This window comes from Heteronotia binoei, chromosome 15 (genome assembly GCF_032191835.1).
Source record: "Heteronotia binoei isolate CCM8104 ecotype False Entrance Well chromosome 15, APGP_CSIRO_Hbin_v1, whole genome shotgun sequence".
In the NCBI taxonomy this organism is placed as follows: Eukaryota; Metazoa; Chordata; class Lepidosauria; order Squamata; family Gekkonidae; genus Heteronotia; species Heteronotia binoei.
The window spans coordinates 17,830,175-17,901,302 of NC_083237.1; the positions used below are offsets into that span (position 1 = coordinate 17,830,175).

Consider the following 71,128-nt stretch of genomic DNA (forward strand, 5'->3'; position numbering starts at 1 on the left):
CTCTAGCCACCACCTAGAGCAGGGATGGCCAAACTTGTTTAACATAAGACCCATATAGAATAAACATCAGATGTCCGAGAGCTGCAAGATATGAATGCCAGATATCTGAAATCCATGGTGGGGAGGAGGGAGAAAGGAGTAAGAAGAGCCCTGTAAGCTCCAGGCCTAAAATGCAAAGGAGTTCCTGCTACAAAAAAAGCCCTGCTTCCTTGTCTGGAATAAATTTGTAATTCCAAAGGTTGGCAACTGCAGGGCTTTTCTCTCTCTTTTAGCAGGAACCCACAGGAACGCAGTTCCGGCTGGCTTGGTGCCAGAGGGTGTGGCCTAATATGCAAATGAGTCCCTGCTGGGCTTTCCCTTTCAAAAATCTCTATGCAAAGCAATGGTGACATTAGGGGGTGTGGCCTAATATGCAAATGAGTTCCCATTGGGACTCTCCCTTAAAAAATCTCTATGCGAAACAATGGTGACATCAGGGGGTGTGGCCTAATATGCAAATGAGTTCACGTTGGGATTTTCCTGCAAAAAAATCTCCATGCGAAACAATGGTGACATCAGGGGGTGTGGCCCAATATGGAAATGAGTTCCTGCTGGCCTTTTTTTTTTCCTACCCAAAAAGCCCTGGGCAACCGTATGTATATAACCAGCTCACTACAGGCTGACGTGGCTGAGAAGGCTTTTTCTATAAAGGTCATATTTGTAGGTCCCTTTTCTTTCTGCCTCCAGGTGATAGAGAAAAGGCTTCTGGGGTTATCTGAGGAGGAGAGGGAACCCTCCGTTTGCCCCACATCCCATTCTGACTCTACCCCCTCCCAGTCTGAGGAAGAGGAGGAGGTCAGCAACAATGGTAAAGGGAAAGAGACTTTATCTCTGAGCATTCAAAGGGATCCTGCCAACACTACGAAGAGGATTTCTACTCACAAGGCTTTCAAGACAAGTCAGCTAGAAATTCCAGGATCAAGAACCGGTTCTCTGTTGGTTCCTTCCTCACACCAGCATATGGGGAAAAGAGATTTTCCACCAAAGGCTGCCAGAATTTCCTTGAGTTCCTCTCCTCACAAAGGTGGCAGCCATGACTCTCAGGAAAAGAGAGTGGTACCCACTCTGAAGAACACAGATGAAAGCAAAACTCAAAACTTAAAGAAGCAGAACCATGTTGGACTTAACCTAGTACAGGTCAAAGGAATCCCACCTCATGCCCAGTGGGAAAAAATCAGTTCCATCATAACAGAAAACAACAGCCTAGCTAAAAACAAAAGTTCACAAGAGGATATGATAGGAAAGGGAATTCAAAGACCACATGACACAGCATGTGATAGGAAAGACGGCAGGCAAGAAAAGGCCAAAGGTCAAGCAGAGATCCAAAGGACTCTAGAGCAAGTCAGCCATACTGCTCAAACACAATCCCATGAAGAAACCCAGCTAGCTTGGCAAAACTTAGAACGAGCCCACAACGCATATGGAAAACAAGAGGATGTTCAACAGGGGGAAGTCAAACATGAAAAGGGGTCTCAGGCTATCTGGGAAGGGGAGGCACATACTCCCCATGGGATTGGCTATGCTAATCAGAATATAAACAAAATGTTGTTAGGGGATCACACATCAGCAGAAAGACCTCTGCAGCCGAATGTGAATGGACGTGGAAAACATTTTGAAAAGGTCATAGGTCAGTCCCAAGACCAAGATATTAGGAGACCTGAGGACACCTCAAGTAGAGCAGAACTTGACAATCAAGGTACAGGTATGAAAATCTCAGCGGGACAACCAGATCAACCACTTTCTCCTCTTGAACGTACAAACCAAGATGGCTGCCTACAAGAGGTGCTCAGAGACCACATCCCATCTCTGGCTAGCCGGAAAGGGCTGAATCCTGCCCTTAATGCAACTCTGCCTCACGGTGGGAGCACAGCGTCCTGTGGCAAAAGCTTAGCAGGACAAGAACGTCCAATGCCAGTGTCTGCTGGACCTGGGAAGCAACCTGATGGCCAAGAAGCCATGGACAGAATGCAGAGGAAGCCACAGATTAGCTGGGAGAAAACAAAGTACCCCCCTGTCAAAATCAGCATCAGCTCAGGCAAGGTCTTGAGGTTGTATACAGGCAATTTAGCACTGTCAACATCCACTGAACAAGATGGCCAACAGCCATCTTGCCTGTCCATACTGGAAACCGATCAGCAAGTCAACTGCCCTGTCTTCTCGCCATCTGTTGAACTCAGTGGGTGCAAAGGGAATCATTTGGCTTCAAGTGATTCCATGGAGGTAAGAGTACTCCAAGGCCAACTACCAAGAATCTCTTCTGACCATCTGTCATTTCCCAATAGCTCAGAGCTAGAGTCTCCATCTCTGAGCATCCAAAAGGATCCTGGCAGCACTGGAAAGTTCCAGAAAGCTCAGTGGCCGTTCTCCGATCAGGGTGAGGCTACTCCATGGGTGGGAAGCCAACCTGGTATCAGGCAAACTCTAAACCCCATTTTGAATCCCTCAAACTGTATCATTGCAATTGAAGCTGATGGGGGCAACTGTGGTCCCAGTGGAGATCACACAACTGTACCCTCCAGTAGTAGCAAAAGAGCTGAAGTGCTTTCACCCACACTCAGCAACTGGAATGAAAACGATGAGCCGAATCAGAGATCCGAGTGTAGCCATCGGTTGCCTTCTGAAGACCAAAGTGAAGAAGCCAACTCAGGAAGTGAGGTGAGGAACCCGGATCAGGTAGCAGAAGTACAAGATTTGCTCCAGCCAGTGATCAAGGCCGGCGCTACCCTTTCGGAACATTCTGGAGGGAATGTAGAAGGCGAAGAAATGCAAGCGGAAAAGCAGGATGAAGAAGATGAAGAGTTGTCCGGTTTTTCCTCCTTGCTTGCCTCCAAGCTGAGCCTCTCGCCTCACCGTTATATGCCTCGCGCAGTGGAACAAGAGAACACAGTGCCCTCATCACACAATGAGACTGAGAAACCAGTTTCTAAGATAAGGCATTCAGTCCAGGCACAGGTGCCCCAGAAAGCCATTGTTCTGCTGAGCAGAAACTTGGGTGCCCACCCTACCATGCACCGGAGCCATAAGAGAAGGAGCAACAGTTTAGGCACACGCAGGAGCAAACGTCTTCGCAATCAATAGACAAGCCTCCAAGTGGACATGACATTTCACTTGTCTCCTAGTCCCCATTCCAGCTTTATCTTTTATGTTTCCCCTAACATTTAAAAGCTCCACCCCTCTTCAGCTGTTGGATCTCCTTGGAAGGTACCTACTGAGAGGGGTACAGACTGGTTTATGATCTGTGGAGACACGACTCCTGTGGGGTGAGAGAGGCCATTATTTTGTTCAAATTCCTTAGCACATTAAAGAGCGTTGCCAACCTCTTTGTGGAGTGAAAATCAGAGGTGTTCTCTACAGGGCAGTAGGAAACCAACTTCTTGTTCATGGCACATATAGCCTGGACTTTGAGGCAGGGTCTCCATTACTGTCCCCAGTGTCCTGAAGCAGTGTGGTACAGTGGGTAGAAGGATAAGCTGGAAACCAAACAAGATGAGACGCTGGTTGTCTTAGGTCAGAGGAACAGCTTGTGACCTAACAGCTTCATCCCATGAAGGAACAGCTGAACAGCTTCATCCCATGTTATGGCCGGTGTTCCCCCTGAGCTGTGTTAGCGTGAGTTAGCGCACAATTTTTTAGCCTCCAGCTCACACATTTTTGGCTTAGCTCAGAAAGGGTGACCCCAGAGCAAACTAATATCTGCAGTAGCTCACAACTTTAAGGCCAGTAGCTCACACCTTTGATGTCAGTAACTCACTAAGTAGAATTTTTGCTCACAAGACTCTGCAGCTGAGAGGGAACGTTGGTCATGGCCCTGATAATTAGGTCTCATGTGTGAGCTATTTAAAAGGATGGGGTGGGGGCACAACCTTGGAGCTATACGCACAGAATGGTCAAAGGATTTTGTTTGCTTTACCCTAACTGGGGAGACCTGGCTTCAAATCCTTGCTCAGCCATGAAGCAAACTAGGTGATTTTGGGCCAGTCAGTCTTTCTCAGTGTTACTTTCCTCACAGGATTATTATGAGAAAACTGAGGCAGAAAGCGGGACATTCATGCCATCCTGTACTCTTTAGAGGAAGGCCAGAATTAACAGCCTGATAGATATTGCTTTCTTCAATCTTTCCCCCCTCTAACTCAGGGAACCAACTTGGCTTTAAAAAGTATCACATATACCTTTTATTATAGAGATATAGATATTTATTTTATATATAAAATAGCACTTCTTTATATTTTACAAAACAGAAAACGGAACAAAAAGCAACAAGATCATCATCCTTCCATCCTTCCTTTCCCCTCATGAAAACAGGAAAAAAAAAGGACATCAACAAACGAACGTGAAATAAAATAAAATGATATAATTAAACATAACAAAAATAAAAAAAAAACCTTTTAAAATAAACGGAGAGAAGCCCCAATCCCCAAAGAATTTGCGGCTGTGGTTCCCCGGTTACGGTTGCCCTGAGATGGCGGTGTCTCCGCCCCCTCCCCCTGCCCAACCACCATGGCGGCACGGAGCTAGCAAGCGAGTGGGGGAGGGGTCTGCGTGGCCAAGGGTGTGGCATGGCTGTGTGTGGGGTTTTTGTCTTTGTCTTGTATACACATGGCTAAAGAGGTTTGGGCGGGTTTTTCAGTCTGCCTTGCTTTTGGGAGAGGCTGCTGCAGGGGTGCCATTAGCGTAGGCGGGTGGGGGGCCAGGCTTGGTCGGAGTGCAGGCCGCAGGGAGGCGTAAATACGTGCTGAACAGGCGGGCATAGTCAGGGTGACGGAGAGAGAAATCCTGGAACTCATCTGTGTGAGGGAAAAAGACAAAGGGTAAGAACATCAAAAGAGCCCTGCTGGATCAGTCCAGTGGTCCAGCTAGTCCAGCGTCCTGTCTCACACAGTGGCCAACCAGTGCCTCTGGAGGGCCAACAACAGGCCATAAAGACCGAGACCTTCCCCTGAAGTTGCCTCCTGGCTCTGAGACCAAGAAGCTTAATGCCCCTAAATGCAGTGGTTCCCCTCAGTCACCACGGCTAGTAGCCACTGATAGACTTAGCCTCCATGTTTCTATCTAACCCCCCCTTTCAAGCTGTCTATTCCTCTGGCCATCACTGCATCCTCCGGCAGAAGGCTGCACATTTTAATCACTCTCTGCGGTAAGTAGTATTTCCTTCAGTCAGTCCTGAATCTATTGCCTGAAAGTTTCATGGGATGCCCTTGAGTTCTAGTATTTTGAGAGAGGGAAAAATATTTCTCTTTGTTAACTCCCTCCACCCCATGCGTAATTTTATAAACCTCTGTCATGCCCCCCCCCCGGTGTCCTTTTCCTAAACTACACTGTGAGAAAAGTCCCAGACTCTTCAGCCTTTTCTCACAGGGAAGGTGCTCCAGCCCCCTAAGGCCAGGAGTGGAATTCTAGCAGGAGCTCCTTTGCATATTAGGCCACACCCCCTGATGTAGCCAATCCTCCAAGAGCTTACAAAAAAGAGCCTCGTAAGCTCTTGGAGGATTGGCTGCATCAAGGGTGTGTGGCCTGATAGGCAAAGGAGCTCCTGCTAGAATTCCACCCCTGCCCCTAAGCGTCTGGGTAGCCCTCCTCTGCACTGTCTCCATTTCTACAATGTTCTTTTGGAGATACAATAACAAGAACAGTATTCCAAATGAGGCCGCACCGCAGATCTATACAGGGGCATTACAACATCAGCCGCTGTATTCTCGATCCGTTTCCTAATAATCCGTAGTTTGCCTTTTTCACCACTGCAGCACAGAGCAGACATGTTCATTGAGCCATCCACTATGACCCCAAGATCTTTTCCCCTCTCAGACCCTCGGTCCATCAAAGTCAGTATTGTCTACTCAGACTGGCAGTGGCTCTCCAGGGTCTCAAGCTGAGGGTTTTCATGCCTATTTGTCTGGACCCTTTTTAGTTGGAGATGCCAGGGATTGAACCTGGGACCTTCTGCTTACCAAGCAGATGCTCTACTACTGAGCCACTGTCCCTCCCCTTAATATAGTTTCACCTCCTTCTAGGGTTACCTGCCAAACACCAACAACTGGTGGGAGGTTTAAGCTATGTGGCAATGCAAACAAGTGTTACGGCACTCCCATGACATCACATCCAGTGTGAACTCGGAAGTGACATCATCATGACAATAAGATACTCTAGGACCTGCTCAAACTCTATGGTAAAACCAGAGTTTCAGGTGAATCTTAGGGTGTCAAGGCAACGCAATGACATCGCTTCTTGGTTTATGTGGCAACTGATGTCACAACTTTGCTGCAATGCCTATTTCTCCCCATTTTTCCATCACTGTGCTACTGAATAGTGGCAGGCATCCAGATATGCAGGGCGGGCTCTACAGTCTCTCACTGTAGAGCCAGCCCCGGTGACCTTCCTCCCACCCACCACAATCTCATCTCTCTTCCTATCTGCATCTTATTCCCCCACTAGGTATAACGTGAAGGAAGCAATTTCATTGGGATGGCAAAGGGAAGGGAGAACCCTCACCCCCTTCCTCAGTTCCCTCTGTGTATCTTGCCTACAACTATATCGACAAGCCGCTTCTCCTTCCCTCCCCCTCTCCTTCCCTCCACGACGAAGTATTTGTGTAGACATAAGGGCCCTCACCAAGGGTGAGTCCGTCCTGGCTGTGGTCCCCGCAGAGCCGGCTATAGAGTTCCGCCCCGTCCACTCTGGGCGTGCCCAGCAATAGACGCAAAATGGCGCAGAACCCATCCTGGTGCAGTTGGCGGTCCTCCGTCTCAGTGTGCGTCTCTGAGAACAGCTGGCGACATGGGAAAGAGCGCATGATAGATGGTGGTCAGCACCAAAATGATGCAGAACATTCTCGCTCGACACAGATTAAAATTGCGATTCTATAGCGCTATGCTCCCTTTAACCCACCTACTTTGCCCAAAGAGCTCCAGGCTCCCCTCCCCCGTTTTTGTTCCCTATTCCCCTCAGACTGATACCCACAACCTTCTTTTTATTAGCTGAGTCCAAGGGTGGAATTCTAGCAGGAGCTCCTTTGCATATTAGGCCACACACCCCTGACATACTCAATCCTCCAAGAGCTTCCAAAAAAGAGCCTTGTAAGCTCTCGGAGGACTGGCTACATCAGGGGTGTGTGGCCTAATACACAAAGGAGCTCCTGCTAGAATTCCACCCCTGGGTGAGTCTATTTATTTAGATTTCTAAGCCAGCCTTCTTCCCTGTAAAACAGGGCTCAGGGCAGCGTACACCAGTAAAATACCTTTGCATATTAATTCACAGTAAAAATACAGTAATTGTCCTAATTTGATGGCACAAAAACTTCCAACTGTGCCACTGACTCATGGAGTGAGGGAAGGATATAAGAGTGCCAAGCAGATGGAAACCATCGCTGTCCTCAACCGAACTGCCTTGCAGAACATCTCTGCCTTACAGGCCCTGTGGAACTGCATGGATATTATTTGGCAGAGAGTCCCACCAGGCTGGAGCCAGGCCTCTGGTTGAGGACAGCTGGATATCTCTTGGGCCACAGACCACCAGTAAGTTCTTATCAGTTGAGTGCAAAGCCCCTTGGGGGAATATACCAGGAGAGGCGGTCCCAAAGCCATGTGGGTCCCAGACCATTAAGAGCTTTAAAGGTGAAGAAGAATTGCAGATTTATACCCTGCCCTTCTCCCTGAATCAGAGACTCAGAGCTTACAATCTCCTATGTCTTCTCCTCCCACAACAGACACCCTGTGAGGTGGGTGGGGCTGAGAGGGCTCTCACAGCAGCTGCTCTTTCAAGGACAACTCCTGAGATAGCTATGGCTGACCCAAGGCCATTCCAGCAGGTGCAAGTGGAGGAATGGGGAATCAAACCCGGTTCTCCCAGATAAGAGTCTGCACACTTAACCACTACACCAAACTGGCTCTCCAGAACCTCGAATCTGATCTGGTACTTTTGCCTCATCAAATAACCCCCTTTGAACATATGAACCTGCCTTATCCTGAGCCAAACCACTGGTCCTTCAAGGTCAGTCTTGTCCACTCAGACTGACCACAGCTTTCCAGAGTCTCAGGCTGAGGTCTTTCACATCACCTGTTACCTGAACCTTTTACCTAGAAATACCGGGGTTTGAACCTGGGCCCTTCTGTGTCTCGAGCAGATGCTCCACTCCTGACCAGCGGCTGCTTCCGCAGCCACTTTCTCACCTGCCCATGACTCTCCAACCCTTGGAGGTTAGAAAATGAATGTCAGAAGCCCTCTGAAGGTCAAGCTTCCAGTCTCCTTTATCCTGGGCAAAACAACCCCATAGTTCATGCCAACTTGTCTTTGGTTTCCATTCAATATTTGGTTATTTAGAAGAGAAGAAGAGACTGGATTTCTACCCCGCCCTTCACCTGGAGTCTCAGAATGGCTTACGATCTCCTTTTCCTTCCTCTCCCACTACAGGCGCCCTATGAGGTAGGTGGGCCGGAGAAAGCTCTGACGAGAATTGCTCTCGAGAAGAGCAGCTCTTTTAAGACACCCTGTGAGATGGGTGGGGCTGAGAGAACTCTTACAGCAACTGACCTTTCAAGGACAACTCCTGTGAAAGTTATGGCTGACCCAAGGTCACCCAGCAGCTGCATGTGGAGGAGTGGGGAATCAAACCCTGCTTACCCAGATTAGAGTCTACTGATCTTAACCACTACACCAAACTGGATCTCCAGTTTGGAGAGCCCAACAAATTAAGGCTATTTGTATACTGTACTTTTCTCCCAACATAGTCGAGACCCAAGAGGGAGGGGGTTTGACAAGGATAAACAAAATGCAAAAATGTTAACGTTAATTAAAACACATCACTAAAAACGAGGCATTTAAAAATAACTAATTAATAAATTAATTGTAAGAGTAAACCCTGCAACTATTCAAGGAAAAGGAGTGGAGATTGCAGCAGTCCGACATCAGTATTCAAAGGATCGATTCACTCCTCTTGCATTGATCCCACCTGAATTAAAATTTGACCAAGAACTCCTCCCTCTTCCAAATGTGGTTTGGTTTCACTCCATCCCATTTCATGGCTACACTGCAGCCAGGGGGCCAAATTAGGGACTCATCTATGCTCGGGATTCACTTTCCTTCCCTCTTTATTTTAAACAATGGTTAAGTGTGCAGACTCTTATCTGGGAGAACCGAGTTTGATTCCCCACTCCTCCACCTGCAACTGCTGGAATGGCTTTGGGACAGCCATAACTTTCACAGGAGTTGTCCTTGAAAGGGCAGTTGCTGTAAGGGTTCTCTCAGCCCCACCCATCTCACAGGGTGTCTGTTGTGGGAGGGAAGGTAAAGGAGATTGTGACCGCTCTGAGACTCTGAGATTCAGAGTATGGGGCAGGATATAAATCCAATATCATCATCATCTTCTTCTTTTGCAAACACCACTTCTGAGATGGGAGGAGAACAACATGCGGGCAGGGAGAGAGGAGGGACTGAAAGCTCTCCTCTCTTGCTCTCTTTACCCATTAGGAAAAGCCTCCCTCAAGCTGCTAGTTATGACATTCTGGTTCCTAGAACCGTTGTCTGCATCGTCTCCCTGCAGCTCTTGCCTTCCGTCAAGCGCACCCCCCACTTTAACCGTGTTAGCCATGGCAATTACCTCAAAGGCACGGCATGTCAGTCGCTGGGGGTTGCACTCTCCTTCTAACATTTCCAAGGCCAAGGATACTTCCCGGGCGTCTGTCTTCCCATCAGAGTCCTGGACAACAAAGCGCACGGTGGATGAAAGGGGTGATGATACAACACATCTCCTTCGTTCTTCTGACTCCCATTTCCTTAAAAATTGTAAATCTTACTTTTTGGACCAGTTCTGTGTCCGCTGCCACAGTTTATACCTTTTAACTCCCCCACAACCACCACCCCCCTTTCTATTTTATTCCTCCGCAGTGATACAAACTAATCTAGGACTACTTACTGGACACAATCCTTTCTTACATGTCCTGGAATATGCTGGTTGCTGCTTTGGGGCCAGGGGGCAATTTTTTTCCAGGAGAAGTTTGGCCAGGGATCCTGGAGGTGTTTCTTTTGCCATCTTCTGAGCATGGAGCAGGGGTCATGAGGGTGTGGTGGGGGAAGGTGTTTGTGAATTTCCTGCATTGTGCAGGGGGCTGGACTAGATGGCCCCGGAGATCCTTTCCAACTCTATAATTCTAAAATTCTACAAAAGTAATCGGATCATGTTATGTATTGTCAACTCTGGGGGCAAACGCAGCCCATTTGCGGGATTTCGCTGTCTGCAATGATCCTACAGGCAGTCCTAGCCAATCAGGGAGGCTTCACCCCCAGCCAATCAGGGATCTCTTGTCTTTCAGCAATGACTTCTGAAAAATTCAGCAATGACTTTCAGAAGCAATTTTTCTCTAGGCCAGTGTGGCCAGGGATCCTGGAGAGGTTTTTTTGCCATCTTCTCGGCGTGGATCAGGGGTCACTAAGGATGTGGAAGGAGGTATTTGTGAATTTCCTGCAATGTGCAGGGGGTTGGGCTAGATGGCCCCGGAGGTCCCTTCCAACTCTGTGACTCTAAAATTCTACACAAGCGATCAGATCTTGTTATGTGGTGTCAACCCTGAGGGCAAATGCAGCCCATTTGCGGGGTAATGCTGTCTGCAACGCTCAGACAGGCAGTCCTAGCCAATCAGGGAGGTTTCGCCCCCAGCCAATCAGGGATCTGTTGCCTTTCAGCAATGACCTGTGATGATTTCTGCAAAATGCCCGCTTCCCTTATTGTAGTTCGGCCCTCCTCAGCCCCCTGCAAGCTCCTTATTGTCCATTTTACCTGTTGGAAGTAGTTCAAGAGCCCCTCCACATTCTCGGGGCAGGCCAGCCCCAAACAACGAGCCAGCTCTGTCGGCCCTAGCTGCCCCGATGCTGGAACAGGACAGGGCTCCAGCTGGCACTTGACTCCCCCTGGCAGGCACCTGCAAGAAGAGGTCACTGAAGCCATCAGGAAGAAGAGCTCCCTTTGCCCCTTAACTCGGCTCTTTTGGGATTTCCCCCACATACCTCATTGTGATGTGCTGGGTTGTTCTCATGATGCCCAGGGCTTTCTCAGTAGCAGGAACTCCTTTGCATATTAGGTCACACACCCCTGATGTAGCCAATCCTCCTGGAGCTTGTATGGGGCCTACTGTAAGCTCCCGGAGGATTGGCTACATCAGAAGGGTGTGGCCTAATATGCAAAGGAGTTCCTGCTACAAAAAAAGCCCTGATGATGCCATTTATATTGCTTGGCTCAGAAATGGCTTTTTCAAGATGGGAGCAGAAAGAGCATTGCGGGCTACCTAGTTTGTTTCCAGGGGTAGGGGGGCCGTGTTCCCTCTAAGCTGAGTTAGTGTGAGCTAGCTCACAGTTTATGTAGTCTCTGGCTCACACATTCTTGTCTTAGCTCAGGAAAAATGGCCCTAGAACAAACTAGTTTATGCCATAGCTCACAACTTTAATGCCAGTCGCTCAGAGTAGAGTTTTTGCTCACAAGACTCCTCAGCTTAGAGGCAACATTGGTGGGTGCTGAAGCTTAGCCCTCAGCCAGCAAACGAGGCAACAGCGTGGAGCGTCTTCCTGAAGCGGCTGGCCAGGTGGCTCACAATAGAGGCCCGCTCACTTTGTTTGCAGAAGTCCCGCCCCTCCAGCGTGATGCAACAACACCCTATATGCATATGAGTGGAACCAAATTGCATCTGATGGAACACGCTTCCTCCTCCCCCCACCCCCAGTATTCTACTGACTTTCTTCTGGAGGCTTATCTGCCAATAAGATGTTAGTCCATCTTTGTCTTCCATCTCCTATTGTGTTTCCCCTTTTTCTTTACCTCTGATCCTTCTTAATCTATAATCAAGCATTTCCTCTCCCGTCTCTCACCTGGCCTTGCGAAGCACCTTGCCCAGTTCCCAGATGCGTGGCTCCAGCGCCACCCTCAGGCGTCCCACGACGGTGACTGGAAGGTTGCCCACAAACTCACAATCCGTGGCGGGAATCCCCAAGGCCCTAAAAGAGAGGGCAGCAGGGGGCCGAAAGAGGATAGCGGTGTAAAAATCATGCTTTGTGTCTTCCCACCAAACTAGGCCACTCTTCTTCCATGCCTTTTCCCATCTAAACCAGTCATGAAGCAATCTTTGCAGGCTCACAGCAGAACAGAAGCGGGGGCCTACTGATCCTGACCGTCTGTATGGGGCAGTGGCACTGTGGATAGTGGGAGGAACACTATGGAAAAGGTCAGCATGGTATGGTTTGGTGATTTTGCCCTGCTCTTTTCAGCAGGAAGGGAAACCGGCCGCAACATGTCCCTCTAATTTCTAAGATTCCCCTTCGCAATGCTCTCTGTAGTTGTCTGCCCCCCCCCACTTGCCAAAACCCTTCACCGCACCCTGTCACCACGTACGCCTCTTGGCACTCACCGGGCCATGACTTTCTGGACGTTGTTAGCGTATAGTGTAGGGTTCACCGCCTCTTCAGCGCTGGGTTGATAAACTGGGAGGAACTGAAAATTATAGGAAGAATCAAGAACAAGGAAAGGGGTCACTAAGAAGTTTGGGGACAGGCAGGGCTGTTCTTTGAGTAGGAACGCACAGGGACACCGTTCCGGCTGGTTTGTCATCAGGGGATGTGGCCTAACATGCAAATGAATTCCTGCTGGCCTGTCACAATGCTGATATCAGAGGGTGTGGCCTAATATGCAAATGAGTTCCTGCTGGGCTTTCTCTTAAAAAATCCCTGTGCGGAACAATGAATGGTGATACCAGGAGGTGTGGCCTAATATGCAAATGAGTTCCTGCTGGGCTTTCTCTACAAAAAATCCCCACACGGAACAATGAATGGCGATACCAGGAGGTGTGGCCTAATATGCAAATGAGTTCTTGCTGGGCCTTTTCTACAAAAAAGCCCTGCGTGAAAGACTGCTGCAGAGGGTGTGGCCTAATATGCAAATGAGTTCTTGCTGGGCTTTCTCTACAAAAAATCCCCGCGCGGGACAATGATTGGTGATACCAGGAGGTGTGGCCTAATATGCAAATGAGTTCTTGCTGGGCCTTTTCTACAAAAAAGCCCTGCGCAAAAGAATGCTGCAGAGGGTGTGGCCTAATATGCAAATGAGTTCCTTCTGGGTTTTTCCTTAAAAAAAAAGTTCCTGGGGATAGGGTAGAGAATTATCCCTGTTGTGATCATGGCAAGAGATAAGGAAGACACTGCAGACATCCCCACGCCCTGTGGCCCCAGATAGTAAGGCAGGAAGTGAGTGTGTACATTACGTGGCATCCAGCCACTTCTAACTTATGGTGCCCCTAGGAATTAATGACCTCTCAAATGTCCTATGCTGAACATCCGTTCAAAATCCTGCAGAATTTGATGGTTTGAGAAACTTGGGAGGTCTGAATCAGGAAGGACAACAGGAGGTCTCCACAGAGGTGCAAAATAAAAGGGGCTTGTATGTTTACCTCCACTTCCACAGTAGTGCAGAGCTGGGACGCTGTTAGCCAGATGACCTTTAATCTGAAAGCGCAAAGGGGGAGTTACGCAGCAGGCAACGTGTCAACTAGGGGGGTGAACACATCCCCGCCCAGAGATCACTCTCCCCTCTGCCTCTCCCCTTTTCAATGACTTACACCCCAGGTCCTCTCCATGCCCAAGTGGTTGAATCCTGCAAAGAGAAGAGACCTGTTATATTTATGGGGACCCCTCGGGCCACCAGTGTGGGTAGGGGGGAGTTGGTGGTTGAACACTGCCACCTTCTTAACGACTCACCACACTGTTGGGATATCTGATCAGGACCGGCTGGATGGGGACGCCAGATATAAAGGCACCTGGAAGAACAAAAGAGACAGAAATGAGTCTGAGGGTAGCTTGAGCGCCCTCAATTGTCTGTGAAGAATGTAACAACATAAGAGCCCAGCTGGATCAGACCAGAGGTCCATCTGATCCAGCAAGCTGTCTCACATAGTGGCCAACTAGTTCCTCTGGAGAGCCAACAACAAGGCACAGAAATTGAGGCCTTCATTGGAACATAAGAAGAGCCCAGCTGGATCAGACCATTGGTCCACCTAGTCCAGCATCCTGTCTCACACAGTGGCCAAACAGTTCCTCTGGAAAGCCAACAGCAGGGCAGAGAGGCCGAGGCCTTCATTAGAATTAGGGTTGCCAATCCCCAGGTGGGGGCAGGGGATCCCCTGATTTGGAGGCCCTCCCCCCGTTTCAGGGTCGTCAGAAAGTGGGGGGAGGGGAGGGAAATGTCTGCTGGGAACTCTATTATTCCCTAGGGAGATTTATTCCCATAGAAAATAATGGAGAATTGATCCGCGGGTATCTGGGGCTCTGGGGGGGGGGCTGTTTTTTGAGGTTGAAACACCAAATTTTCAGTATAGCATCTAGTGCCTCTCCCCAAAATACCCCCCAAGTTTCAAAAAGATTGGACCAGGGGGTCCAATTCTATGAGCCCCCAAAGAAGGTGCCCCTATCCATTATTTCCTATGGAAGAAAGACATTGAAAAGGTGTGCCGTCCCTTTAAATGTGATGGCCAGAACTCCCTTTGGAGTTCAATTATGCTTGTCACAGCCTTGATCTTGGCTCCACCCCTAATGTCCCCTGGCTCCACCCCCAAAGTCTCCTGGCTCCACCCCTAATGTCCCCTGGCTCCACCCCCAAAGTCTCCTGGCTCCACCCCCAAAGTCCCCAGATATTTCTTAAATTGGACTTGGGAACCCTAATTAGAACATTAGAAGAACCCAGCTGGAGTCTCCTGGCTCCACCCCCAAAGTCCCCAGATATTTCTTAAATTGGACTTGGGAACCCTAATTAGAACATTAGAAGAACCCAGCTGGATCAGACCAATGATCCATCTAGTCCAGCATCCTGTCTCACACAGTGGCCAAACAGTTCCTCTGGAGAGCCAACAGCAGGGCAGAGAGGCCGAGGCCTTCATTAGAACATCAGAAGAGCACAGCTGGATCAGACCAGAGGTCCATCTAGTCCAGCATCCTGTCTCACGCAGTGGTCAACCAAGTTCCTCCAGATGTCAAACAACAGGGCATAGAAGCTGAAGCCTTCCCCGATGTGGCCTCCTGGCAATGGGACTCAGAGGTTTTCCACCTTTGAGTGTGGCAATTCCCTTTAATCACCATGGCTAGAAGCCACTGATAGGCCTGTCCTGCGTGAATGTGTCCAACTGGCTTGGCTGATCTCAATAAATCTCAGAAGCTAAGCAAGGTTGGCACTAGGTAGGGTAGGCAGCTCTGGCTGGGAAATACCTGGATATTTTGGGAGCGGAGGCTGAGGAAGGCGGGGTTTGGGGAGGGGGAAGGACTGCAGAAGACTCTGCCATTTCCAAGCTGCCATTTTCTCCAGAGGAACTGATCTCTGTTACCTGGAGGTCATTTGTAATCCCGGGAGATCTCCAGCTCCCCCCTGAAAGCTGGCTGGTCATTATTTGGATGGGAGAGGAGCAAGGAATACCAGGGTCGTGACGTGGAAGCAGGCAATGGCAAACCACCTCTGAACACCTCTTGCCTTGAAAACCTCACAGGGCCACCATAAGGCAACTGTGGTTTGATGGCAAGTCACCCTCCCACCCCCCAGTAAGATGGAGCTCGGTGTGTATGACCTGCCCTTGTGGGTCTCCTACCTGGTTTGAACTTCAGTAAGGCCTTCTTGTTTGAGCAGGTTCCCTCTGGGAAAAACAGGACCTGGGAGCACAAAGGGGGACAGTAGGAGGCGCTGCTCAAATACCCAGCGGTCCAGTGGAGCTGACGCGAGGCTCAGCAGGTGCCCACCGGGTCTCACCTGTGGCCATTTCCCCTGGGAAGTCGCTCGTCTTTTCACTTCCTCCACCACCTTTTTGCGAGAGGCTGGGTCGTGTCGGGAGACCAGGATGGCCTGGTTGAACCTCAGCAGGGCTGCAGGGTGCGAGCGAGAAGGCGAGAGGGAAGGGGTCAAAGGTTGCATAACTCTTCTGGAGTTGTTGAACAGCGGGTTCAAAGACATGAAGAGGCCGGGTTGCAGTGATCAAAGCTCTTTATTCACGTTACAGCATGCTAACAGTTAAACTAAGACTGTGGAACTGGGCCAACGAGGCCAACTATATAAATGTCCCCCAAGCTCAGTCTTAAAGGCTCGAATGAGCCCAGCCGGAACTAACACCCACCATTAAATACAGAGTCTACGTACACAACAGGAGTCATCAACAGACATCCAGTCCAAAGCGTAGCTGGCCTGAAACGTTTCCCTTGCTCTGAAATTTTGGCAAAATTGAATAAGCATTCCCGAGCAGATCAGGTGTTTAAAATAGGGCCTTCATCCCATGAAAGAACCCTGCATCCATTCATTGCACGAGCACTAGTCAAGAGATTAAATCTGCATACAAGACAACAGTACTGAAGGAACACAGGATCCATTTATTCACTCTTAGGTGATGCATTAAATGATGCTCTTTGGGGATGCCTTAGAACAAAGTAGGAGTCAAGTGGCACCTTTAAGGCCAACAAAGTTTTATTCAGAATGTAATACTTTGTTGGTCTTAAAGGTGAAACTTGTGTTTTAACAACTTATTAATAACATATGGTTACAATATGTAATTGTCTCTTTTCTATACTAACCCATATGATATTTCAACCCCCCCTCCCTCCAGTAATCGACTTCCCTGAAGTTATAAATTTAAATCGATTATAAAGGTACCGCTAACCAATCAAAGTGCGATATTTTTCTTCTCTCATTAATACTAAAAAATTGTCCAATGTCTCTTTACATTCCACTCTTTCTCCATATATCCTTTAAATTTCTTCCACTCCTTTTTGATGTCTAAATCATAGTCTCTTAAAGTTTTAGTTAATTTGTCCATCTCACTCCACGATAAAACTTTCACAATCCAATCCCATTTCTCTGGTATTTTTCTCTGTTTCCACAGCTGCGCATACAATGTCCTAGCAGCTGAGAGCAAATACCAAATTAAAGTCCTGTCTTCCTTTGGAAATTTTTCTAATTGTAATCCAAGCAAAAAAGTCTCTGCGGTTTTCTTAAAGTCATAACCCAAAATTTTGGAGATTTCTTGTTGTACCATCTTCCAAAATTCTTTCGCTTTTTCACAAGTCCACCACAATCTTAAAGGTGAAACTTGGCTCCTATTTTGTTCTATTGCTTCAGACCAACACGGCTGCCCGCTTGGATCTATCTTTGGGGATGCATGTGAACGTCACCTCAGCAGCCATCTTGGAACAGGCATTCCCCCTTTTCTCTCTCACAAGGGAACAGCCAGTGTAGCATCGTGTTTAAGAGTGTCGGACTAGTATCTGGAAGATCCGGGGTTGAAGAGGTGCCAGAGCTCATTAGCACAACTCATTTGCATATGTCACATGTTCTCAGCCCCACCTACCTCACAGGGTGTCTGTTACGGGGAGGGGAAGGGAAGGAGATTGTATGCCACTCTGAGACTCTGAGTGGAGACCGGGGTATAAATCCAGTCTCCTCCTCCTCCTCTCTTCCTGAATACGATCTGATGCTATGATCTGGACAGGGACTGTGGCTCTGTTGAAGAACCTTTGCTTTGCATGCAGAAGGTCCACAGTTCAATCCCTGGCACCTCCAGTAAAAAAGGATCAGGCCGTAGATGATGTGAAAGACCTCTGTCTAAGAGCCTGCTACATCCTCCTTCAAATCGTTGAGCAATGGAGACTTTTGCATCATTAGGTCAGAGCAGGGGCAGAGCACCAGAAGAGCCCCAAAATGGTATTTCTTGAGGAGGGACATGGCTCAGTGGCAGAGCCTCAGCGTGACATGCAGCAGGTCCCAAGTTCAATCCCCGGCATCTCCAGATAAAAAGATCAGGTGATGGGAAAGATTTCCTCCTGGAACTCTGGATAGCCACTGATTAGACAAGACTGGTTTTGATGGTCTGATTCAGTATAAGGCAGCTTCAAGAGTTCATGCGTTCCATAAGAACATCAGAGAAGCCATGTTGGATCAGGCCAATGGCCCATCCAGTCCAACACTGTGTCACACATTGGCAAAAAAAACCCCAGGTGCCATCAGGAGGTCCATCAGTGGGGCCAGGACACTAGAAGCCCTCCCACTGTTGCCCCCCACCAAGCACCAAGAAGATAAGAGCATCACTGCCCCAGACAGAGAGTTCCATCAACACCCTGTGGGTAAGAGCCACTGATGGACCTTTGCTCCATATGTCCCAGAGGCATTTTGTCCCACACCCTCACACTCTCTTATGCTAGATTCTCTCACCTCCGATGACTGGCACGTGGAGGTTCTCCGTGCGAGAGACCACCTTGGGAAGGTCACAGGGCAGCAGAATGATGGGGTCAAAGAAAGTCGAGTGCGGAGCAGCCACCAGGATAGGCGCCTCAAGCCGCGACGCCATTTGACCCCGCACCCGTATCCGCATGAACCCCAGTAAGAAGAACATCAGGCGACTCAGCAGGTATACAGAACCATGGGAAACAGTGCTGAAAAAGAAAGCAGGAGGCAGGGAGAGGGCAAAAACCAAAGAGGGCTTAGGAGAGGTGCAGTATAGCAGGCACTATGATCATCTGAAGAGCCGAAGAATATCATACCAATGCTCCCTCTAAGCTGTGTAGTCTTGTGAGCAAAAATTCTACTTTGTGCGCTAATGGCTAATGAGAGCCAGCTTGGTGTAGTGGTTAAGTGAGCAGACTCTTATCTGGGAGAACCAGGGTTGATTCTCCATGCCTCCACTTGCACCTGCTGGAATGGCCTTGGGTCAGCCATAGCTCTTGCAGAGCTGTCCTTGAAAGGGCAGCTTCTGTGAGAGCTCTCTCAGCCTCATCTACCTCACAGGCAATGTTCCCTCTAAGCCAGAGGTGTCAAACATGCAGTTCAGGGGCCGAATCAGGCCCCAGGAGGGCTCCTATCAGGTCCCCAAGCAACTGGCTGTCATCTGCTTCCTTCTCCCTCTCTCTTACTTTTGTCTGCATCACAGTTTGCTTTGCAAGGCTTACTCAATTGCACAGGGGCTACAGAGCAAAACCTCTATTTTCACCATTGGCTGAGGCTCCTCCCTTGTGGAGGAAGGGGGGAGGGAGAACTTGCTTTGCTAGGCTCTCTCAATTGCACAGCAGAGCTACTGAGCCAAGCATCTCTTCCTCTGTTGGCTGAGGCTCCTCCCCCCCTTCCCAGGCCCCTGGGGAAGGAAGGAAAGAGCCAGAGCTTCCTTTGCCCAGTTCCCTGGATTCCTTGGGAGAAATACAAAGAAAGCGTCGTTAAGACCAGTGAGTGCTAACATTTTAAGCATGTTTTAAGTTTTTAAAAATATATGTATCTGTTTTCGTCTGTGCTCTTCATAATATTTATAGCTCTGCTACCTAATCTTAAATAGGTACACACATGGTCCGGCCCGACACGGCTCAACCCAACAAGGTCTCATTTATGTCAGATCCAGCCCTCATAACAAATGTGTTCGACACCCCTGCTCTAAGCTGTGGTGACTTGTGAGCAAAAATTCTACTTTGTGAGTGACTGGCATTCAAGTTGTGAGCGACTGGCATTCAAGTTGTGAGTGACTGCATAACTTAGTTGGCTCTGGGGCCATTTTTCCTGAGCTGAGACAAAAATGTGTGGGTAGGAAGCTAAAAAACTGTAAGATGGCTCACGCTAACTCAGCTTAGAGGGAACCCTTCTCACAGGGTGTCTGTTGTGGGGGAGGAAGGTAAAAGAGGTTGTGAGCTGCTCAGAGACTCTGAGATTCAGAGTGGAGGGTGAGATATAAATCCAAGATCTTCTTCTTAAAGTTGTGAGCTGCCACATAAATTAGTTTGCTCTGGGGCCATTTTTCCTGAGTCAAGACAAAAAATGCGTAAGCCAGATGCTAGCTCACACTCACTCAGCTTTGAGGGAACACTGCTCACGGCACAATCCTATTCAGAGTCGTTCCCCTCTAAGGCCATCGATTGCAACAGCCTCACACTGGAGCAACTCTACCAAGGACGGCACTGATAGATCTGGAAGGAACCTCAGAGGTCATCTAGATCAGCCCCGTGTTCGGGAACTGACCCCTGTCGAGCCGCCACTTACTTTCTCCATCCAGAGAAGGGTTCCTGCAGCGTCTCCTCTGGGAGCCCCACCACCTGGAGGAGGGCGAAGGGCCAAATGAGGAACAGAACGACAAAGGCCAGTGCGACACGGATCGGGGCCAGCACCGCCCCCAGCACGTAGAACTGCAAGACACACAGTGGAAGAGGCCATCACACGATGCAACTGGGTGCGCTCAGTTTCTGCGCGAGATGGCAGAGAATACGAAATTGTACAGGAACTGCTAAGAGGGCATCAAAACAGAGTTGCCACCCTCCAGGTGGTGGGCCTGGAGATAACCGTGTGAAATGGTAACTTAGGCTACAATATTAGCTAGAACACTCTCCTATTAGACATTGTTGTTGCTTATAAGAATCAATTTATATAATTAATAAAGCAAATAGTACAACTTAACATACATTAATACAAAGATTAACAATACACTTTGAACTTATATGATAGACATTCACAATATCATTTGTTGGGATAAATATATATACACATATATTCATAATGCCCCTGTATAAATCGATGGTGCGGTCTCATTTGGAATACTGTGTTCAACTCTGGTCACCGTACCTCAAAAAGGATATTATAGCATTGGAAAAAGTGCAGAAAAGGGCAACTAGAATGATTACAGGTTTGGAACACTTTCCCTATGAAGAAAGGTTAAAACGCTTGGGGCTCTTTAGCTTGGAGAAACGTCGACTGAGGGGTGACATGATAGAGGTTTACAAGATTATGCATGGGATGGAGAAAGTAGAGAAAGAAGTCCTTTTCTCCCTTTCTCACAATACAAGAACTCATGGGCATTCGATGAAATTGCTGAGCAGTTGGGTTAAAATGGATAGAAGGAAGTACTTCTTCACCCAAAGGGTGATTAACATGTGGAATTCACTGCCACAGGAGGTGGTGGCAGCTACAAACATAGCCAGTTTCGAGAGGGGGTTAGATAAAAATATGGAGCAGAGGTCCATCAGTGGCTAGTAGCCACAGTGTGTGTGTGTGTGTGTGTGTGTGTGTGTGTGTGTGTGTATTTGGCCACTGTGTGACAGAGTGTTGGACTGGATGGGCCATTGGCTTGATCCAACATGGCTTCTCTTATGTTATTATGTGACACAGAGTGTTGGACTGGATGGGCCATTGGCCTGATCCAACATGGCTTCTCTTATGTTCTTATGTTATGCAGAGTGTTGGACTGGATGGGCCATTGGCTTGATCCAACATGGCTTCTCTTATGTTCTTATATATACACACACAGAGAGTCCACTAGCAATTAAGGAATTATTGCTCTTCTTTACACTCAGAATTCAAAAGGTGCTAGCGATTCTCTCCAGAATAAAAGCAAAAGTGACACGCTAAAAATAGGCGTGTTTTGGTAATGTCCTTCATCCGACCAGTTACTTGATTATCCTGGAACTAAATATACAAATACTCACAGTGCATCACACAGATACAGATCTGAATTAAGAACAGTTGCTAAATTTGCATTTATAACTCATGATGCAACTGGGCTGGCTCAGTTTCTGTGCAAGACAGCAGAGGGTATGAAATTGTATGGAAAGTGCTAAGAGGGCATCAAAACAGAGTTGCCACCCTCCAGGTGGTACCTGGAGATCTCCTGCTATTATAATGGATCTCCATGTGACCAAGGTCAGTTCACTTGGAGAAAAAGGTATGCTTTGGAGTGTGGACTCTAGGGCAGCGTTCCCCAATTGCAGGGTCGGGACCCGGCACCGGGGCACGCAGGGCTCAATGCCGGCCCCGGGGCCTCCCGTCCCCTGCCCTCCCTGCATTGTGCCCCCTGTGGTGTTGCACCCCGCCTCCTCCTCTCTCCCTCCCTTCCCCACCGTTCCGGCTTTGTAAATCTCCCCCCCACCCCCGCCGACCATCTCCTTGGCAAGGAAAATGGAGCTGAGATCATTCAGAGCTGAGGCATACAGCCGGCATTTCGAAGGGGCCGCACCTGGAAAGGACGCGTGGCTGATTCCCCTCCAATGAAGTTGATCCCTCCCCCACTGAAGTGTGGGGGAGGGATCAGCCAGGTGCCCCTTCCAGGCGCGGCCCCTTCAAAATTCTGGCTGCATGCCTCAGCGTTGAATTATCTCAGCTCCGTTTTCCTCGCTGGGGAGGGGGAGCTTTACAAAGATGGAAATATACCAGCGGTGGGGAAGGGAGGAAGAAGGAGGCGCTTGCGCAGCGAGAGTTAGCATTTCTAAAGGTAGGTTGCTCCCATCCTGTTTTTCTTTTCTTTTCCTTTCTTTCTTCCTTTTGTCCCACCTTTCTTTCACTTCTTCCTTCCCCTTTCCTTCCTTCATATTTCTCTTCCTTTTCCCCCTCTATTTGTTTCCAACTCTCTCCCCCTCCCTCCCTCTCTTTCATTCATTCATTCTGTCAGACAGTCTTTTCCCCTGTCTTCCTCTCTCTCTCTCTTTCTGTCAATCTTTTCTCCTTCCTTCCTTCCCATTGCTAATCTGAGTAGACTTGGGGGAGGGGAGAGATGCCCTGTCATTTCATGTTTTCCCAGCACTGCCATTTCAGGTCAGTTTCTTTCTTTCTTTCTTTCTTTCTTTCTTTCTTTCTTTCTTTCTTTCTTTCTTTCTTTCTTTCTTTCTTTCTTTCTTTCTTTCTTTCTTCCTTCATCTGTCTCTCTTTCTGTCAGACTTTTCCCCTGTCTCTCTCCCTCCTTCCTTCCTTCCCTCCTTCCTTGCCATTGCTAATCTGAGTAGACCGGGGGATGGGGAGAAGCTCAAAATGCCCGGCCATTTCATGTTTTCCCAGGCTGTCATTTCATGTTTTCCCAGGATGAGAGCATTTTATATTTTTAGTTTTCTGCTGTGTGATCCTTGCTTTTTCTTCATTTTTTATTTTTAAAATTGCATTGCAAAATTCCACCATCTTCTGCTTTTCCTAAAAAATATATTGCAAGAGTTTTAGGGTTGTTTGTACATCATTTCCGGTCTCCTGGCTCCACCCCCAAATTTTAGTGGGCCATGAAGGAGAAGTGTAAAAATAACAAGGTCAAGGGGGGGAAAATTTTTGGGAAACCCTGGCATTTTACCTCCCTGAGGTCCCTCCCAGGCCCAAACACCACCCTTTTCCAGGCTCCACCCTTAAAATCTCCAGGTATTTCCCAACCCAGAGCTCACAACCAGGGCTGTTTTGTAGCAGGAGCTCCTTTGCATATTAGGCCACACACCCCTAATGTAGCCAATCCTCCAAGGACTCTTAATACAGGGCTTACTGTAAGCTCTTGGAGGATTGGCTGCATCAGGGGCGTGTGGCCTAATATGCAAAGGAGCTCCTGCTACAAAAAAGGGCCCTGCTGACAACCCTAGATCAAAACCAGCCCTCTGACATCATCTGGGGCTATTAACTTCTTGAGTGAAAGATAAAAGCGGGGGGAGCAATTATGCTTGTTCAAAGCATTAATTTGACACCTCGGGGACATTTCACCCACAACGTGAGATGAAGATGCAAGGAAAGTTCCAGGAGAAACACATGGCTTTAGACCCCTTCTGAAAACATTAATTCAATTGACAATGTTTTTTAAAAGGCTGAAATTAAAATTCCGATGGAATCCCGAGCGCAGTGTGCCATAAATGGAAACAGGAGATGGTCCCAGATTGCCGATCCGTGTTGCAGGGAAAAATTGAATTGCAGAGGCACAGGACCTCCAGCAGGGGGCAAGAAAGAGACTGAGAAGCAAAAGGGCACCCAGGCAAAACGATGAATTCCAATGTTGGAGGTCACTAAACTAACCCGAAGATGCAGGGCTTTTTTGAGGCAGGAACACACAGAACGTGGTTCTGGTGGGCTTGATGCCAGGGGGTGTGGCTCAATATGCAAATGAGTTCCTGCTGGTTTTTTCTACAAAAAAAAGCCCTGCTAAGATGTAATAGTAAAAATTACACGTGACCCTTAATCAACCCTTTATTTTATGTAACTTGAATTTCTTGTTTCATTTGAATGTTGTTGTATAAATGTAGTTCCAGAGACATAATCACAAGGTCAAAGAAGAAGACGTTTGAAACACATGAAGATAAGAAAACCTAGGAAGTGTGTTACCACGTTATTGAATCTATATATGTGGACAATCCACAGAAAAAAACCAACCTTTGATTCATTCTTCTAAGCCTACGCTTAGCTCAAGGACAGTTATCTTTGTTGGTCAAGTATACTGCAAACTTTGCATGTTGCATACAGAAGTAATTGCTGTTTAAACCTGGCAAACGTTGCATGTCTTTCTTAGAAGCATTGTTGTTAAAAAGTTGATCGTGGTGTTTTCCCTCTAAACGCCATTAACATAAAGGATCAATATATTGCAGAGTACAATTAAGCATTGATGTAATGTTTGCAGATAGTGTGCAACTCTTGTATTAAGCTGTGTCACACAAGTTGTAATCGTTCTTTGCACAGTAATTTTTCACAACCTCCTACATTTTTCTCAACCTTGGCTGTGTTTCCCTTGTTTAGTCGCCAAACCTCCAGGTAGGGCCTGGAGATCTCCCACTTTTTCAACTGATCTCCAGCTGGCAGAGATCGGCTCCCCTGGAGAAAATGGCTGCTTGGAAAGGTGGACTTTATGGCATAGCACCATGCTAAGGCTCCTCCCCTCCCCTCTCCTGGCTTCACCCCAAAGTCTCCAGGTATTTTTCAACACAGACCTGGTAACCCCAACCTCTGCCTTGAAATCACAGCCTTCCAGCAGAGTCTGTTTTTGAAGGATTTGCTAGTTAGAAACACCATAATTATCCAATAGTGTACTGGTTGGTCTCTGTGTGGGTATCAAAAGCCACAGAACGGGGCCAAGAAGCAAGGTAGGGGTTTGCATACTGTTCCCCCACAAAAAAAAAAAAAAAAAACTGGAAAAAAAACCCCACGACTACACAAATTAACCAAAAGAAAGGCAAAAACTTTTAAAATGGCCTGATGCCGACTGAGTAGGGTTGCCAATCCCCAGGTGGGGGCAGGGGTTCCCCCAGTTTGGAGACCCTCCCCCCGCTTCAGGGTCGTCAGAAAACGGGGGGAGGGGAGGGAAATGTCCGCTGGGAACTCTATTATTCCCTAGGGAGATTTATTCCCATAGAAAATCATGGCTCTGTGGGTATCTGGGGAGGCTGTTTTTTGAGGTAGAGGCACCAAATTTTCAGTATAGCATCTAGTGCCTCTCCCCAAAATACCTCCCAAGTTTCAAAAAATATTGGACCATGGGGTCCAATTCTATGAGCCCCAAAAGAAGGTGCCCCTATCTTTCTTTATTTCCTATGAAAGGAAGGCATTGAAAAGGTGTGCTGTCCCTTTAAATGTGATGGCCAGAACTCCTGGCTCCACCCCCAAAGTCCCCAGGTATTTCTTGAATTGGACTTGGCAACCCTATGACTGAATATACAGTATACAGTACAGTATAATGAAGGGGGAGATCTGGGGCTGGGGGGTTGCATTTCATAATTGCTTGTCACGAATGAGTCCCTGCAGACCTACCTCTTAGGGCTGGCCTCTTGATCAAGGCAATTATTATTCCAGTGGCTGCCTGTCACTTCGCTGCAATCAACGGTCAGATATTCCCAGCAGGCCTCGAACGCCACTGGACAGGAGGCACAGGGCTCCTTTTTAATTACATTCTGGGGCCATGAATGCTTCCCCCCTCCTATTGCAGCACTCTGGGAGAGAGTGCTCCACCTACTGGTCGACTGATGCAACTGAAAGGTATCTCACACCTGAAAGAATGAGGGCTGCCGATCCCCAGGCGCTGTAGGGGTAACCCAAAGCTCCATGGATCCAAGCCTCACACAAATCAGCAAAATTAAATCCTTAAGTGAATTTATAACATCATAAACCATAATATTCAAAGAAATATTCTACAGAAGAATATGCACTTTATGAGGACTTTCTAAGACTATCTTTTGAATGCTCCTTCGGATGCTTGCCATCCGGGGAATCCTTTTTGTGGTTTCCTTTAATAGGTTTTGCAGCTTTCTTTAAATGTATTGCACCTTGCTTTATTATATTCTGTGGCTTTCTTTGAAATTTTATGATGTTATAAATTCATTTGAGGATTTAATTATACGGATTTTCCGGAGGTTCCATGGAGATTTGGCTTTCCCCTACTCCAGGGGTGGCCAACAGTAGCTCTCCAGATGTTTTTTGCCTACAACCCCCATCAGCCCCAGCCAGCATGGCCAATGGCTGGGGCTGATGGGAGTTGTAGGCAAAAAAACAGCTGGAGAGCTACCATTGGCCACCCTTATGAACATATGAAGCTGCCTTATACTGAATCAGACCTTTGGTCCATCAAAGTCAGTATTGTCTACTCAGACTGGCAGCGGATCTCCAGGGTCTCAAGCTGAGGTTTTTCACACCTATTTGCCTGGACCCTTTTTTGGAGATGCCAGGGATTGAACCTGGGACCTTCTGCTTCCCAAGCAGATGCTCTACCACTGAGCCACCAACCCTTGCCCTACTCTATGTTATCCATGGTTTCTCTTGGGTTGCTTTTAATCCCCAGGTGGGGGCAGAGGATCCCCAGGTTTGGAAGCCCTCCCCCTGCTTCAGTGTCATCAGAAAGTGAGGAGGGGGAGGGAAATGTCTGCTGGGCACTCCATTATTCCTTGTGGAGACCAATTTCTATACAGTATAATGGAGAATTGATCTGTGAGTATCTGGGGCTTGGGGGGCTGTTTTTTGAGATAAGGGGCACCAAATTTGCAGTACAGCATCCAGTGCCTCTTCTCAAAATACCCTCCAAGTTTCAAAAAGATTGGACCAGGGGGTCCAATTCTATGAGCCCCCAAAGAAGGTGCCCCTATTTTTCATTATTTCCAATGGAGGGAAGGCAATTAAAAGGTGTGCGGTCCCTTTCAATGTGATGGCCAGAACTCCCTTTGGAGTTCATTTATGCTAGTCACAACCTTGCTTCTGGCTCCAGAGTTTCCTCTCTTAACCCCCGAAGTCCCCAGCTATTTCTTGAATTGGACCTGGCAACCCTAGGAGGAATCGCTCAGCTGTTCTCCAGCCCAGCATAACTGTCTTTTAAAAATGACTTTTGTTTGGACAGCTCCTTTACTTTGCCTCAGTCCTCTTCAAAGTTGTCATACTCTAGGTGGTGCCTGGAGATCTCCCAAAATCATAACTGAGATCCAGACGACGGTGAGCAGTTCCCCTGGAGAAAATGGCTGCTTTGCTAAAGTTGATAATTCTCTTTCGGTTTCTTTTATTTCCTTTCTTTTTACTTGAAAATACATGGTTTCCAAGATGTCCCTGGTTAAATGCTTGTTCAGGGCTGCTCACATTTATAATAACTTCCCCTAACTGTTAAAAGTTAGACTAATTAATTGCATTAGAAAAATGTCATTGCTTACAATTTTTTAAAGTGTAATTAGCATCACGATGGAAACAGCTGGTGATTAAAGTGGGTTTTATTTCTTCTCACAAAGCTGACCACAAATCTGACAATATTTATCCAGCCAGCACCAGTCCACATAATAACGCACAAAGGGATTTTGTGGCGATGGTGAAGTTGCTGATGCAAATTGACTGAACTCTCAACTCAAGTTCAGAAGGCTGAACTCAAAGAATTCCTGCCTGCTCAGTTGGCTGAAGAGCTTTCACTCCTAAGTGTCTTTGGTTACCATTGGCTGAGTTTCTACATAGCATGTGCAAATGATATAGAGAAGGAAAGGCAGAAAAACCAGCGCCTGAGCCACCAAGAGGAAGTCACTTGGGATACAAAACTCTGGGGGAGGAAGTTCCAGGAAGCGCGGGTGAGGTTGCAGCCTTCTGTGACCTCACTTCCTGTTTTTGAACAGGACATGATATCATGATGCTCTAGGGCTGGGCTGGCCAAACTGTGGCTCGGGAACCACATGTGGCTTTCTCACACATATTGTGTGGCTCTCGAGACCCCCACCGCCCCATCAGCTGACTTGGAAAAGGCATTTTTCTCTTTAAATCACTTCTCCGAGCCAAGTCAAGCCAGCTTGGAGAATGCATATAAACTTGCTTTCTTACCACCTCTCCCTCTCTCCCCCCATTTTTGCTTGCCTGCTTTCCAGCTCTCAAACATCTGATGTTCATGCCCTGCAGCTCTCAGACATCTGATGTTCATTCTGTGTGGCTCTTACGTTAAGTCAGTTTGGCCACCCCTGCTCTAGGGATTTTCATATATATCTATGGCAAAAGCTATAGAGAATTTGAACCCCTAGAGTGTCATGATGTCACTTTCTGTTCAAAAATAGGAAGTAATGGCCAGACATTAATCAATATCATTCCCCCTACTCCCCCCAGCTGCTCTATTCAATGAGAGCCAGGAATAGGGAACATCTTCATTTCATAAGAACATAAGAGAAGCCATGTTGGATCAGGCCAGTGGCCCATCCAGTCCAACACTCTGTGTCACACAGTGGCCAATATATGTGTGTGTATACACATACACACCCACATATACACACTGTGGCTAATAGCCACTGATGGACCTCTGCTTCATATTTTTATCCAATCCCCTCTTGAAGCTGGCTATGCTTGTAGCCATCAGCACCTCCTGTGGCAGTGAATTCCACATGTTAATCACCCTTTGGGTGAAGAAGTACTTCCTTTTATCCGTTCTAACCCGACTGCTCAGCAATTTCATCGAATGCCCATGAGTTCTTGTATTGTGAGAAAGGGAGAAAAGGACTTCTTTCTCTACTTTCTCCATCCCATGCATAATCTTGTAAACCTCTATCATGTCACCCCGCAGTCGACGTTTCTCCAAGCTAAAGAGCCCCAAGCGTTTTAACCTTTCTTCATAGGGAAAGTGTTCCAACCCTTTAATCATTCTAGTCACCCTTTTCTGGACTTTTTCCAATGCTATAATATCCTTTTTGAAGTGCGGTGACCAGAATTGCACACAGTATTCCGAATGAGACCGCACCATCGATTTATACAGGGGCATTATGATACTTCATTAGGGTTTGTAGAATCTTTCGGGATCAAGTGCCATGTTCTACTGGAGAAAGTTTTCCTTCCAGACGTTTCGTTCTCAGCTGCGGAGAACATCCTCAGTGGCGCTGCAGCCGGAGCAGGCGCTCAGACCTTCTTGGCTGCTGTGCATTGAGTGGGGCCAGGGCTGCTGGAGAGCTGCTATTTGTAGGCTGGAGGGGGTGTGATGAAAGGGCAGTTGGTTTGTGGATGTGCCCATTGTTTGGTGGGGCTTCCTGGAAGGGTAGTGATAAGGAAACTGGCTGTTGAATGTGACCATTGTTTTGTGTTAATTGCTGGGAAGGCTGGAAGGGGTTTGAAGATAAGGAAGATGGTTGTTGACTGTGCTGATTGTTCTGTGGAATTTGCTGGTTGTTCTGAGACTTTCTGCAATTTATAGTCTGTAGGGTGTTTTGCAGAGCTGGGTACCAAGTTTGGTGGATGAAAATGCCTTCTTCCTTTCTGTTAAAATTGTGCTGGTGTTTGTAAATCTCAATAGCTTCTCTGTTCAGGCGGGTATGATAATGTGAGACCGTAGAAAGGACTTCAGTTCTTTCAAAGTGGATGACGTGGTCTCCTTCTTGAAGTGCATGTTCAGCTACAGCTGATTTTTCTGGCTGAAACAAGCGACAGTGTCTCTTGTGTTCGGTGAGACGGGTGTTGATACTGCGTTGGGTAGTGCCAATGTAGACTGCACCACAGAAGCAGGGTATTTTGTAGACTCCAGGGGTTGATACTGGCTGATTTGTTTTCAATTCCCTTCTGAATTCAATTTCACACTGGAACCAGGTAAGAGGCAAAGCAGCTTGATACACTGGTCACCATGAAGATTCAGAGAGCTGAGCGACATGCTGCTTGATATATAGCTATAGATTTCACAGTCCGTTAGGGTTGCCAAGTCCAGTTCAAGAAATATCTGGGGATTTGGGGGTGGAGCCAGGAGTAAGGTTGTGACAAGCATAATTGAATTTCAAAGGGAGTTCTGACCATCACATTTAAAGGGACCGCACACTTTTTAAAATGCCTTCCTTCCATAGGAAATAATGAAGGATAGGGGCACTTTCTTTGGGGGCTCATAGAATTAGACCCCCTGGTCCAATCTTTTGGAAAATTGGGGGGTATTTTGGGGAGAGGCACTGGATGCTACACTGAAAATATGGTGCCTCTAACTCAAAAAACAGCCCTCCCAGAGCCCCAGATACCCGTGGGTCAATTCTCCATTATTTCCTATGGGAATAAGTCTCCATAGGATGATGGAAGTAGGCAGGGCTTTTTTTGTAGCAGGAACTCCTTTGCACATTAGGCCACACGCTCCTGATGTAGCCAATCCTCCAAGAGTTTACAGGGCTCTTGGTTCAGGGCCTACTGTAAGCTCTTGGAGGATTGGCTACATCAGGGCTGTGTGGTCTGATATGCAAAGGAGTTTCTGCTACAAAAAAAGCCCTGGAAATAGGTCTCAGTGGGGATCTTTGTCTTTTTTCTAGTAAAGTCCAGCAGGGACTTATTTGCATGTCTGGCCACACCCCCTGGCACCAAGCCAGCCAGAACTGCATTCCTGGGTGTTCCCGCTCCAAAAAAGCCCTGGGTGTCCACATCCAGGAGCCACAGAGGTGTGAAAACCTGACCTGAAATAAATACGGCCCTATGATATCAACACGGCCAGCCCTTGAGCTGCGAGCCTCCAGCAACAAATCGTCATAGCTTCGGTTTGCAAACATTCCTGCGTTAAGAGTGCCAAAAGGAATTGTTTCTAATAATACTGCCTGCTGTGACATCTGGCCGGGCTGAAGAGCTGACCTCAGGAGCAGCCAAGCACATGCGCTCTGTTGGGCCGCCAGCACTGACTGACCCAGATGAGAGCATGGGTGACAGCCTGGCATCTGGCAGGGTGCATCGTAGATTTCTTACAACCACCCTGACTGTTAGCTAATATGGCCGGCTCCCTCTGCCCTGGTAACCTGGTGAAAGATGGAGTCCCTTGCCTTCTTGGGCACAGTTCCAGAGCTACCAACAATGACATCTTATGTTCATGTTTTAAGCCTGTTCCATGCTTTAAAAACTAGTAAAAGTTCTCTCTGTCTTTACTAGGGTTTTTTTTTTTTTTTGTAGCAGGAACTCCTTTACATCTTAGACCATACCACACCCCGAGGTAGCCAATCCTCCAAGAGCTCACAGGGCTCTTAATACAAAGCCTATTGTAAGCTCCAGGAGGATTGGCTACATCAGGGGTGTGTGGCCTAATATGCAAAGGAGATCCTGCTACAAAAAAGCCCTGGTCTTTACCTTTCCCCGGGGCTTTTGTGTAGAAAAAGCCCAGCAGGAACTCATTTGCATATTAGGCCACACCCCTTGATGCGAAGCCAGCTGGGTCCGTGTTCCTGTGTGTTCCTGCTCAAAAAAAGCCCTGCCTTTCCCCACTGAGACTACATCCTCCAGTCACTAGGAACTTTTTAAAATTCTCTTTTAAAATTAAACTTAAAAAAAACAACGATACACAACAAGTGCAGTCAAATTTACAAAATCTAAACCCTTTAAATTCTTCCTCCCCCCAGACAAAAACCTACAATAACACATCTATACCATTATCCTAGGATCAGATTCAGACAGGCAAAGTTCAAGAAGTAGATATATTGTATCTACTAGGAGCCAAACTTGATATTATTTTTCATATGTTTTCAAATCTTTACCACAGCCATGCAACAGTTGCAGAGAGAGAGCGAGAGAGAAAGAAAGAGAGAGACACTAGGGGTGTGCATTTGGTTCGGCTGAACCAAACAGACCACCAAATACTCCCTGATTTGGAAGTATACAACATTGTATACTTCCGAATACAGCTCGCATGCATTACACAGGAGCCATATACGGCTCCCCGTATACTTTCGAATCACTATTCGGAAATATACGGAACTCAATGTAAAAGGCGGGAAAGGAGCTTCTGCAGCCTCAGGGAAACTGCTTGCCTCCTTTCCCGCCTTTGGAAGCCTTTTCCCACCTCTCCCATAGCCTCCCTGGGATCAAGAAGGGAGGGGGAGGGGGAGAGGAGCCCCAGCAGTCAATCTAAAGCATGCATTTGCAAAATGCATTGCAAATGCATGCTTTGCAGGGCTGTTCTGTAGCTGATGGCTGGGCTAATCCCTCAGCCATCAGCAACATTATTGTTCTTTTGTTTACTTGGGTATCCAAGTAAACACTGTTCTCTAGCCAATCACAGAGCAGTGGTATTTTTTGAAACTGCTCTGTGTAGGGCCAGAGACCCTTTTTAAGGAGTCTGCCTGGCTGGACTCCATTCCATTGCTGCTGTGTTGGTGTGAGAGAGAGATTGCGCTGCGCTGGCCCTTGGCCTCAGCTGCTGCTGCTGCTCTCTCTCAGCCTTGCCTGACCTGTCTGGAGAAGACATCTAAGGTAAGAGAAATAAAAGGACTTTTTAAGACTCAGAGTCCCTTTAGTTACCCAGATTTGGGTGGGTGGGTAGCTTATTTGGGGTTAGGGGGTTCTGCTGGGGGTGGGGGCTTGGGGTGGGGTTGCCAATTTGCCTATATCTTACTTTAGTGAGAGGACTTTTAAAAGTGCAGTGTCCTTTTACTTTTCCTGATTTGGGTGGCTTGGATTTCTTGGGGTTAGGGCGAAGGTGTTTTTTTTTTTTTGTGGTGGTGGGGGGTGTTGGTTAAGTTCCTGTATTGTTAAAAGTCAGGTTTTTTTACTTTTTAAAAAGGATTCTGCGTTTGATTTTTTGCTGCTGTATTGTGCTACTGTTGTTCCTTTTCTCTTCTGGTTCTGGTTCTTGGGGGGGGGGCGTTTGGCCTAATTTTTATTGTTAAAAAGTTCAGCTGTTGGTTTTGCATCCTGTCCTGTTGTCCCTTTTCCTGTTTCTGTTTTTTTTTGGGGGGGGGCGGGTTAAAAGTTAAGTTTCTTTCTGTCGTGTTTTGGGTTTTTTAATTACCTCTGGTTGGTGTGAGGGGGTTGGTGTGTGAGCTGTGTGGGGTGGGTCACTTTCATGTTTTTATGGAGCTATTTTTGGAGTCTGAGGGTGCTCCAGAAGTGTCGGCACATCATGGGTCACTTCTCACGCAGCAATACGGATTCGTATCTGCTGCGTGAGAAACAGACACTGACAGGCGTGCCAGGGCACCGCCTGATCAGTGGCGTCAGCACACGCTGGAACTCCACCTGTGCCATGCTGGAGCGCATGGTGGAGCAGAGAGCAGCCTTGGATGCCTTTGTCTCTGAGATGAGGGTCTTTCGGGATGAGAACCGTCTCACCCAAGAGGATTGGGTGGTCATTTCTCAGATTGTGGAGGTTCTTGGGCCCTTCAAGACCCACACAGAAATGCTCTTGTCTGATATGGCGAGCATCGCACTGGTCATCCCCATGGTTCACATGGCCCATGAGGACCTGGCCTCATTTCTAGTGTCAGCTCAAGGTCGTGCAGATGTTCTTCCAGCGGTACACGCCCTGGTTGTTAGGCTGCAGGAAGGGCTTGAGGCCCGCTTTCAGACTTTTACCCAGGATAAGGTCTACATGATGGCGACCATGTTAGACCCACACCTTAAGGGCATGATCACCAAGCGGGCCAACGAGCTCGATCACTGGTGAGACGAGCTCTGCCAGAAGGTAGAGTGCTGCAGAGTCAGGGCGGGCCCAGTGGAAGCAGCTGACCTGCCAATTCCACTGCTGATCATCCCCAACCTCCCCAGCTAGGCAGCGTTTCCCACCAGACTCACGCCGAGAAGAGTGCCAAGATGACACTCATCAGGCGGCTCATTGGCCCCTCTGGGAGCGGCCCGTCTGAGAGCAAAGACGGGTGCTGTGATGGTGAGGGACTATCTTTCAGAGTCCAATGAGTCACAGGAAACATCTCCTTTGGACTACTGGGTTGTGAAGGAGGCAGTCTGGCCGGCCCTCTCCTCTGTGACCAAGGCGTTCCTCTCATGCCCACTGATGAGCGTGCAGAGCGAGCGCCTCTTTTCATTGTCTGCCCACATCGCAATCGCCTGCAACCCTGGACAGTTGAGCAGTTGGTCTTCCTGAAGGTCAACTTGCCTCTGTTCGGCTCCCCAAACGTAGACTTGGAGAGTGAATGAAGTGAGTACCTACTTGTGCCTGCATCCTCTCTTGGCCCGCACTTGGAAGGTGGTCATTAAACGTTCTCCCACTAAACATAGACTAGAGTCCAAAGACAGCCCAAAAACTCACTCACAAATTGATTGGCGGTGCACCCCCCCATCCATCCCCAAACCAAAAGTGAATGCTGATTTAAAATCTGCAAAGCAATCCAAATTTTCCCATTCCCCATCCAAACATGTCTAATAATACTGAAAGGGCCATTGCAGCCCCCACGGTAACTGACAGCACCCACAGGCCCAGCCAGGATAATCCAGACCGTTTTCGCACACAGCTTACCACACAGTCACAATCCTGTTCCCTCCACAGCATCCAGTTGGATTTCCCACCATCTGCGCTGAAGTTACAGGAAGTGCCGCGGCTTTTGCATAGCAAACATAAACCGCTAAAACCCAGTTTATGTTTGCTATGCAAAAGCCGCGGCACTTCCTGTAACTCCGGCGCAGATGGTGGGAAATCTGACTGAACACTGTGGAGGGAACAGAATTGTGACTGCGTGGTAAGTTGTGTGCGAAAACGGTAACAGGGTTTTTTTTCCAGGGGCAGGAGGAAGAAAGAAGAATCCCCCGGAATGCCCCTGGAATGGAATCCCCCAGCCCAATCTTTTTGGGGCTTGGGGGGTTCATAGGGGAGAGTCCCCTGCAAATTTGGGGGCTCTCCCTCAAACCCCTTCCCCTCCAGGCGGCTTCCAATATACCCTATTTTGCCATTGATTTCAATGGCCCATATGGTATAATGGGGCCGTATATTCGGAAATAGCCGAATATCTCCAGTATATACGGCTATTCCGAATACCGATATTCAGAAATATATGGTATTCTAAATATTTTGGACCTGTATATTTCCGAATCCGATTAATTCCAAATATATATATATATATATTTGCACACCTTTAAGAGAGACCAGATGAGCTCAGAATGAAGTACCGGGGTGGAGGGTGGGGGTGGGGGAGTTATTTCACCAATTTTTTTTCAATTCTTGTGCACAGATGCTCCATGTGCAGGAGCAAAATCAGTGAAATAATTCCCCCTCCAGCATGGAATATGGACAGTGATTTACCAGGAACCAAATTAGGGACTGTTCCTCTTACATGGAAACAGTGGGCACATATCCCTATGTCTTCAGAGTATGCTTTTCAAGGTACAAACCATAGATGGATCATCCCCACAATGTAATTCAGATTTAAGAATGGCTAAACTGTATGCTTCCCCATCCAACATAGTACAACCCGAATCAGGCCCTCATGCACCTGGGAGCTGAGTTTTCAGTGGGGGGCTCAAAGTTAATGTCTGACTTAAAGTTCTCGTGGTGGTCACGGGGACTTTGGAACATATTGTTAGGCCTGACACTACACCTTCTCCAAGTGCGTTCTTGGGTTGTGTTGACAGAACTGGTTTGGGTGTTCCCAGGTGTGCCAGGTAGAAGAGGGGAAGCACAGAACTCCCAAGCTGCGCCTGCTGACCTGATCGAAGACTGTTCCCAGGAAAGAATATTGTGTGGTTTGGTTCTAGGTTTTTAACTAATTCATTTATAAGATTTGACAGAGGTGACAAATTTCTAACTAGTCCAACAAACACAAACTCATAATATTTCCTTAGAGTTTTGCCTAAATACGATTAATAATTCACATCCAACCAGTTTGAAGTGAAGGACTTTGGGCTGTCTCCAAAGGAGGCTTCTAAGAGAGTCAGAGAGACAGAAGAAGAAGACTGCAGCTTTATACCCCGCCCTTTTCTTTGAATCAGAGACTCAGAGCGGCTTACAATCTCCTCTATCTTCTTCTCCCACAACAGACACCCTTTGAGGTGGGTGGGGCTGAGAGAGCTCTCCCAGAAGCTGCCCTTTCAAGGACGAGCTCTGCCAGAGCCATAGCTAACCCAAGGCCATTCCAGCTGCAAGTGGAGGAGTGGGGAATCAAGCCTGGTTCTCCCAGATAAGAGTCCACACACTTAACCACTACACCAAACTAGATAGGCTAGGACACTGACTAGCCAGTTTGGCGTAATGGTTAAGTGTGTGGACTCTTATCTGGGAGAACCGGGTCTGATTCCCCACTCCTTCTCATACACCTGCTGATGTGACCTTGGGTCAGCCCCAAGTTCTCTCAAGGCTGTTCTGTTCAAGAGCAGTTCTGGGAGAGCTCTTTCAGCTCCACCTACCTCACAGGATGTCTGCTCTTAGGGAATCTCTCTTCTGTACAGTCTCCCATCTTTCCACGCTGTCCCATTCTCTTCTCCATCTTGACACCATGAGGGGAGGCCCATCCTAGTTTGTAAGGCAAGATTAGAATCCTTTCTCTTCTCTATCCTGTCTAGAATGCAGTTCTTTACAATAAGGGAGTCATATTAGTGTTGTCAAGATAAAGAGGCTCCCTGTGCATTTTGTCTTTATTGTGTTTATTTTTGTCTGTTTGTTTGTTTTCCCCCTTTTCCCTTCACCCTCCTTTTCTGGGACGTTAGTTCACCCTGTGCATTCCATGCATTCTAGAAGCTGAGCCTCTTTTGAACGTGTCAGTATGTTTTCTCTGTGTAGGGAGTTTATCTTGCAACTTTTTATGCTGATCATATTGTATTTCCTTCTTGCCCGTCTGAATCTGATCCTAGGATAATGGTAGTTTTTTGGGGGAGGGGGAATTTAAAGGGTTAAGGTTTTGTGGATATTTGACTGCACTTGTTGTATATCGTTGTTTTTTTTAAATTTTAATTTTAAAAAGAGAAGGAAACTTTGTTTCTTGTCAGCAGCCTCAAACCAGACTTGCTTTGCTGCATTGTGTGCCTTCAGCTCTCTGCTACCCATATAATCCTTCAGAAACAAGCCTGAAATCATGATTTTGACCTTTCTGGAGGAATGTAAGTTTCATTATTGAAAAAACATATTTTGTCCACCCAGTCTTGGATTTTCACAATCTCCTTCGATGTAGCATCGCCTGCGTGACTTTCCCCACTCCCTTCGTTTTATCAGGACAGCAATCCTGTAAAGAAGGTCAAGCTGAGAGGCAGTGGCTGGCTCAAAGTTGTCTGGGGGGTGGGACTGATGGCAAAGAGGGGGTTTAAGCCCCCCAGTTTAGATATTCTAATCTAGGGGTGGCCAAACTGTGGCTCAGAAGCCTCATGTGGCTCTTTCACACATACTTTGTGGCTTTGAGAGCCAGTTTGGTGTAGTGGTTAAGTGTGCGGACTCTTATCTGGGAGAACCGGGTTTGATTCCCCACTCCTCCACTTGCACCTGCTGGAAAGGCCTTGGGTTAGCCATAGCCCTGGCAGAGGTTGTCCTTGAAAGGGCAGCTGCTGTGAGAGCCCTCTCAGCCTCACAGGGTGTCTGTTGTGGGGGAGGAAGGTAAAGGAGATTGTGAGCCGCTCTGAGACTCTTCGGAGTGGAGGGCGGGATATAAATCCAATATCTTCTTCTTCTTCTTCTTAAAGCCCCCACCGTCCCATTGGCTGGCTTGGAGAACACATTTAAAGTTAAAGTTGTTTTCTTTCCATTTCTCTTTTCCTCCCTCATGTATTTGCCTTCCTTCCTTCCTCCCTCCCTCCCGTCTTGCGGCTCCCAAACAACTGCCGTTTATTCTATGCTACTCTTATATTAAACAAATTTGGCCAACTCTGCTCTAATCATTATATATATTCTGTTTCCCTAACCTGCATAATAGACCACAGGGTGAAGCTGACAAACTCTTATTAATTTTTCTTATTACCCAAACGTCTCCAATAGGTATCTTCAGGAGGCTTTCAAAGAGAACCCTGTCCTCAACCAAGAGTTCTCCTTCTAAGGCCATATTTAATATTTGCTTCCATTTCCTTCTCAAACAGTCACTGGGGAAAGGGCCGGGCCTTGCGGCTATAATTTGCCCTCTGGATGAATCATCCGAGGCTCGAAACAATGAATCAGCTTGGCTCCCGCCTTCCCAGTAAAACAATAAGGGCAATATTGTTTGATAACAGTAGGCTGTTCTTCTGGCCATTCGCAAGGGGCTCTAGAGGGAAACAATCTTGCTCCATGATCTGGTGCCCGTTGCCCTGGAATCCCAGGCCTGCGGAGAAGCCGGTCCCAGCTGCGACTCCCCTGAAGGGCCTCTCTTGTCATAAATACCCCAAAGCAGCAGCCTGGAGGCCACTGACTGCTAGTAAACCTTCACCCAGCCGGCCCCAGCCCAGAGCCTCTCCACTGTTTACAGGAGGAAGGGAAGGAGGAATCAAGCTTGAAGCCATGGCAGGGTCTGAAGATGGAGGGGCAGCAGCAAAGGGCCTCCAGGGAAGGCATTTCGGGAAAGAAGGTTCAGAACCGCTGCTGGGTGACTGGATTTAAAAAGGGGAGGAAACTGCAGCGATAAACCAGGCAGGAGAGGGGGAGGTGTTGCCAGCCTCCAGGTGCGGCCTGGAGAGCTCCCTCTTTTACAACTAATGTCCAGCAGGCAGAGATCAGCTCCCCTGGAGAAAATGGCAGCTTTGGAGGGTGGGCTCCATGGCATTGCACCGCGCTGAGGCTCCTCCCTCCCCCAAACCCCGCCCTCTCCCAGATCCACCCCCAAAGTCTCCAGGTATTTTCTAATACAGACCCGGCAACCCTATGCATGGGGGAGAAAAGATAGAGACAATAAAGGTGAAACAAATAAGGGGCAATGCTACATGGTGTTGGGAGGACCCTAACTAGAACTCCAGATGTCGCATTGGGCTCTTAAAAAATAATACAACAGCCGTGAGGGGAGAAGGTGACACGTACAGATTGGGGTCACGAGGCTAGGGAATTTCTTAAGCCCCCTACAGCTGCTATTCGAAGAAGAAGAAGACAACCAGTGTTTTAAGCTGGCTAGGTATAAAAGGCAGCTTTCCCCACCTGCTATTGGGACTTAAATCAGCTCAAGGGGACATTTTTCAAACAGGGAAACAACACAACAAGAAGAGCCCCGATCCATACAAGGCTCCCCTGCAGCTGTTTTCATACAACCACATCACACATCTGGAGCTCCAAAGTCACAGATACTTTAGCGGTACTATTTTTAAAACCGAAAGACAGAGAGAAGCTTGAGGGGAGAGCCGGGGTAGGATCCAGAACAGGAAAACGGGTTAAATACCTCCTCCCCAAGTAAGTCTGTTCTGATCCATGTTGGAGCCCTCCCCTCCCCGTTATTGCTTTAACTTTTTTTTTTTTTAATGAGAGATCTAATCATGGGTCTCTGGCATCACTGCCTGTTCCCTCCCTCTGTGGCACTCAGCACCTTGCCCGTCTGTGGGAGTCAATGCCCACACATGACTTCCGACAGGAATGCAGCTGTGGGGGAAATGCAAGGGTTCAGCCAGGAGTTTGAAATTCTTGGAGCAGCACTCAGACATATACGCAGTGAGAGGGAGAGGGAGAGGGAGGGAGGGAGAGGTAGTCACCAGCCTGTCTGTTCTTCCCTGGACAGAGTTGCCAACCTTCAGGTACAGAATACAATCCAGGAGAGGTCACTATAATGGATAACACAACAAAATATGCAAGCTAGTGACCAATTTACTAAGTATATAGAAACAGGTCCAAATGTCCAAAACATGTACATTCATGTCCCAAAGCAGTGTGGTGACAAGCCAATCGCTTAAGTACTTGTTTCCTTCCAGTCTTCATCAGACCTGGGACCAATATTGATTCGATTATATAGATTCTTTACACAATTTTCAAAAAAGAGGGACGCAGAGCATCTCCAGCAGCAATTTCGCATCGGCTACAGCTCAGTATGCGGTTTCTTGCACAAGAATCTATATAATTGAATTCTGAGAGCCAAAGCTCCCTTTGCCAGCAGGGTTGCCAGATCTGTGTTGGAAAATACCTGGAGACTTTAGGGGTGGAGCCAGGAGAGGGTGGAGTTTAGGGGGAGGGGAGGGGCCTCCACATAGATCCCACCCTTCAGAACAGCCATTTTCTTCAGGGGAGCTGATCTTTGCCAGCTGAAGATCAGTTGTAAAAGTGGGAGATCTCCAGGCCCCACCTATTTGTCAGCTTTAATGCCTGGCATTGTACATGGGAAATGCTGACTCTCAAAGGCTTACCCAAAAAATTGTATAGATTCAAGTTCAAAAAAATGAACTTGAATCTAAATGCTCTGCTGCAGACTAGCACGGTCGGCAACCCTCTGAAAATATCTGAGGAAATGAGTTGTGTGACACACAAAATCTCAACTTGAGATAAACATCATTAGTCTTTAAGGCGCCGCTGGACTTTCTATTTATTTACCAGGCTTAACATCAGCTCTGGCAGCAGGAGTTCTGTCAGGCAAAAAGTCATGAGGAAAAAGTTCATTCCCCTTTCCTTTCCCCATGGCTAAATGGACCCTCCATGACCGTAAGCAGTCTATCTTTGAATAACCATTGCTGGAGGATAGCAACAGGGAGGCATTGGCCTCCCTCCACTGTGTATAGGCCTTCTGGGGGTATCTGGCTGGCCATTTCCGACCCATCCTTCCAAGTTCCCCTTGTGTTCTTATGGGAAAAGCTAGTGTAGGATAGTAGTTAGAGAGCTGGAATAGGTCCAGGAAGATTAGGGTTGCCAATCCCCAGCTGGGGGCAAGGGATACCCCAGTTTGGAGGCTCTCCCCCCATTTCAGGGTTATCAGAAAGTGGGGGGGGGGAGAGGGAAATGTCTGCTGGGCAATCCATTATTCCCTATGGAGACCAATTCCCATAGGGTATCATGAAAAATTGATCCATGGGTATCTGGAGCTCTGAGGGGGCTGTTTTTTTTAATGTATGAGCACCAAATTTGCAGCATAGCATCCAGTGCCTCTCCTCAAAACACCCTCCAAGTTTCAAAAAGATTGGACCAAGGGGTCCAATTCTATGAGCCTCCAAAGAAGGTGCTCCTATCCATTATTTCCAGTGGAGGGAGGGCATTTAAAAGGTGTGCAGTCCCTTTAAATATGATGGCCCAAACTCCCTTTGGAGTTCAGTTACGCTTGTCACACCCTTGCTTCTGGCTCCACCCCCAAAGTCCCCAGATATTTCTTGAATTGGACCTGGCAACCCTAGTTCAAAACAAGACCCCATCCAAAGAATAACCAACAGCATAGGTGTGAGATCCTATCAATTGCGGTGAGGTCGGCACAGTGTAAAACCTACTGCAGGATGAAATGATAAGCAGGTAGGACAGGATGCGACAGGGGTATAGCCAAAGTAATTAACAAAAGGCCTGCAGGCCTGAAATATCCGCTACCTACAAGTGCCAACTCCAAGTTGGGAATTCCTGGAGATTTGGGGTTAAATCTGGGAATGGTGGGGTTTGGGGAGGGGAGGGGTAGAATGACATAGAGTTTACCCTCCAAAGCAGCCATTGTCTCCAGACAAAGGAATTTCTGTTGTCTGAAGATAAGCTGTGATTCTGGAATGTCTCCAGGTCCCGTACAGAGGCTTGTCAACTCTACTTCTCTGCCATCTTTTACATCCCAGCCTCATGAAAGATTCTAGAGAATGTCAAAGCCCGTGTTATCCTCACCAAAGATATGACATGGCTTTGCGTGGCTACTAAAGAACCGTGGAAGAAAATTAGCCTTTTGAAGCGGAGCATTATCCAAGTGACACGGTAAACCATGCAAAGTACTGTTATTTTGGTCTCAATCGGTGAGGTTGGCAACAGGCAATCATCAGAGGCCCTGGAATTAGGAATGGCCACACCACAAATAACAAAAAAAGCTTCTCCACTGTGCACTCTAGAGAGCACCGGTAGCTTTCAGCAACCTAAGCTGAATATTTTGCCTACTTTTCTTCTCTCCTTAGGAAAATGAACTGTCCTAGACACTGTCTCTAGAGCCAGGCAGACCTGGGAGGAGGAAGAAGAGGAGGAGATTGGATTTATACCCTGCCCTTCGCTATCCAAAAGAGTCTCAGAGCGGCTTACAATCTCCTTTCCCTTCCTCTTCCCACAACAGTCACCCTGTCAAGTAGGTGGGGCTGAGAGCTCTGACAGAAACTGCTCTTTCCAGAACAGATTTATGACTAACCGAAGGTCATTCCAGCAGGTGCATGTGGAGAGGTGGGGACTCAAACCTGATTCTCCCAGATAAGAGAATCCCACACACTTAACCACTACACCAAACTGGCTCGCAAGGAGGAAAAGTCTGAGATTCTGAAATGTTCTGTGTGTTTCTGAGGGAGCGGGGATTGGAGAGAGAGGGGGCAGCTGAAAGTGTTATGCATTATAGGAGAAAGAGCAGAAACGAAACAGAAAGAGGCATAGCTAGAAAAATGTAGATGGCGCAAAATTCTGTTAAACTGTCGCTATCTGTTCTTTCAAGCTTCATTAAACCAACGTGTGATTATTATGACTGTTGTTATAGCAAGCTGCCTTAAACCCTGAGAATGGCTGGATAGTTGTAATAAATAATAAATCAGCGCTCATTCCTGAGGAAGCACACCAAGTACCAGAGAGACGTGGTTTATAGAGCTGTCCTAAACTGAGTTATACCCTTCTGAGCCATTCATTTTAATTATCTTAAAAGGGCATTGCTTCATTCAGGATTGTGTTGTTAAATAAATCCTGTTTCCCGTCCACACACACCCCGTTCTCCAAAGAGCCCGGGGCAGCCTACATAAGTTCTCCCTTCCGGCACTGCATCCCCTAACCCTAACGCCAACCCTGTGAGGTAGGTTTGGCTGAGACAGACTGACTGATCCAAGGTCATCCAGGTGAGCTTTGTGACCGAGAGGGGTTCAGAGCCCCTAAAGTAAGATTATATACAAGACAGGTGTGACCATGGTAGGCGGAGGAAGAGGTTCTAGTGGAAAAGGGTAGGGAATAATAATTTTAAAAGCTGGAGGGAATTTGTGGATGAGGAGAGCTGAACTGTGCCCTCCTCCTCCTGTAATGTTGCTAGATATATTTTTATTCTGGAGAAAAAGCAGTTCAGAACAATGGAGCACAGTAAGGAATTGCAGGAGAAGCAGGAGCAGGAAGTAAACTGAGGAGGGATGAAGGGTACAAAATTCCAGGGGTCTGGGTACCCGGGGAGCTGGGCAAGGAATACTTACCATGGGGAGCAATAGTTACTACATACAGAGAAAGATTCTGTCTGTGGCCTTCCCTCATGCTCAGAGCGACCCCATTGTGAGCTAGGTGATGCCGACAGTGACTGGTCCAAGGTCACCCAGCGAGCTTCCATGACAGAGAGGGAATTTGAACTGGGGTCTCCCAAATCCTAGTATGACCCTCTAAATGCTACACCAACCTGGCTCTCCGGCATTGTTCTCTTGAGCTACTTACTCCACTCCACACACCATTTTATAAACTGGTGTCATGTCCCCCATTTTGTTGTCTTTGTTCCTCCTCTCCTATACTAAAAACTCCCCAAGCTCCTTAACTTTCTGTGTAGGGCAGCCCTTCAACCCTCTCATCAGTTTGAATGCTTTCTGTGTAAGAAGAACATAAAAACGAGTCCTGCTGGATCAGACCAGTGGTCCTTCTAGATCAGCATGAAGTGCGGCCAGTCAATTGACCTGGAGCATCAACTAAGCACAGAATTTGGCATAATGGATACGATTACTGACTACAATCTCTTAAAAGATTCCATTTTGTAGACTTCAAGCTTGGTATCCTTTCCAAGATTATGTATCAATTAAAGGAGAATATGCCTCAGTGTTAGATACTATTTATTGTATTGAAGTAAAGTAGGCTGATGGGATGGGTCAGCAATTTTTCTACAGGCCAGTTTGGCAAGGGATCCTGGAGGTTTTTACCATCTTTTGAGCATGGAGAGGGGTCACTGGGGATGTACTTGTGTGAGGGAGGCAGGGTTTTTTTTGTAGCAGGAACTCCTTTATGTATTAAGCCACACACCCCTGATGTAGCCAATCCTCCAAGAGCCAGTTTGGTGTAGTGGTTAAGTGTGTGGACTCTTATCTGGGAAAACCGGATTTGATTCCCCACTCCTCCACTTGCAGCTGCTGGGATGGCCTTGGGTCAGTCATAGCTATTGCAGCAGTTGTCCTTGGAAGGCCCGCCCACCTCACAGGGTGTCTGTTGTGGGGGGAGAAGATATAGGTGATTGTAAGCCACTCTTGAATCTCTGATTCAGAGAGAAGGTCACGGTATAAATCTGCAGTCTTCTTTTTACAGGGCTCTTAGTACAGGGCCTACTGTAAGTTCCAGGAGGACTGGCTACATCGAGGTGTGAGGCCTAATATGCAAAGGAGTCCCTGTTACAAAAAAAAGTCCTAGAGGGAGGTATTTGTGAAGTTCCTGCATTGTGCAGGTGGTTGGACTAGATCCTAGAGGTCCCTTCCGACTCTATGATTCTATGATAGTAGGCAATCTGTTTTGTGTTGTATTAGTGCCAGGGTTCTGTATTGTCTACAATGGTTACCGTTGCAAGTGGTTCGTTATTGTTTCAACAATTAAATAAATAAAAGATATACTTAATAAAAACCAAGGCACAGAAGCCCAGGACTTCCCCAACGTTGCCTCCTAGCACTGGCTGTCAGAGGTTTAGTACCTCTGAATGTGGAGGTTCCCTTTATTCACCATAGCTAGAAGCAGGGGTGGAATTCTAGCAGGAACTTCTTTGCATATTAGGCCACACAACCCTGATGTAGCCAATCCTCCCGGAGCTTAGAATAGGCCCTGTACTAAGAGCCCTGTAAGCTCCAGGAGGATTGGCTACATCCGGGGTGTGTGGCCTAATATGCAAAGGAGCTCCTGTTAGAATTCCACCCCTGGCTAGAAGCCATCGATGCATCTCTCCTCCTCCATGAACACTTCTATCCCCTTTGTAAAGCCTTCTGTGCTCACGGCCATCCCTGGGTCCACTGGAGCGAATTCTGCAATGTAATTACTCACTGAGGAAAGAAGCATTTCAAGTATCCCCTCTAGCATTACGGTACCCTCCAAAGATAGAGCACAAAACACTTCCAAGCACAGCTGCTGTGTAGATTAACACAGAAAGTATTACAGGGCTGGCTGTTTTATTTTCAATCCCTTTCCTAATAATCCTCAGCATGGCATTTACTCTTTTCACTGCCCTCGGGCGCTGAGGCGATGTTTTCATTAAGTCAGCCACACGATTCCGGGACCTCCTACCTTGCCAAGAAGCCCGATCAGACCTCATCCCTGTATAATTTTCTGGCTGAACAATTAAGGACCTATTGATGGAGGCAGGAAGGGTTGTCAGCAGTATTCCCTCTAAGCTGTGTTAGTGTGAGCTAGCTCACAGATTTTTAGCCTCCAGCTCACACATTTTTGTCTTAGCTCAGGAAGGATGACCCCCCCCCAGAGCACCCTACTTTATGCAGTAGCTCACAACTTTAACGCCAGTGGTCACAACTTTAATGCCAGCAGCTCACAAAGTAGGCTTTTTGCTTACAAGACTGCAGCTTAGAGGGAACATTGGTTGTCAGAGCTGGATAAACAATTAGGCCAAGTAGGCACTGGCCTGTGGGCCCCCATGCCTTCAGGGACCCCGGGCCGGCTCCCTCCTCCCCAGTTTCCTCCCTGCTTGCAGCCCTCCCAGCCTGCACACGCAGCCAGCAACTGAGCTGCTCTTTGCCCGAATTGCCTGGTGCGGCTGCTGCTGGCGTTGTTGCCAAGTTTGCCTCTCTCTGCCTCTCCCCTGCAGCTTTGTCAAAGGGGCTTTTAAGAAGGTGCCTGCAGGCTGCAGTAGGGTGGGTGCTCAGACTCCGAGATAATTTGCAAGGGGCCCTTAAGATTTCAACTGCCTAGGGGCCTCCACAGGGTTTAATTCGGCACTGAGTGTTTTCAAGCCACAGCCAACTTTTAGTGACTCTGTAGGGCAGGGGTGTCAAACATGCGGCCCAGGGGCCCCTATCAGGCTCCCAAGCAACTGGCTGTCACCTGCTTTCTTCTTCTCGTCTCTTGCTTCCTTCTGCATAACAGATTGCTTTGCAAGGCTTGCTCAACTGCACAGGAGCTACAGAGCAAAACCTCTATTTTCTCCATTGGCTGAGGCTCCTCCCTTTTTAAAAAAAAACCCTTTAATTGTGTTTGTGTTCTTTATAAAGTTTATACCTGTTCTACCTAATCTTAAGTAGGTACACGCATGGCCCGGCCCGACAAGGTCTCATTTATGTCAGATCCGGCCCTCATAATAAATGAGTTTGACACCCCTGCAGGATTTTCAAGATGAGAGATGAACAGAGGTGGCTTGCCATTGCCTGCCCCAGACTTCCTTGCTCATCTCCCAGCCACGTACTAATCCAAAGCTGACTCTCTGTAGCTTCCAAGCTCTGTCTCACATAGGGGCCAACAAGTCGTCTGGTGGGCCAACAACAGGGCCTAGAGTCTGAGGCCTTCCCTGAGGTAGCCTCCTGGCCAACGCTCCCTCTGAGCTGTGGAGTCTTGTGAGCCAAAATTCTACTTTGTGAGCTGTTGGCATTAAAGCTGTGAGCGACTGCGTAAACTAGTTTGCTCTGGGACAATTTTTCCTGAGCTGAGACAAAAATGTGCGAGCCGGAGGCTAAAAAACTATGAGCTAACTCAACTTAGAGGGAACACTGCTCCTGGTGGGCTGCTTCTGAACATGGAGAGAGCCTGATAAAGTGAGAATCCTTCAGGTACCGAGGGCAGGAGAGGAACTGCAGGCTTCCTTGGTCTCCCATAGCAACCCTGGACTCCCTTGGTGGTTTCCCATCCAAGTACTATTCCAGGGCCGACCCTGCTTAGCTTTCGAGATACGATGAGATTGATCTTGGCCTTCCAGATCAGGGCAAGGATCTCTCAACCAGTGTTCCCTCTAAGCTGAGTTAGTGTGAGCTAGCACACGGTTTTTTAGCCTCCGGCTGACCCATTTTTGTCTTCGCTCAGGAAAAATGGCCTCAGACCAAACTGATTTATGCTAGTAACTCACAACTTTAGTGCCAGGAGCTCACAAAGTAGAATTTTTGCTCACAAGACTCCACAGCTTAGAGGGAGTACTGCCCTCAACCTGCATCTGTATCCTCAACCTGCATCTGTATATAAAGTCTGGTGGGCCAACAACACGGCCTAGAGTCTGAGGCCTTCCCCTGAGGTAGCCTCCTGGCCAATACTCTTTGTTTACAGATTTATTTATTTATTTATTTGGGATTTATATCCCGCCCTTCCCACGGATGGCTCAGGGCGGCTCAAAGGGGTCTGAGTTCACTGACTCAAAGGGGTCTGAGTTCACTGTGGCAAACCAGGAAATATTACTGATAAATTTTAGTTTGTGATGAGAGGGTGACAGAGGTTTACAGGTCAGAGGTACGCCTGTTCTCCACTCCAAGAGCTGAAGCTAAGGCAGAAGAGAAATTTAAAGGAACCGCAATGGCCATTGGGAAATGCAGGGGAAGAGAAATCACCCCAGCCCACAGCCACAATGACTCACTCCCCAACACAGCAGGAACCCAACCGTCCTCTGAAATCTATCCAGGCACAAAACATCAGTGGGAGAATCTAGCACCAGACTGGGCGGGGAGAAGGAGACCCAGAAGTGGAACCACAGGGGTGCCTCAGGGGCTGGTGGTGAGATATAGGGTTGCCAATCCCTAGGTGGCAGCAGGGGATCCCCCAGTTTGGAGGTCCTCCCTCCACTTCAGGGTCATCAGAAAGTCGGGGGGGGGGAATGTCTGCTGGGCACTCCATTATTCCCTATGGAGACTGATTCCATCTGGTATAATGGAGAATAGATCTGTGGGTATCTGGGGCTCAGCGGGGGGGGGGGCTGCTTTTTGAAGTAGAGGCACCAAATTTGCAGCATAGCATCCAGTGCCTCTCCTCAAAACACCCTCCAAGTTTCAAAAAGAGTGAACTGAGGGGGGGGGGTCCAATTTGATGAGCCCCAAAAGAAGGTGCCCCTATCCTTCATTATTTCCAATGGAGGAAAGTCATTTAAAAGGTGTGCAGTCCCTTGAAATGTGATGGCCAGAACTCCCTTTGGAGTTCAAGTATGCTTGTCACAACCTTGCTCCTGGCTCCACCCCCAAAGTCCCCAGATATTTCTTGAACCTGACCTGGCAGCCCTCGCTAAGTTGAAAGAGAAATTGAAAGGAACCATTATGGCCATTTGGAAATGGTGGGGAAGAGAAATCATCACAGCCCACCGCAACAGTGACCCCCTCCCCAACGCAGCAGGAGCCCAACTGTCCTCTGAAACCCATCCAGGCACAAAACATCAGCGGGGAAATATAACAGCAGACTGGGGGCGGGGGAGGAAGCAGTGTTCCCTCTAGGCTGAGTTAGTGTGAGCCAACTCACTGTTTTTCAGCCTCCAGCTCACATATCTTTGTCTCAGGGAAAATGGCCCCAAAAGCAAGCCAGTTGATGCTGGAGCTCCCACCTTGAATGCCAGTCGCTCACAAAGTAGAATTTCTGCTCACAAGACTCCACAGCTTAGAGCAGAGGTGGCCAAACTTGCTTATCATAAGAGCCACATAGGAAAAAGTCAGATGTTTGAGAGCTGCGAGATGGAAGGAAGGAGAGTGTGTGTGAGAGAGAGAGAGAAAGAAAGAAAGAAAGAAAGAAAGAAAGAAAGAAAGAAAGAAAGAAAGAAAGAAAGAAAGAAAGAAAGAAAGAAAGAAAGAAAGAAAGAAAGAGGGAGGGAAGGTGGAAAGAAAGCAACTTTAAATGCATTATCCAAGCCTTGATTTAAAGATAGAAATGCCTTCTCCAAGCCAGCTGGTGGGGCTGTGGGAGTTTCAAAAGCCACACAATATGTGTGAGAGAGCCGCGTGTGGGTTCCTAGGCACGGTTTGGCCACCTCTGGCTTAGAGGGAGCCTTGGAAGGGAGAGCCAGAGTTGGAACTCCCAAGGGTGCAGCAGGGCTGGATGGTGGAATGGGATGTGCTGGGGCCAGGGAGGGATAAAAGGAGAAGGGCTTGGCTGAGGGGGCTGTGGCGTTTGCCGTCGCGAAGCAGCTCTTCCGTTGCCCGGGAGAAGCAAGTCTGGCAACTGCAGGCGCCAAAACAAGAGGCCGGGCGGCGGAAGGAGGAGGAGGAGGCCAGACGAGCCGCCGCACCGCTGCAAAGGCTCCGGCTCTCTGTTGGTGCAGCTTCACCGGCCTCTCCCGCCTCCCCTTGTTCGCACCCTCAGGCCCGTCTCTCCCGCAGGCTTCCCGGCCAACGCAGAGCCACATCCGCCCGCCCCTCTTGGCTGCAGGCCTCCGCCGCTCTCCAGGGCCCGCTCGCTTGCTTTCACTCCCCCGCCTCCAACTGCCGCAGGCACGCCTGAAGGAGAAGCCAGAGGGAGTCCCTGGCCTTAGCTCCCCCCCCCAAGATCTCCAAGTTAGGGGGCACAGCCTCTCTCTGCAAGTCTTTCATTCCTTCCCAAAGGAGAAGCTCCCCACATGGGGCGACGCGCCCCCCCCCCCCGCTTGAGGTCCCCCCCCTCCCACCTAAACCAACGCAAAACGTGCTCGGCCGGACCCCCCACCAACTCCAGACCCTACAGAAACCAAACCACTCAAGGAAGACTGCAGAATCACCCACAATACATTGCAGTCAGTATCCCCCCCCCCCCCCCAAGATCTTGTTCTCCTTTGAGCACCCCTGGCCCTAAGAGACACCCCGCCCCCCGGCAACAACCAATGTTCCCTCTTAGCTGCAGTCTGGTGAGCAAAAATCCCACTTTGGGAGCGACTGGCATTCATTCAAAGTCGTGTGCATCAATTAGATTGCTCTGGGGCCATTTTCCTGAAAAAATGTGCGAGCTGGAGGCTCCAAATCCGTGAGCTAGCTCAGGTGAACTCACCTTAAAGGGAACACCGTCCCCAACTCCCAGGCTTTCTTAGACGCCAGGCCTCGGCAGAAACAGGGCAGGCGCGGAAGAAGAAGCCCACTACTCAGCGCTCCCGCAAACATCATCATCATCATTATTATTAACATTAATTTGATTTAATTAATCGCCCTGTCCCAGTTGAGGCCGGGCTCTGGGCGATGCACATCAGATTAAAAAAGATGCATTAAAAATAAAACAGCACTTAATTTTATACAATATCACGAAGGCAGTAAAACTTCCACACACCCACACACACACCCAAATGGGGTTTTGCTAATTCTAAGCATTCTCAGCAGACTGTTGGAGCATAAAGGGGAGGAGGGGGGAACACTTCTGGAGGGGGTGGACAAAAAAAAATCCCCTCCCCCGACCCCCTTCCAAGTTTGCCCTCCTCCACGACCCTCTGAGGACGCTGTGCTTCTAAGGTCACCCCAGGGCTTCTGACGCTCCTCAACCCTCCCCAAAAGGGGACCCCTTAGAAAACCCACCCTGCAGAAAGCCCCGGGGCTGCGTCTGCCCGCAGAGGCGCCAGGCCCTACAAAGGACCCTTCCTCCAGCACCCTGAGCCTTCGCCCCTCAAGCAAGCAGCCCACCCCCCCCACCCCCCTCTTCCGCCTTCCCCAGGCGGCCTCCTCCCGAGCGCCCCCAATCCCATGCGCCCTATAAGGAACTGCTGCTTTGCTCGCGGCCCCCATTGGTAGATCAGCCCAGAGGCCTCTCTCGACCGGCCCTCGAGGGGCAGCCCTGCAAGCCTCTTCCACCACCGCAGGCCACCCCCTCCCCAAACAGGCTGCCCTCGACGCGACTCCCCTCCCCTGCAGCCAGACGACCCTGCGCCCTCTCCACCTCTCCAAAGCGCAACGCCGGCCCCTTTCTTTTCCAGACGCCCCCCCCCCGAAATCCGAGCTCCGCCCCCATCAAACCACACGAGCCCCCTTCTTCCCGTCGCCACCCTGCCAGGACACCCCCCTCCCAACCCCAGATCCCCCAGCCGCCGCAATCCTCCCCCCCCCCGCGGTCCAGTGCGCCCCGGCTGCGCCCGCCCCGTCGGCGCAGGAGTCCGCTTTGGCGCAGCTTGCTCGGCTCACCTTGACTTTCTGCAGGCGGCTCAGGCGCAGCTCGTGGACGAAGGGGTTGGGGGCGGCGGCCTCCGCCGGGCCCCCCTGGCTGGCGCCCCCCTCCATGGCCGGACCCCCCTGCGGCCAGGCTCCTCTCCTTCCAGCCTGGGACTGGCCCCCAAGGCCGGAGCCCGGGGACTGGGGGAGGAGGAGGGGGGGCGGCGGCGAGGATGGAGAGCCGGACGGGCGGCGGGCTGGCTGGAGGGACGCCCTGGCACCGGACCACGGCAGGAGGAGGGAGGGAGCCGGCCAGGATGCTGGAGAGGGAGAGGCGGGATCACAGCTTGGTCGTCACGGCGACACCCGAGCTGGAGGACGGACTTTCGCTTTGGAGGGACCGGATGGAGGAAAAGGGAGGGGGGGAAGAGAGAGAGAGAGAGAAGCATCCCTCCCTCAGTCAATCAACCCCATCCCTGCATCCCTCCAGCAGGAGCGAGAGATGCTCCAGGGAGGGTGCAGAAGAGGCAGCCAAACCCACTTGGTCTCCCTTCCCCCACCTCCCTCCGGTGGCTTTCCCTGGCACTGCAGTCCTCCTCCGGCCACCCTCCCTGCCCTTGACTCTTCACGGTGGTTTGGTGACTCAGGAGATTTCTGCTGGCTTCTCCAAGCCGCTGAGGCGAGGGGATGGACTCTGGAGGAGGGGGCGCTTTGGATGCTTTCTAGCAACTCTGCAGACAGGGAGGGAGGGAGGGAGGTAGAGCGTCTGCTTGGCAAGTAGAAGGTCCCAGGTTCAATCCCTGCATCTCCAACTAAAAGGGTGCAGGCAAGTACATATGAACATATGAAGCTGCCTTATACTGAATCAGACCCTCGGTCCATCAAAGTCAGTATTGCCTTCTCAGACTGGCAGCGGCTCTCCAGGGTCTCAACTGAGGTTTTTCACACCTATTTGCCTGGACCCTTTTTTGGAGATGCCAGGATTGAACCTGGGACCTTCTGCTTCCAAGCAGATGCTCTACCACTGAGCCACCGTCCCTCCCTTAGGCACAAAAAACCTCTCATTGAGACCCTGGAGAGCCGCTGCCAGTCTGAGTAGACAAGACTGACTTGGATGGACCGAGGGTCTGATTTTAGAGTTTATCAGATCTTAAGAGTTCAGCAGAATTCTCACAGGGGGTTGAACTATGCAACCCAAAAGCAAGTACATAAGAACATAAGAGAAGCCATGCTGGGTCAGGCCAATGGCCCATCCAGTCCAACACTCTGTGTCACACAGAGGCCAATATGTGTGTGTGTATACACACATACATATATATATATACTGTGGCTAATAGCCACTGATGGACCTCTGCTCCATATTTTTATCCAATCCCCTCTTAAAGCTGGCTATGCTTGTAGCCATCACCATCTCCTGTGGCAGTGAATTCCACATGTTAATCACCCTTTGGGTGAAGAAGTACTTCCTTTTATCCGTTTTAACCTGTCTGCTCAGCAATTTCATTGAATGCCCACGAGTTCTTGTATTGTGAGAAAGGGAGAAAAATACTTCTTTCTCTACTTTCTCCATCCCATGCATAATCTTGTAAACCTCTATCATGTCACCCCGCAGTCGACATTTCTCCAAGCTAAAGAGCCCCAAGCGTTTTAACCTTTCTTCATAGGAAAAGTGCTCCAAACCTTTAATCATTCTAGTTGCCCTTTTCTGCACTTTTTCCAATGCTATAATATCCTTTTTGAGGTGTGGTGACCAAAATTGTACACAGTATTCCAAATGAGACCGCACCATCAATTTATACAGGGGCATTATGATATTGGCTGATTTGTTTTCAATTCCCTTCCTAATAATTCCCAGCATGGTATTGGCCTTTTTTATTGCAATCGCACACTGTCTTGACATTTTCAGTGAGTTATGTACCATGACCCCAAGATCTCTCTCTTGGTCAATATTTGGAAGGGGGGGGGGTAAGAAAGAAAGAGCACAATAAAATTTAGAAATTCCAGAACTCCACTCCTGGGAGCTCCTGCCCAAAATGAGGCCTGATGCTAAGAACGTTGTTCAATAAGGCAGTATAAGGAAGCTTCATATGTTCATATATGTTCACCCCCTTACAAAGGGCACTCATGTTTCTCATGGCTGCCTCTCCTCACAATGGCCCTGCCAAGTAGGTCGGCTGTTTCAGACAGGGGCAAATATATCTGTCAAGGGGATAGAACACAGAGGTGGATGAGGTTGTAACAGAAGAGTTCCCGGAAGCTAATAATCTACAATTCACCAAGAAAAGGTGAAGCTCCACTCCCAGCTTCTGGCAGCTAAGCGAGGGTCATTTTGTAGAAAAAGAGGTGCCAAAGCTCATTAGCACAACTCCTTTGCATATGCCACATGCCCTTGACATCACTGGAAGGTGGACTAAATTATATCAGCTCAGCATCTACCTTAAATGCTTTTTGAATTATAATTGTCCTAATAAAACCATACTTCCATCATACTTTTAACATTATTTCCTCCTACGCAGTCACAGTGGCATGATGAAGATTTCCATCTGTTTGCTTTACATGTTTTGGTTATTTTCCCATATGTGTGTGTGTGTGTGGGGGGAATATTAGAAAATTTGTCAGAACTTAGAGTTCAGCAAAATTCTCACAGGGGGGTTGAACTATGAAACCCAGAAGCAAGTATTAGTATTTGAAGGGGGGAGGGGTAAGAAAGAAAGAGCACAATAAAATTTAGAGATTCCAGAGCTCCGCTCCTGTGAGCTCCTGCTCAAATGAGGCCTGATGCTAAGAACGTTGTTCAAACTTCACTTGCAGCTGCACATGAGAACTAGAAACTTGCTAGTTTAAAAAAATAAGTGGAAGCCCGGATTCACTGAGATGCTGAACAGGGTGTACCCATCACCAGTTCTTTACATTGCTTATGTTTTGTTTCAGGTTGTTTCAGATTCCTGCAATCCAACGCCTATTGTGTGGTTTTCTTGGAGGTCCCATGCCATTGACTGTATTTGACTTACACTATTCAGTTCACCTTGAGTCTAGGCGGAAAAGCAGACTATAAATAACTATAAATAACAAAGCAAGAAATAGAACAAAGCAAGAGTCAAGTGGTACCTTTTAAGACCAACGAATCAAGAAATGCCATTATTGTGCACAACTGCAAAATATTCATCACCCTAATTATAAATGCTGCTTACAGAGAGGAGATCAAAGCGGAAACTGGTGTGTGCAGTGAGTCTACGGCAGGGGTGGCATTTGAACACAAGTCTCCCAGGTTTATGCCCAGCGGCCAGATCTCTCAGGCTATATCAACAAACAAATATATGTCTTTAACCAAAAATGGACCAGCAGCTTTCTTAACCAATTTTGTTGCTTATTTTCTAAAATGGGGAGGTGACTTTTGGTTGAAAGTCCAAACTCTCTGAATTTTACTGCGGGGAGGATCAGAGACAGAATGACGTGGCTGCTTTGTAGTTGGGGAAAGGCACTCTGTATGCTGTGAGACCTTCCCCCTCCCATGCGTCTGACATTCATATTGGCCATGGGTTAGCACCCTGATGTAGGGTTGCCAATCCCCAGGTGGAGGCAGGGGATCTCCCCCCCAGTTTAGAGGCCCTCCCCCTGCTTCAGGGTCATCAGAAAGCGGCAGGGGGGGGGGGAGGAAATGTCTGCTGGGAACTCTGTTATTCCCTATGGAGATTTATTCCCATAGAAAATCATGGAGAATTGATCTGCAGGTATTTGGGGCTCTGGGGGGGGCTGTTTTTTGTGGTAGAGGCACCAAATTTTCAGTATAGCATCTAGTGCCTCTTCCCAAAATACACCCCCAAGTTTCAAAAAGATTGGACCGGGGAGTCCAATTCGTTGAGCCCCAAAAGAAGGTGCCCCTATCCTTCATTATTTCCTTTGGAAGGAAGGCATTGAAAAGGTGTGCCGTCCCTTTAAATATGATGGCCAGAACTCCCTTTGGAGTTCAATTATGCTTGTCACAGCCTTGATCTTGGCTCCACCCCAAATCTCTCCTGGCTCCACCCCCAAAGTCCCCAGATATTTCTTGAATTGGACTGGCAACCCCACCCTGACGAGAAAAAAAAAGGTAAATCTTGTGCCTCCTGCTGCTCAGCAATGCCTGTGGGTATTTTGTTCTAATGCCAGCTTTCCCTGTGGAATTATTCACCCAGCTGTAGACAGGAGAGGAGCTGTCATTCCAGGGAATCCCTGGAGGTTGGCATCCTTGGACTACACCACCCGGATGTGCTTCTTCTTTGTGTGACAGTCCCCCCTCTTGCAATCAGATTATGTGCTTCTTGGCCCACATCTGGTTTAGTCTTCTAGGCCACTCTCTACTATGGATGATTCTATGTGTTGGGGGGGGGGGGGTGCAGAGCAGACAAAACCATACTACCGTGGCTTTTTTTGCAGAAAAAGCCAAGCAGGAACTCATTTGCATATTAGGCCACACCCCCTGATGCCAAGCCAGCCGGAACTGTGTCCCTGCTCGAAAAAAGCCTTGCATACTACAGTTCCCAGGAGCCATCACAATAATGTACATGCCTGATGTACCCCCCAAGCCCCCGTGCGTGAACACTGTGAGCCAAGAGTAAGCTTGATGACAGAGATCAGTTCCCTTTGAGAAAATGGCTGCTTGGCAGGGTGGGCTCTATGGCATTGTGCCCTGCTGAGGCCCCTCCCCTCCCCAAACCATGACTTCACCAGGCTTAGGGTTGCCAAGTCTGGCGCAAGAAATATCTGGGGACTTTGGCGGTGGAGCCAGGAGCAAGGATTTGACAAGCACAATTGAAAAGGACCCCACTCCTTTTAAATGCCTTCCCTTCATTTGGAATAATGAAGGACAGGGGCACCTTCTTTTGGAGCTCATAGAATTGGACCCCCTGGTCCAATCTTTTTGAAACTTGGAGAGTTTTTTTAGGAGAGGCACCGGATGCTATGCTGCAAATTTGGTTCCTCTACCTTAAAAAACAGCCCCCCCCAAGCCTCAGATACCCACAAATTCAATTCTCCATTATACCCTATGGGAATCAGTCTCCATAGGGAATAATGGAGTGCCCAGCAGACATTTCCTTCCCCCTCCCTGCTTTCTGATGAACCTGAAGAGAGGAGAGGGCCTCCATAGCAGGGGATCCCCTGCTCTCACCTGGGGATTGGCAACCCTACCCAGGCTCCACCCCTGCCCCCCCCCCCCCAAAGATATCCAAGTATTTCCTCACCAAGCTCTGGCAGCCGTCCTCCCAGACTTAGTCCAGCCACTGTGCTGTGTTGTTAGAGTGTCCAGCTGGAGAGATCTGGGGGTTCCAATCATGTAAGCAGCATGGCAGAATCATGACTGGAACCCAAGTCTGGTTCATGGGGAATTTTGTTGGCTTACGGTGGCTCTCAGCAACTCATCCTCCCTGCAAGCAGAAAGCTAGCATAATAGGGAGAAAGATACATTCAGATCTTTTCTTGATATGCAAGGATTGCATCTTTGAGTCGGGAAATTCCTATGGAGTTTGGGTGAGAACCAGGGCTTTTTTTGTAGCAGGAACGCCTTTGCACATTAGGCCAGACACCCCTGATGTAGCCAGTCCTCCTGGAGCTTACAGTAGACCTGGTACTAAGAGCCCTGTAAGCTCTTGGAGGATTGGCTACATCAGGGGGTGTGGCCTAATATGCAAAGTGTTCCTGCTACAAAAAAAGCCCCAGTTGGAACCTCTGGGAGGGCAGGGTTTGGGAGGGACCTTAGTGGGGTATAATGCCATAGAGTGCACCCTTCAAAGTAGCCAGTTTCTCCAGAGGCACTGATCATGGCCATTTGTAATTCAGGCCCTACTTGGAGGGGGTTCCATTCTGGGATGCTGCCAGCTAAGACCCTTACTCAGGATTCTTCTACCCCCTTGTGCAGACTGGACCTCAGGTGAGGATGAGAATGCTGTATTGTCCGAGACAAAGGCTATAACAAATGTAGCAGTACAGTAGACGCAGAGAGAATGGAAGCACATTGTGGAATCGATAGGGCAATAAAACGCTGTATAAAAGGCTCCTCAGAGATCGGCTGGAGGGCTTACGAGGCCATTATGGTGTTAACATGAAGCAGGCCTCCCCTCAGAAAGAGATTGCCTGGAAGCCATTTTCCGCTTCCAGGAGGAAGAGAAACAGATAATCGGGTCATTAACTTCTACACACTCACACACAGGGGAAAAAAATGAATTTATAATGGAGCCAGCAGAGTCTGGCAACTCAGTCCTATGCCTGCTTCCTCACAGGCAACATAAGAACACCTTTCCAGCAGCACCCATATAAGCATGTGTGAACACTATGAGCCAAGAGTAAGCTTGACGACAAAGATCAGTTCCCCTTGAGAAAATGGCTGCTTGGCAGGGTGGACTCTATGGCAATGTCCCTTGCTGAGGCCCCTTCCCTCTCAAGCTCCGCCTTCCCCAGGCTCCACTCTCCCAAATTTCCAGGTATTTTCCCCACCAAAACTCCTCCCAGATCCTAGTTTGACCACTACTCAGTGTTGTTAGAGTGTTAGACTCGGGAGATCTGGGGTTCCAATCCTCATTCAACCCTGCTATCCACAGGCTTTGGGACAGCTACTCTCAGCTCAACCTACCTCACAGGATAGGTGTGAAGATAGAAGTGAAAACAGTGTTGACCTGAAGTCCTTGGAGTCAGGGCAGGATAAAATCCTAATAATGTAATATACATGGCTTAAAAAAAAAAAGCAGGAATGCACAGGAACACAGTTCCAGCTGGCTTGGCATCAGGGGGTATGGCCTAATATGCAAATGAGTTCCTGCTGGGCTTTTTCTACAAAAAGCCCAGATAATATAATATAATATAATATAATATAATATAATATAATATAATATAATATAATATAATATAATATAATATAATGGGAAAAGTCCAGAAAAGGGCAACTAGAATGATTAAAGGGTTGGAACACTTTCCCTATGAAGAAAGGTTGAAATGCTTGGGGCTCTTTAGCTTGGAGAAATGTCGACTGCGGGGTGACATGATAGAGGTTTACAAGATAATGCATGGGATGGAGAAAGTAGAGAAAGAAGTACTTTTCTCCCTTTCTCACAATACAAGAACTCGTGTATACAATACAAGAACAAGAAGCAGTCAGGTTAAAACGGAAGTACTTTTTCACCCAAAGGGTGATTAACATGTGGAATTCACTCCCACAGGAGGTGGCGGCGGCTACAAGCATAGCCAGCTTCAAGAGGGGGTTAGATAAAAATATGGAGCAGAGGTCCATCAGTGGCTATTAGCCACAGTGTGTATATATATATATGTGTGTGTGTGTGTGTATATATATATATATATATAATTTTTTTGGCCACTGTGTGACCCAGAGTGTTGGACTGGATGGGCCATTGGCCTGATCCAACATGGCTTCTCTTATGTTCTTAATATAATATAATGTAGTGTAATATACAATGTAATATAATATATAATAAAATAAAACAATAGGGAAGACCTGACATTTCCCATCATGGATGAGTACAGTTAATACGTTTTCAGCAAGCTGTGGGTAGGATGTCACGAACCCCAGGCTCTAGAGCTCTGCTGTGGTGACCTGTTGACTCACCTGCCGCACACAAAGAGCTTCAAGCGAAGCTGCAGAAGCCGGGAACCTGGCCCCTGTGGTCACTCTGTGGTCTCCTTAAAACCTCATCCCTGTTGTTGTGGCAGGGCTAACGAGAACGAAAGCTTCATCATTTACGTCAGTCGATACGCTAGCGCAGCAGGGGAGGTCAGCATATGCAAACCACATAAAAGGCAAGATAGCTGAGCTAAACACACACCCAGGCCTGTTTCCCCTTGGCCATTAGACACCTGCCTCCCCAAATAAGACAAGGCATGGCTGCTTGGGAAACATAGGAAATAGATTCAGGTGGGCAGCCGTGTTGGCCTGAAGCAGCAGAACAAGGTCCGAGCCTGTTGGCACCTTGGTTGGTCTTCAAGGTGCTACTGGACTCAAACTTTTTGACCCTCAGGAAATGCAAAGATGATCTTCAAAGAGTCAAATTACTCACGATGCAGAACATCTCTGATATGGATATCTCGTATATTGGGGAGGGACAGTGGCTCAGTGGTTGAGCATCTGCTTGGTAAGCAGAAGGTCCCAAGTTCAATCCCCGGCGTCTCCAACTAAAAAGGGTCCAGGCAAATAGGAATGAAAATCCTCAGCTTGAGACCCTGGAGAGCCACTTCCAGTCTGAGTAGAAAATACTGACTTTGATGGACCAAGATTCCGTATAAGGCAGCTTCATAGGCATAATTCTCTTTCTATAAAAAACCCCAACAATTATTAGCAATGCTATGCAGGTTCTTGGTAGTTTTGCCAACCTCCAGGTAGTGACTTGAGACCTGCCATTACAACTGACCTCTAGGGGACAGAGATCCATTCATCTGGAGAAGATGGCTGCTTTGGAAGGCAGACTCTATGGTGTTCTACCCCACTGAAGTCCCTCCGCTCTCCAAACCCCACCCTCCTCAGGGTACACCTCCAAATCTCCAAATATTTCCCAACCTGGAGCTGGCAAGTCAACTTTTTGGGTCAGCTATGCAGCGGGAAGATGAGTTGAACCCTGTTGTCCAGAAATTCTCTCAGTGGGAGGCCTCTTAAAGGTGAACATGTTTGTATTCTTGCACAGCGTTTGCAGGTAGAGTTGCCAAAAGCCTGGGGAAAAGATGTCCTGGCCCTTTAACAGAGGCTGAATGTGTGGAAATGGGCAGTCCTGGCTTTTCATAGCAGGGAGGTAAATAATATCCCATGAAGCCTCTATAAGATGGACATTTTTTGCCGCCCTCCCAACAGGTAGCTTGCTGGCTTGCTGCAGAATAGCCCTTGAACCTCCCTAAGAGACTCAGGAAAAGATCTCAAAAATATCTGCTCTTGGCATTCTTTAAAAAAAAAAAAAGCCTTTATTACATCGGATTTTCCTCAGTCAATCTCATTTCTGGGTCTCTTCCTCATTCAGTTTGCCAACTTTTAACTGGTTCCTCTTAGGGCTTTTTTTGCAGCAGGAACTCCTTTGCATATTAGGCCACACACCACTGATGTAGCCAATCCTCCCAGAGCTTCTAGGGCTCTTAGTACAGAGCCAGCTGTAAGCTCCAGGAGGATTGGCTACATCAGGGAGGTGTGGCCTAATATGCAAAGGAGTTCCTGCTACAAAAAAAAAAGCCCTGACGGGTCCCCTTTAATATCAGTTTTGAATGCAGCAACTGACTGGTGATATAATTAACCCTCCCTGCCAAGAAACACCTCAACTGAATATTAAACCTCTACTAAATGAAGGAGGGGGGTGTCTTTTAGGGTTTCCAAGTCTGGGTTAAGTTAGGAATTCCCTGGAGATTTCGGTGTGGATCCTAGGAAGGTGGGAGTTTTGGATGGGAAGGACCTCAGTGGGGTACAGTGTCCTGGAGCCCACCCTCAAAAACAGGCATGTTCTCCAGGGGGACTGATTTTGCCATCTGGACATCAATGGTAATTCCAGTTCTCCAGGCTCTGCCTGGAGGCTGGCAACCATGTTTGAGATATTTTCCTATTACTCAAAAATAGCTCTGATTAAAGAAAAGATTGACGACCCATGGTTTAGAGTAAACTTTCACAGATGAACCACAAGACTCTGGCTTGGTTCTAGGGCTAATATGCAATTAAAGGGCCGCACATTAAAAACAAAGTGTAAAAAAATCATAAATAAACATACGTATTTATTGTTGAAAGCTAAAACCATTTAAGGGCCCATCAGAAGCCTCTATCCTATGTAAAATCATAAAACCTCAATGGGAACCCACTCAACTTGACCTGACGCATTTCGACCTAAATTGGCCTTCATCAGAGGTCAGAAAGGTAAGTACACATATTGGGCGTTTTCGCACTGACCTTCAAGTGGCGCGACCACCCTCTTCACACCGGAGGATCTGCCCGGATTTCGCACAAGAAGCGCCGGCGCACCCAAAAGAGCCGGCTACTTCCGTCGCGAAACCCGCTCAAACGTTTTCCTGCTTCTTGGCAGTTTCCGTTTGAGCGGGTTTCACGACGGAAGTAGCCGGCTGTTTTGGGTGCGCCGGCGCTTCTTGTGCGAAATCCGGGCAGATCCTCCGGTGTGAAGAGGGTGGTCGCGCCACTTGAAGGTCAGTGCGAAAACGCCCATTGACTCTTAATACAGAACAGAATAAAACAATGGAACAATGCTGGACCACAAGGAAATTTAGTGACGTGACAAAGGCTTAGAGAGATTCTTGAGGCCTCTTGTTCTATAGCCTTATGTCTTAATCAAGAGCATACCTATGGCATTCATTGTTTTTTTGTAAGCCACGTGGTCCAGAATTGATCAAGTAAAACCATAAGAGTATTTCCGGAAACACCTAGAGTGGCTGCACACAATGGCAACGGTGCGATGATGTCACTTCCGGGTGATGTCATTGTAGGGTTGCCAAGTCCAATTCAAGAAATATCTGGGGACTTTGGGGGTGGAGCCAGGAGACTTTGGGGGTGGAGCCAGGACACATTAGGGGTGGAGCCAAGACCAAGGCTGTGACAAGCATAATTGAACTCCAAAGGGAGTTCTGGCCATCACATTTAAAGGGACAGCACACCTTTTCAATTCCTTCCTTCCATAGGAAATAATGAAGGATAGGGGCACCTTCTTTTGGGGCTCAACGAATTGGACCCCCTGGTCCAATCTTTTTGAAACTTGGGGGGTATTTTGGGGAGAGGCACTAGATGCTATACTGAAAATTTGGTGCTTCTACCACAAAAAACAGCCCCCCCAGAGTCCCAGATACCCGCAGATCCATTCTCCATGATTTTCTATGGGAATAAATCTTCCTAGGGAATAATAGAGTTCCCAGGAGACATTTCCCTCCCCTCCCCCCGCTTTCTGACGACCCTGAAGCGGGGGGAGGGCCTCCAAACCAGGGGATCCCCTGCCCCCACCTGGGGATTGGCAACCCTATGTCATTGTGTCGTGCGCACATGAAAATCCCCTGCTGCAGAACACGGATCTTGGCAACCCTGCTGCAGAACGCAGGGGACTTGGCGACCCTATTTGGTTCTGCTGCAACAGGACAGCACGGCGTGAAGAAAGATGGTGCACTTAGAACAAAGTTAGAGTCCAGTGGCACCTTTGAGGCCAGCCAAGCGCACACAAAAGCTCCTACCTTGAAGAAAACTTTGCTGGTCTTAGACAGGGTTGCCAGTAGGGTTGCCAATCCCCAGGTGGGGGCAGGGGATCCCCCAGTTTGGAGGATCCCCCAGTTTGGAGGCCCTCCCCCCGCTTCAGGGTAATCAGAAAGCAGGGGGAGTGGGAAACGTCTGCTGGGAACTCATGATTCCCTATGGAGGCTTATCCCCATAGCAAATAATGGAGAATTGATCCACGGGTATCTGGGGCTCTGGGGGCCCTGCTTTTTGAGGTAGAGGCACCAGATTTTCAGTATGGTATCCAGTGGCTCTCCCCAATGTACTCCCCAAGTTTCAAAAAGATTGGACCCGGGGGTCCAATTCTATGAGCCCCCAAAGAAGGTGCCCCTATCCTTCATTATTTTCTATGGAAGGAAGGTATTTAAAAGGTGTGTGGTCCCTTGAAATGTGACGGCCAGGACTCCCTTTGGAGTTCAATTATGCTTGTCACACCCTTGCTCCTGGCTCCGCCCCAATGTATCCTGGCTCCACCCCCAAAGTCTCCTGGCTCCACCCCCAAAGTCCCCAGATATTTCATGAATTGGACTTGGCAACCCTAGTTGCCAGGTCTGGGTTGGAAAATACCTGGAGACTTTGGGAGTGGATCCAGGAGAGGGCGGGGTTTGGGGAGGGGCCCTAGAGTCCACCCTTCAAAGCAGCCATTTTCTCCAGGGGAGCTGATCTCTGCCAGCAGGAGATCAGTTGTAAAAGCGGGAGATTGCCAGGCCCCACCTGGAGGCTGGCAACCCTAGTCTCAGAGGTGCCACTGGGCTCTAACTTTGGACTACTGCTTCAGATCAACACGGCTGCCCACCTGGATCTGTCTTCAGGGTGGGGCACTTAATTAGCTTTGATAAGGAGGGACACTCTGCACATGTTCAGAGGCCATTTTTTTTGAAGTCTCACAGGCTTGAGCCCTGGGTGTTGGAGACAGGCTCCTTTGTCCTAGGCAGAAGGGAGGTGTGGCATGATTCATCAGGAGTTGGACTTTGGCTCTTACGACTGGCGTGATCGGGTTTGCCTGCTGGACGAGATCCAGGTTGAAGGCTGACTTCATCTCCATCTTCCATTCAGGGCTGGGTACCTCACCTCTGACCAGGCAGTGGGTTCCTGGAGGGATCTGAAGCCAGACGGTCGAGGAGGGGAGAGTGTTTGAAGCCCGCTGGGTCATCTCTTCTCAGATCAACATAGGCCTCGCCTTTTGTTAATTCCCTCCCCATCCTGTAGGGTTGCCAGGTCCAACTCAATAAATATCTGGGGACTTTGGGGGTGGAGCCAGGAGCAAGGGAGTGACAAGCATGCCTGAACTTCGAAAGGAGTTCTGGCCGTCACATTTAAAGGGACTGCGCGCCTTTGAAAAGCCTTCCCTCCCTTTTGAAATAATGAAGGATAGGGGCACCTTCTTTGAGGGCTCATAGAATTGGACCCCCTGGTCCAGTCCTTTTGAAACTTGGAGGGTGTTTTGAGGATGCTATGCTGCAAATTCAATGTCTCTACCTCAGAAAAAAACAGTCCCCACAGAGCCCCAGATACCCACGGATCAATACTCCATTATATCCTATGGGAATTGATCTCCATAGGGTATAATGGAGCGCCCAGCAGACATTTTCTTCTCCACGCTTCTGCTTTCTGATAACCCTGAAGTGGGGGGAATGCTTCCAAACTAGGAGATCCCCTGCTCCCAAATGGAGATTTGGCAATCAAAATGAGGCTCACGGGTAGAGTAAAGATTGAAACCTTTTGGGGAACTGTAAGTATGTGAAGTGCTGGATCGGTTGGAAGTGCCTTATCATGTATTGAAGCTTGGAAAAAACCCTTCAGGTGAAAATGAGATGCAAAAGTCCTGGGAGAACCCGTTCAGCTTGTAAAAGGATTAAAATATCACCGCACCTCAAAAGAGTCTCTCGGACTGCAGTTTGCTATTCTCCTTGCATCCTGAGCTCCATCCTTTCAGTATCTACACCACAGGAGGAGTGGACAGTCAACCTAAAAAAAGAAAGCAAAACGAACTTACCTGTTGAATTGTTAGGTTTTGGGAACTGATTGTTCCCCTTCCTGTTAAAAATGCAATAATTTGCTCTGTCCTTTGTAAGTGTGTGCCTTGTTATGTACTATTCAGGAATCTGAGGTAATTTTCTAAGTGGTTGTTATTTCTTTAATAGTATTGTTTGGACATTTTATACGGAAGCATGGCTTCTCTCTTGCCTACCACCCTGTCAGATCTTCAAGGCAGGTGAAAACAAGGTTAAAATATATGAAGAGTAACAATTCATACCATAACAATGTGCAAAGGGCCTCATGTTTGAAGCAAACAGGCTTGCCAACTGGTCTTTACCCGATGGTGTTATTCACCTCCATGCTGTGAAAGGCTTCACCTGACCATTTCCACCCCCTCCCCCCTCAAGTCTCTATTTAAGGGACAGGACACCTGCCTCCTGGTCTGCTGACAACCTTATAGTCCCTCATTTTACCCCACTGATTTCTTTCAAAAATCTCACCCGTCTTGCAAAGAACTCAAGTCAGCATCACACAGGGGTGGAATTCTAGCAGGAGCTCCTTTGCATATTAGGCCAGGCACCCCTGAAGTAGCCAATCCTCCAAGAGCTTACAAAAAAGAGCCTTGTAAACCCTTGGAGGATTGGCTACATCAGGGGTGCCTGGCCTAATATGCAAAGGAGCTCCTGCTAGAATTCCACCCCTGGGATCACATGTTCACCACAACCTGGGCAGGACGTTCAGGCTGAGAGAGTGTGACCATTCTAACACCACCCAGTGAGTTCATGGCTGTATGTAGAGACTGGAAGCCAGATTTCAGATTACCTTGGCTGGTTTGTACCTGGCATTGTTCTGGACTAAGCTTCCCTTTGCTTTGCAGGAGAAAATGCAGCATGCCACTGGGGGGTTGGGGGATGGGGGTAGGGTTGCCAGATCCAGGTGGGTAAACTCCTGGAGGTTTTGGGGCTGGAGCCTGGGGAGGACAGGGACCTCAATGGGATATGATGCCATAGAGTCTGCCTTCCAAAGCATCCATTTTCTCCATTGGAACTGATCTCTTTAGTCTGGAAATGAGCTATAATTCTAGGGAATCCCCAGGTAAGGTTGCCAGGTCCAACTCCAGAAATATCTGGAAACTTTGGGGGTGGAGCCAGGAGACATTGGGGGTGGAGCCAGGAGCAAGGGTGTGACAAGCATGATTGAACTCTGAAGGGAGTTCTGGACATCATATTTAAAGGGACCATGCTCCCTTTAAAGCCAGTTTGGTGTAGTGGTTAAGTGTGAGGACTTTTTTCTGGGAGAACCAGGTTTGATTCCCCACTCCTTCACTTGCAGCTGCTGGAATGGCCTTAGGTCAGCCATAGTTCTGGCAGAGGTCGTCCTTGAAAGGGCAGCTGCTGGAATGGCCTTAGGTCTGCCACAGTTCTGGCAGAGGTCGTCCTTGAAAGGGCACCTCACAGGGTGTCTGTTGTGGGGGGGGGAAGGTAAAGGAGATTGTGAGCCGCTCTGAGACTCTTCGGAGTGGAGGGCGGGATATAAATCCAATATCTTCTTCTTCTTTTAAATACCTTCCCTTCATTTGGAAAGAATGAATGACAAGGCCACCTTCTTTTGGAGACTCATAGAATTGGACGCCCTGGTTCAAATTTTTTTTGAATGTTTTTTTTTTAGGAGAGGCACCGGATGCTATGCTGAAAATTTGGTGCCTCCACCTCAGAAAACAACCCACCTTAGAGCCCCAGATACCCACAGATCAGTTCTTCATTTTACCTTATGGGAATTGGTCTCCAGAGGGAATAATGGAGTGCCCAGCAGACATTTCCGTCTCCCCCCCGGCCCCACTTTCTGATGACCTTGAAGCAGGGAGAGGGCCTCAAATCAGGGGATCCCCTGCCCTCAACTGAGCCGTCTTCTGAGCTGGTGCCAGTTGTGTAAACATAGTATTGAGACTTTTTGAGTCTATTTGTGAATGTACTAAAGGAGTTGTTATAAATATTTGAAGGAGAAAGAGTTTGGAGTTACCTTCCATTTGGAGTGTGATTATATTGACTGGCGTTGTCTCTATTGAAGAGGGGAGTGTAGAGTTTACCTTTGCTGGAAGAAACTTCGAAGCAGGACATCAAGTTGAACCCCTGCACATCGGAACTCTACTATGAATTGCGTATTTTTGTAGAAAATATTTTGTATTATGATTGCTGGTGTGTGTATATGAATTATTATGAACTAAGGTTCACCTAAAAAAAAGCCCCGTGGCGCAGAGTGGCAAAGCTGCAGTACTGCAGTTGGGGCCCTCTGCTCACGACCTGAGTGCGATCCCAGCGGAAGCTGGTTCAGGTAGCCAACTCCAGGTTGACTCAGCCTTCCATCCTTCCGAGGTAGGTCAGATGAGTACCCAGCTTGCTGGGGGGGGGGGGGGAGTGTAGATGACTGGGGAAGGCAATGGCAAACCACCCCGTAAAAAGTCTGCCGTGAAAACATTGTGAAAGCAACGTCACCCCAGAGTCGGAAATGACTGGTGCTTGCACAGGAGACTACCTTTACCTTTATGGTTCACCTATAGAAGTTACGAATTTGTAGTACATCACAATTAGTACATTTCAGTCACTATAACCCTTTGGGTTGTTTACTGTTGCTCAACTGGGGATCTGCAGCCCTCTCCCCAGGTCCCACCTGGAGGCTGGCGTCCGTACAATCAGCAGCGAACAAAGATGCTGAGCTCGTGTGGATTATCGCTGCTTCTGGGTTTCACGATCCGGCCCGGACTGGGAAACTCTCCTCCTGATTTTCCTCTCCACCTGACCTTCTTCTTTGACCCTCTCCGATGATCTGTCCCTGGCCTGGCTTGCTGTTGCTAAGCAGAGAGCCAGCTGGGAACGAAGGTACAAGCCAGAATGTGGCATGATTCCCCCAGAGGCTTGGGTTACAGCCCAGAGAGCCTGTCACCTTGGCTGCCCCCGGGTGGGAACGGGAGCCAGGGAATCCTTGGAAACATCCGTCCCAGGCGTGCCTATCTCCTTCGAGCAGCTCCGTCAGACTCCCAGAAATATCTCTCATGCCATGACAGAAAGGTTTCTGAATGGCTCTCAGCAGGGCTTTTGGAGTAGCAGGAACTCCTTTGCATATAGGGTTGCCAATCCCCAAGTAGGGACAGGGGATCCTCTGGTTTGGAGGCCCTCCCCCCAATGTAGGGTCATCAGAAAGCGGGGGGAGGAGAGGGAAATGTCTGCTGGGCACTCCATTATTCCCTACGGAGACTGATTCCCATAGGGTATAATGGAGAATTGATCTGCGGTTATCTTGGGCTCGGGGGGGGGGGGGGAGGTTTAGATAGAGGCACCAAAACTTCACTCCCATCAGGGCTTTTTTGTGGCAGAACCTCCTTTGCATATTAGACCACACCCATATGATGTAGCCAATCCTCCGAGAGCTTATAGAGCTCTTATTACAGGGCCTCTTGTAAGCTCTTGGAGGACTGGCTACATCAAGGAGGTGTGGCCTAATATGCAAATGAGTTCCTGCTACCAAAAAAAGCCCTAACTCCCATCACACAGTAGCAGGATGAAGATTTCCATCTGTCTGCTTGATACGTTTTGGTTATTTTCCCATATTTTGGTGGGAAGAATATTAGAAAGTTCGTCAAATCTTAAGAGTTCAGCAAAATTCTCACAGGGTTTTTTTTTTTGGGGGGAGGAGGGTGTTAAGAAAGAAAGAGCACAATAAAATTTAGAAGTTCCAGAGCTCCACTCCTGTGAGCTCCTGCCCAAAATGAGGCCTGGCTGGAATAAACCTTGTTAACCACTAAGGTACCACAGAATTCCAATTTCATTTAAGTGCCTCAAGGGAACAAAGTATTTATGTGGCCTTTAACAGTGGAAATAGTGCTGATTGTGAAAGATTGGTAGGTCGTATACCAATGAACTTAGGGAACCTAGGGAAGTTTTATTGTGTTTTTCTTTAAAAAATTGTAAACTGAAATTAATTCTTTTGCTTATTTTAACCTGTTGCACACTGCCCTAAACCCTTCAGAGAAGAGAGGTCTATAAATTTAATAAATGGCAATAGTAATAATTACTATTATTTAGGAATAATTATGATAAATACTGAGGCTGCTTTGCCGAAAGGACAGGCAATAAATCAAAATTAAACAATACACCTTCATTCTCTCTACTGTTGAATTGTTTCAAATGTTAATTGACTGTTAATTAAATGTTAATTGGCAGATGAATTCTTGTAAAGCTCAAGTGGCTGGACCAGATTACTTTGGAGGAGACGGTGCTTTCGCTAAATAACCGGGTTTGACTGGTTTGCATCCTTTATCCGGTTGCCTGGTTTACAGCCTTGTCCTGTGATTGTATGTAGGTGAAGTACCATGAATACTGCAAGCACACTATCTATGTTAGCAGCCACTCTCTGGCAGAGCTTCCAAAGGTTTCTCCTAACAACCAGTGAGGACATCAGTAGTTCCTCACCCCACCCCGGAGAGAACCAAACTAGGTTTGTTGCAGGACATCCTTGCTTAGAATCTCTTGGATGTCTGAGCTGAAACCATGGTTGCCGGAAATGTTTCATCTAAGCTGCAGACTCTTGTGAGCAAAAATTCTACTTTGTGAGCTCCTGGCATTAAAGTTGTGAGGTACCGCATAAATTAGTGTGCTCTGGGGTCATCCTTGCTGAGCTAAGACAAAAATGTGTGAGCTGGAGGCTAAACATCTGTGAGCTAGCTCACGCTAACTCAGCTTAGAGGGAACAGTGGTTGCCAGCTCTGGGTTGGGAAATAACTGGAGATTTTGGGGATAGGGGATAGGATTTGGGGACAGGAGGGACCTCAGCAGGGTCTAATGCCATAAAGTCCACCCTCCAAAACAGCCATTTTCTCCAGGGGAAAGGATCTTGGTTGTCTGGAGATCAATTGTTATAGCAGGAGATCTCCAGGTGCCACCTTAGTAATGAACAGCCTCACCCCACTTTGAAGACGGAGAGAGTGCAGAAGCAAGCCCTTAATAGCCTTGGACCCAAATATCTGCACGACAGCCAGTCTGGCTTCACTCTCCGGTGACAGCTCAATTCATTCCAGTAATGCCTTCTATAGGTGCTGCCCTGCTGATGGGAAAGGTATGCAGCTTCCCATACATGGTGACTCCTGTCTTGTGGAAGAAGAAGAAATTGGATTTATATCCTGCCCTACACTCTGAATCTCAGAGTCTCAGAGTGGTCGCAATCTCCTTTACCTTCCCCCCCTACACACACACACAACAGACACCCTGTGAGGTGGGTGGGGCTGAGAGAGCCTTTTGCTTTTCCTTAGAGGGAGAAAAAGAGAAATGTTGATGAGGGCATTTGAAAACAGAGAGAAGAAATGTAGCAGGAGGGAAGGTGTTCTTAGGGTGACCATAATGTCTGAAGGCCAGCCAGGGACAACGGGGGGGGGGGGGGGAGGCAGGGGTGCGCGCGCGCGAAGCACGCGCGCCGCCGGAAACAGGAAGTGACGTCACTTCCGGTGATGTCACTTCCGGTGACGTCATGCCACCACCGGAAACAGGAAGTGGCATCACTTCCTGTGACATCATTTTCCCCGCGTCACCTGCCGGAAACGGGAAGTGACATCACTTCCTGTGACATCATTTCCCCCAAATGACATCATTTCCCCCAAATGCCACTGCCGGAAAAAGGAAGTGACTTCACAGCACTTCCTGTGACGTCCCCAAAAATCCCCCAAATATCACCGCCGGAAACAATTTTGTTCTCAAATCCTGTATATACTTCATCAGTATATGGGATAAGGCACTTTCTCAACTGTGCTGCATAATGCAGCCTATTTATTTTGTCCTGTTGGCTTTGTTGGCTCTATCTGCGCCACCTTCATCACTTTCGGGGTGTGGATCCCCCAGTGGGGTGGTCTCCCGACTCCCTCCGCTGACTGTTTCTGATAGCCCTGCGCCCCCTCTTTCATTTGATATGTGTCCCGTGCGGGTGCCACCCTCCCGCCGGGAGATGCCGCAAAATGAGCCCCCTTGAGGCTTATGGCGGCAGGGCTCGGGGGAAGCGAGCTAGACTGCTGTTCTTTTGAGGGGTTATAGAGTGTTTCGAGCCCGTCCCTGTGGCATCGGTCCCATCGTTGTGGGACCCAGGGGGCCGGCGCAGCGGCACGCCGAAGCAGCCTGTCACTAATAACACAGGTCGAGATGCAGGACAGGAACCTGGAAGTGACCGACAGGCTGCTTCAGCGTGCCGCTGCGCTGGCCCCCTGGGCCCCACAATGATGGGACCGATGCCACAGAGACGGGCTCGAAACACTCTATAACCCCTCAAAAGAACAGCAGTCTAGCTCGCTTCCCCCGAGCCCTGCCGCCATAAGCCTCAAGGGGGCTCATTTTGCGGCATCTCCCGGCGGGAGGGTGGCACCCGCACGGGACACATATCAAATGAAAGAGGGGGCGCAGGGCTATCAGAAACAGCCGGCGGAGGGAGTCGGGAGACCACTCCACTGGGGGATCCACACCCCGAAAGTGATGAAGGTGGCGCAGATAGAGCCAACAGAGCCAACAGGACAAAATAAATAGGCTGATTTATGCAGCACAGTTGAGAAAGTGCCTTATCCCATATACTGATGAAGTAAATACAGGATCTGAGAACAAAATTGCACTAGAAGACACAAACACAAAGCTCCCTTACACTGAATCAGTGCTTGGGTCCACCAAAGTCAGTATTGTCACATAAGAGAAGCCCTGTTGGATCAGGCCAGTGGCCCATCCAGTCCAACACTCTGCGTCACATAAGAACATAAGAGAAGCCCTGTTGGATCAGGCCAGTGGCCCATCCAGTCCAACACTCTGTGTCACACTTAAGAACATAAGAGAAGCCCTGTTGGATCAGGCCAGTGGCCCATCCAGTCCAACACTCTGCGTCACATAAGAACATAAGAGAAGCCCTGTTGGATCAGGCCAGTGGCCCATCCAGTCCAACACTCTGTGTCACATAAGAACATAAGAGAAGCCCTGTTGGATCAGGCCAGTGGCCCATCCAGTCCAACACTCTGCGTCACATAA

The 71,128-nt window shown here is 48.4% G+C and overlaps 1 protein-coding gene across 1 annotated transcript; it reads right to left on the reverse strand.

The window, feature by feature from the left end:
- Positions 1-4,209: 4,209 nt before the first annotated feature.
- Positions 4,210-51,031, reverse strand: LPCAT4 (lysophosphatidylcholine acyltransferase 4). Its single transcript, XM_060256076.1, has 14 exons — positions 50,921-51,031; positions 20,048-20,190; positions 18,242-18,462; positions 15,797-15,909; positions 15,639-15,699; positions 13,765-13,823; positions 13,626-13,660; positions 13,458-13,512; positions 12,423-12,505; positions 11,887-12,012; positions 10,805-10,946; positions 9,629-9,727; positions 6,646-6,802; positions 4,210-4,823 (listed from the first exon to the last, which is right to left on the reverse strand). Exons 1-14 carry the CDS (start codon positions 51,014-51,016, stop codon positions 4,663-4,665), a joined length of 1,551 nt encoding a protein of 516 aa, XP_060112059.1. The 5' UTR covers positions 51,017-51,031; the 3' UTR covers positions 4,210-4,662.
- Between the last annotated feature and the right edge of the window lie 20,097 nt (positions 51,032-71,128).

Coding starts and splice junctions, on each gene's coding strand:
- LPCAT4 (XM_060256076.1), bottom strand. CDS start 51,016: ATGGAGGGGGGCGCCAGCCAGGGGGGCCCGGCGGAGGCCGCCGCCCCC. Junction 13,661..13,764: donor TCAGATATCCCAACAGTGTG/GTGAGTCGTTAA, acceptor TTCTCTTTGCAG/GATTCAACCACTTGGGCATG. Junction 12,506..13,457: donor GCACTACTGTGGAAGTGGAG/GTAAACATACAA, acceptor TATAATTTTCAG/TTCCTCCCAGTTTATCAACC.